Below are 72,089 nucleotides of genomic sequence, written 5' to 3'. Positions count from 1 at the left end.
ACATGATTTTTAACTAAAACTAACTTTGTGGTGTATGGTGGTTCTCCCCATGGTTTTTTAGTTTGAATTTACTAAATATGTTCTTATTCTAATCCATTCTAAAAGGATTTTCGTTTGATGGATTATGTAGGACATATATTATATTATAATATTATATATAATAATAGAGATTTAAAAATATTGTTGTTTTTCTTGTGACGAGATGAACCCAAAGGAAACCAAAAACCAATTTAAAACTGGAATCTAGCCCTTCTAGCTTCAGAGAGGACTCTCTCTATATGAATCTTTAGTCACTTGGGTGACTAATTGTCTTCGATTTTAGCATAGACATTGAGATCGAAGAATAAAAAGTTTAACATATTAATAGAAGTGAAGAGGGAAAATCCATTGGAAATGGAATCATATTAAGCTGATGACTTTTAGTGAGAGGATGAAAAATAGGAATCTTTAGTCATGGGATAGGTAGGAAATCCTTCTGGTGCATTTTTATCAAGTTTTGTTCTAGCGATGGATTAATTCTTAAAGGAGGAAAAAAACTGAAATGTTCAATAATCTACAACAAAGCACTTAAAAAGTGAATTTTGAAATAAATTTTTCTTAATTAAACATGAAGACATAACATTTCAAGAAAAAGATTGTAACAAGAGACAAAATAACATAAAAATTCTAAAACATCACCATTAGAAATTCACACATGAATCCCTACAAAAACTAGACCTTGACCTTCATCATTCACTAAAAATGTTTAAATGAAAAAAGTACAATGCATGGCGTTTTATTTCTCTAACCCCGACCCACCATTCCTTAGTAAAAAATACATCAAATAAACATAAAAGATATTAGTTACTCCCTTTATGAAACAAAATCCTCAAATTGATTTATCTTTTTTCTCGTAACAACAAATATATAACTACTTTCAAAAAATAATGAAGTTGTTTTGATCAAAGGAGTCTTCAACAAATCACGTTGAATACCTTCACAAAGATGAAGCTCAAACCTCCAAATCACTTCAACACATCTTTCATCACCAAAAAAATTTATGTTATGATGTTTGAATTTGAGTTGCAAAGTTAGATCGTTGATTGTGTGGAAGGGCTGCAACTTTGTTGTTCTATTTCCTTCTCTAGTAGAAACACAACCAAAAAAATCGCAATGTGTTTATGATTTTCCTACTTTTGATCACTTTTTAGGGTTATGAGTGAGTCATACACGTGAAATATAAGCTAAAAATCATTAGATACCATTTCAATAACCTATTCGCATACTACAAACCCTCCATCATTAAAAGATATCACCTACATCAAAAGTGCACTGCCCGAGCTCAACAAATTCTCACCTTCATAGTTCGGACTACGTGTTGAGGTCTCTGACCAAGGAAAATGTCTAGCTAATGATGTTGATAGTCTTGGAAAGAATATTCAAGTTCCCGTACAAGAAAAAATAAGAAAATATTTTTATTTTTATCAAACACTAATGCTTTTGACAATAGTGTAACATTACTATGTAAACTTCTTCCTTTGCAAAAAGTTTCATAAGCTTAATATATTTGATTGATTGTTCTCTAAAAAGGACTCCATGAATAACGTAAACCATCTCAACTTCGTTATCAATCTTATTTTGATTGGGGACAAAAAAAATTATTTTGATTACCTATCAAGAAAAAGACTTCAGGTGCCTCCACCAACAAGTTTAGGTTTCAACTTTCTTCCTTCTATTTTTCATGTAATTCCTCTTGTTACTATCATTTAGTAGCCCTCATATCCTTGTTCAAAGTGAGGTTGTTCCTGAAACTATTCTTGAGCCATCTGTGTAGGGGAAAATTTCTCCTCAGCATATACTTAGCCTCAAACAATGTTGGCGCACAGATGTTCAAGTGGTCATGTATCTTTGTTTGGCCCTTTCAACCTATTTTCAGAGCCTAGTGATTTAATTTTGATATCTATTCAACTAATTCTTTAGCTTATGGAAAGTGTGCTACCCTTCATCCAACTCAACCTTCTTCCCTTTAGGTATTGACTCTCCTTTCATATCACTTTAATTTTGTAGCTTCAACTTCATGGTTGAACACCTAGTTGTAGGTGTTCTTACTGATGAAGTATGTAGCTTTTGAATGTTTTATGTTGATGCATTTTATTTACCTTTTTCTTAGTGGTATGTGTACGTATCTCAATCATTGGTTGTATTTCATCAATCTTATGTGTCTTCTCCAAAACAATATTCTTTAACTCCCTATTTTCATGTTGAAACTGGGAAATGACTAAGCGATCCTTTTTCAATTGTTCTTGTAGTTATACAATGTTCTTATCACTGTCACCTGAATCAAAATTCTCTGGTATGGTATTTAAAAATTCAATTGCCTTTTCAAGTGTTTTATCCATGGGAATTTTCTTCACAATATCTCTTGTGAGTGGTTTCTCCTTAGGAAACTTACGAACAACATGAAGTTTTTTACCCTTTTTCTGGTTTGATGGGTCAAAGGAAGTTGGTGGCATTTTTACTAAGCTGGCCATTACTAATTGAACATCCTTTTCCACATATGAAGGCGTATCCATTTTACTCAATGGGTTAGTTGGAAACTTATTTGTCAACATGGATGAATCCAAGAATGCGTGCCATGTCTAATATTTATTTTTCAGCTCCAAAAGTACTAAAAATTTAGTCGAAGAAAAATGAAAGAGACTATGCTATACTTGAGTTTTCTTACCATGAATCTTATCTTCCATCTTACCAATGCTATTGAAAGAGTAGAAAGGTAGACTCAAAGTGATTTGACATGTGAAATCCATCAACCGCATGAAATGATATCGATAAACTCTCCCAAACATGCCTTCACAAGTGAAATACCTCTAAATGACCTTAAGTAGTTTGCTATAAGGTTCAATAAAATATTCCCCTTGCCCAATAACTCCATATAACTTTTTTTAATACTTTGGATTTAATAAATCCTTGTAGTTGACTATGTATAGAGGCATGCACTTGAGCAATTTCTCTCCATGTAGATGGAGCTTTGTAGCACTTGAAATGTTTACTTCTAACACTCGAAATCTCAACTCTCCAACCTTAACATCTACCCCACTGAATTTTAAAGAAAACTCTTTAGTTAGCTAAATTCTATAACCTTATATCTTCCTTCAAAACCTGATCGAGCGAGTATAATCAAATCAAACCCTAATTCTTGGATCTGAGTTTATCAAGGTAATACATTAAAGCTAAAACTTGACTATGTCTCCTCCTTTATAATTCTTCCCATCTAGAGTTGTGATGGATTGCAATGAAAAGGGAATTCTAGGGTTTCTAAATTTAGAGAAAATGCTTCAAAATTTTGGAATTTGGGTCTAGATGAGGGTCTTGGAAAATTTTGAATGGAAATCCTCCTATATGACAAATCTCACACTATAGAGTTAAGGCTTCTGTGATCCATATCAAGTTTGTGAGAGATTTTTCGGTGAAAATCACATGGAATATCATTTGTCCACGCGTTTCAAACCAACTAGTGTGGTTCAAACTTGGTTCGAAACGCGTTGACAAATGATATTCCATGTGATTTTTTCCGAAATATCTCTCACAAATCTCACACTACAAATTTTTTATTTTTAGACAAAAATGCAGCGATATGTTGATCCTATGCATAGTGAATTTTCCAATGCACAAATGCAATGAAAAGTTCATGGGAGTAGAAACAAGATTCTTAGACTCCATATCAATTGTATTGAATTTATAGTTTCTAGGATATAGGTGGAAAGTGAGAAATGATAGTTTAGAACACATAAAACAAAAAACGTAGTGAGTGTGTGAAAGTGGAGCGAATTCTTCAGGTGCAGGAAGGCAAAAATAGCGAGCTAAAAATCCAAGGTTTGCAAGGCCATCTTGGTGCTTTCCTTGAGAAGTAAAGGTGATTTATATGACATATGAGATAAATCATTAAAAATGTGAGAATTCAAAATGTGGAGTTGGTGATAAACTATTGACTTGTAGAAGTGCAGTGATTGTCCCTGACCGTAGCAACTCCCCTGCAGAATTAGTGCAACGAATTCCAACTTATGTCGAGAACACTTTTGGGAGAGCAAAGAGTAGATCACCGGTTTCTTGGATTTCGAAACAAGATGTTAAAATACAAATATGACTAAAACCCCCCTTTAGGAATAATCATTACAATTTGAAGCTTGAATTATGAAAGCGCAAAAAAGGGATGATGCATAACGAATTTCATACTTGTTGTACTGAAGGGTGATGTCATAACACATGACTTATTTGACAACCTAACTAACTGAAATAACACAAGTAATTTTTACCAATTATGAGAAAACATGACTCACTATGGCCTCACTTATGATTTTTATGAAACATTAACCCTAGAATCTCTTAACTTAATCTTTTAGGGAATCGAAGACTTTATTTACATTAACATTGGCACAATTATAAGATAATTACACCAATGATGTAATCTCACATTATTCATAAAGACTAATCCCTTTATCTCTAAGAGATCGTAGAAAAACATTTTAAATATTTACTAGAATGATTAAAAGACTTAGCCTGGCTTTGACTACCATAACATATGTCACAGGCATAAGTGACAAGGAGTTCAAATATAGAGATAAATAAATTCAACGGGGAATTTTATGAGCTTGGAATTTCAAAATGGAGCACTTTTATGATGAAAAGGTTAGTGGATTGTTTTGGTTCTAAGCTCTAAAATGATAGGGATGTCAAAACAATACTAGGCTATGTTGGATCGAAAGCTAAATAACACAATATTATTGTATTCAATATTAGTAAAAATTTTAAGGGTAGCTACAATAAAGCCTTTAGGAAGTTTGTATCGATCTAACTCCCTATTGACAAAATTGTTACTATGCACAATGATTCGTAACCACGTGATGAAAGATGGAGACATTGTAAACATGAGTGTAAAGACCTTTAATATTGTAGTAAGTAATATTTTATCTATGTATATTTATATTTAATATGAAGATAAATGCACCAATTTGTTATATCATCTACTAGACTCTTGATAGTTTAGTTCTTGCCATAAGTAGTAATGTGATGATGTTAACATTTGGTCAAATAGTCTCATACTTTTTACTAGCAGAGATGAGATGAAAAGACATGGAAATACATAATAGAGATGCCTTGTATATAAGAAACTACACCTAAAATAGAAATACTAATAATTCTTCAAGCCAAAGATCTAATTTTATAGGAATATTTAAATATCCAAGAATATTTATCAAGGTATGATGGAGATGTGGAAAATCAGGTGTTACAATAATTATTTTGGATCTAAAATTTATATCAAAGGGAAAGTATTTTAAGATTATATTTTTTTAGAAGAAACCTCCCTATTTGAGAAGGATATGTCTACTAGACATATTCAAGTAAACATGTAGAACATGAGGCATGTTTTGTTGACTTATGTTCATCCTTTCATATAACGCTCATAGGGAGTGCTTTTCCAAGAAACGTTATAATGGAAATTATTTTTTGTTAGGATATTACTCGACATATATAATAATAAGGTAAAGCAAGGTGGAGTTGAATCTGATGGGCTAAAATATTAGAGTGCTCCCTAGTATTTTGCACTTCTCGAGATTGGCCCAAATTTTGGTTTCTACAAGTAATATGCGTGATGTAGGTACAAAAGAAATGTTTGAGAAGCATACCTATAGGATGATCCAAGTATAAATGGTTTTATTGAGTGGAGTTAGGATTGAAACTATATGTAATCTACTATGAATAACTATTATTGATAGGTGCAACAACTCTTTTCTTACTTAGAGTGGAGCTAAATAAAGAGAATATCCTATGCTCCATGGATAAATGACTACGTTGTGGCATCAAACACTGGGACATATTAGAGAGAAGGCACTTTGATCAATGCATGGAAATGTTATGGTAGAAGGAACATTTATTACAGTTGGTGTATAGTGGTGTGTTTGTACCTATGTCGATTTCATCACTATGAAAATCTATATATTGTGTCTCATTTAAAGGTGAATTCTCAATAAATGCATAGATTTATGTTCTTAAGAATAAATATGAGGTATTTGATAAATTCAAAAATTTTAAAACTCTAGTTTAAAAAAAATAGAGAACAAAATTAAGGTGTTGAGGATAGATAATGGAGGATATTTTTGCATGAAGGAATTAGATGAATTCTACCAGGGGTGCAGTATAGCAAGGTAGAACAATACTCTATAAACACATAATAAAAATGGATTTGTAGAAAGGATGAGAAGGGTTATGATGGAGAAGAAAAGGAAAAAACTTTGTGGTTCTAGGTTAGGGTAAGACTTCTACGAAGTGGTAGTGGATGATGCTTATTAGATAGTAAATAGATCATGCTTATTCGGAGTGGATGGCAAGGCTCAAAATGAGGTATGTACTAGTAAGAAACCCTCTCTTAAAAATATTAGTATATTTTGTTGGTATGCTTATGTAGACATTCCAAAGGAGATTCTGAGAAATATGGATAAGGTAGTTGAAAGGTTTATGATTACTACATATAAAGATGGTCTAAAAGTTTATGAACTTTCAAATCGAAAATATAAGAAGGCTCTCTATAGTAGAGATTTGGTATTTATGCAAATAAAAGATGTTATAAAATAGATAGTCCTATAAAGGGAGAAAAACCTAGAAAATATAGAATTTGAATTGAAATATGATGAATTACACTCTACAGAAAAACATGAATTAGAAGAAGAGTAACAACAAACATTGGAACTTAGTATGTTTATTAAGGGAAAAAGGTAGCTACAAAAATATATTCCACTTGATTTCTATTAATATTTTTCTTTGCTCATGAATGATGATGATTTGAGAAAAATTATGGAGGTATTGGATTCAAATTATGGAAAACTATTGAAAACTTCATGGTTTTAGAAGTGGAGCCCATGGACGATAGTGAGAATTCAGATCTAGTGGATATTATAGGTGCAATACATCATATTGGAAGAAAATATGTGTTTAAGAAGGAACTAAATGCAGAAGGAAGAGAGGAGAAATACAAATGTTTATTATTAGCAAAATATTATTCCAAACTAGAGGTCATTGAATTTGGTAATATTCTATCTCTTCTTGGCACATTAACTTCCATAATATTTATTTTGTCTATTGCTACTACTTTTGATTTTGAAGTAGAATAAATGGACATGAAGGCACCATTCCTACATGGGGTTATTGATGAATAAATCTACATAAAGTGTCTAGGAAGCCTTTAGAAAATGAATGAAATATCTTGTGCACAGTTGAAAAGGTCTCTCTATGGCTAAAAGCGATCACCAAGGAAGCGGTAAAAAAAATGATACTTATATACTAAGACTTAGCTCCAAAGGAAGCAAAGTGAATCACTATGTTTATTTTAAATTATTTTGCGATAATGTTATGTATTTGTTCTTGTATGTGGATGATACATTGTTTATTGGAAATTATAAGGAAAACATCCAAGAAGAAAAACTCAATTTTCCTTTGAAGACATGAAGGATTTTTTTCTTCTGGAAAACTTAATTTTGGATGTGAAAACTAAAAGAGATTGGGAAAAAAAGAATCTTTATTTAAATAAGAGGAAGTATGTAGAGAAAACATTAAGAGATTTAATATGCAATAAAGTAAACTACTGTAGGTGTCTATTCCTATAGGTGTAAATATATTTTTAGGTTAGTGTCCTAAGAAATTGTAAGAGGAATAGGACATTTTTTGTGTTCCATATTCCAATATGGTTGGAAGTGTAATGTATGAAAGAGTTTATAATAAACTAGACATTCATAGGTAGTAGGATTGTTTAGATGGGATTTTTCAAAACCATGGAAGGATAATTTCATAGTAGTAAATAGGGTTTCTAGGTACATGCATGGAACTACTAATTAGGGATCATGCTACGAAAGAAGACCAAGGCTAGAGAAAGTGTTGAACATGCATGGCTTTGATGATACAGGCTAAGATTGATATATATATATATATATATATATATATATATATATATATATATATATATCATAAATGATCTACAAGTGAGTATGTGTTTAACATATTTGGAATAACGATCAACTAGATGAACAAGAGATACTCTACAATAGAACTCTCAACTATAAAATATGAATACATGGTAGCCACTTATGGAAGCAAGGAAGAAATATGGTTACAAAGAGTGTGTTGTAAGGATAGATTTTGATAGTAAGAATGAAATCTTCCTAATGAAGAGCTCAACTTATCGTTTAAAGGTAAAACATATAAGAGATACAAGTCTTAGCTCTAACACCCTTGTCAGACTCCCAATAATGTTTTCTATGTAATTATATTCCTATTATAAATTATTGTAAATTTATCTGAATCGCCTCAAGAGTGAGACTGCATATTAATGATCTAAGGGGAAAAAGGAAGAAGACATTGAGTGATCATGGTTGGAAACATTGCTCAATCATATGCTTAGCTAGAAAGAAATATATTGAATAATGTTGCATAAATAACATGAAGAGGCACAGACTAAAGAGGATAAAAAAGATTTCAAGCATTAAGAGGGGGTTGTATTTTCATTGAATGAAAGAAATTCGAGGACAAAATTGAAAATTTGGGAAAGGAGCCAAGCTTATGAGCATTATTTCCAATTGAATTATCTTCAAAAATCCCTTTGGATCATGGATCTAGTGTAGGGATGACTGCTAGAAGAAATACATGTTATAGATAGTGTACAGTTGTGTTCAAAATTAAAGTCATATATTAGGTTTTAGCCATTAATGGACATCAGATATTGTTATAATTATGAGCTATGAATATGAAAATTATTTATTTATTGTAATTAATGTATAGCTTTGTGAAAATTCTTCATGGTTGTAAGAAATCGTTGTATGGAACCGACATGTAAAATTCCTTCACTGTTTTGTGGATTAAATCCATACGTACCATGAGGTTGTAATAAATATGCCTTGGTCTTTATGTTAAAGTTAATGTACTTCATGTGGACATGTAGGGGTATGTGATTATTATTGCTCACTTTTCTACTCTAAATTTTGTTCTGAGATGTTCCAAAATATATAACTTAGATCATAGTGAGCATAAGTCCAAACCATCATCTATTCTAACATTCATATCTTGGGTCACATTACTCTAGAAGGTATGACTAGGGGAAGTTGAGCTTCTTGAGTGTCCCTAAAATCATGCGTCCAACATGCCATGTTGGATTCTATGCTATCAATTTTATTCTAACCAAAAGGTAAAACTTAGACCATAGTGAGGGGAAACCTAATTGATCATCTAGTCAACCTTTCAGATCTTCGGTCATGATATTTTAGGAGATATGACTAGAGGAATATGAGCCTGCTAAATTCTTGTAAAATTATGGTTTTAACTGAACATGTTAGCTTTTCTACTATATATTTTCATCTAGGAGGTTACATAGGTTTAAATCTAAACCATACTTAGGGTAAATCATATTCATCATGTGGTTCTCCTTTTAGAACCTAGAATGCTATAATTTAGGATATATACCATAAATTATTTATATATATTTTTTCATACAAAGTGTTTGAAAATTTTATTAAATGGTTTAATGATTCATTGGATGGAAATTGTTTGATGAAATGTGCCAATGGAAATGTTGTTTTTGGGATGGAGATAGTATTGTTGTAGATATTATATTCGTATTTGCAAATAAATTTTTATGTTGGTTTGCATGCAAAGTGTTTGAAGAAATGCTTAAATGGTTTAACGATTCATTGGATAGAAACTATTTGGTGAAGTGTTAAAATGAAAATTTTGTTTTGAGGATGGGGATAATATCATTGTACCTCGTATATGCAAATTTTCATGCAAAGAATTCAGAGAAATGTGTCAAGGGTATTTTACTATAATCTATATACAAAATAATTGAAAAAGTACCTCAAACACAAAATAAAAATTTTCATGATGGAGAAGCATGTCTTATTTAATATGTTACAAGTGAATTAGTGTAATGTTTTGAACTTGATTTCATACAAAATGTTTCACAAACAATATACAAGAAAAATACTAGTTATTTGGTCATATGCAAAGTATTTGTAGAAACTTTTAGATATAAAGTGTTTGAAAAATTGTATGAAAGATGAAATTAAAGTGTTTGCAAGTGTGGCTAGAACAAATTTAGTAGGGGTATGTTACTAAGTGGTATTAGAGATTATTATCATGCTAGTAAAACGAAAAAGTGAATTTTCGGTGCCCGATAACCTCTGTAAGACATCGAGGGAAAGTATAGGTATGTTGTAAATTGTTAACATAGTTCCAAGGTCAGTAGTTAGATTATATTGCCTCTATTATAGATGAAATGAGGAGAAAAGGTTCTACACTATACCTTTGGAGATTAAAAATTTGGAGCTCTATGTTATTTAAATATATATATTTTTTTGGTGTAATTGTTTGATGTTTGTTGATTTTTGTTGGTGATTGTGTACTGTATGGATATGTGTTTATGTGAAAATATTTTGTTGTATATACAAACACATTAATTATAACACCCCCGATGAAAATTCCATATAAATAAAGGAAAAATAATAACCATGGTTATAGGAGACTTGTTCCAAGATGAATGTTCAACAAGACATCCTAATGTGGGTGTTTATTTGGTTTATTATGGATAAGAAAATTGACAAAGGAAATTCCAAAGGATTTGGAAAGGCACAAGGCATTGATTACAATTTTATTTATCAAAATAAAGGAAATTATGGGAAAAGGAAGGTGAAAGGTCACATGTTGCATGTGAAGAGAAAAATTAAGGAAAATAATGGAAAATTGAAGAAAATAGATGCATCTTTACTAAAAATGATTATGAGCACCACTTGGTGCCTTTTCTCAGTTAATTTTCTATTATCTCTCCCTCTCACTCTTGGACACTTTGAGTTTCTTGGAGATATTTAAAATTGGACCAAGAAGATCAAAGAAGGCAAGAGGAAGAAAACATAAAGCAAGAAAGAACAAGATCTAGCAAGTACAACATTATTATTTGCATGTATCAATTTACATGTATGATTTCCTTGGTATATTTAGCATGCATGGTTATGCATGTGTGTCATTGGTTCTCTTGTTTTCATGGGTATGGTTTTTCTAGGTGTGGCCATGTTTTTCATCCTAGCCTTGCCATTTCTAGATTGCCATGGTGTAGTGGGTTCTTTTGCATGTGGTTGATTTGGATTACTGAATAGACTCGAAGTTGAGTGGGGTGGTTCCGAGACTATTCAGAAGGCCTAGGAAATCCTTGACTAGTAACGGTAGGATACATGGTAAAGATTGAATGTGAAAACCTTGATTGAGCCTAACAATTCATTGACCGATGGATGACACGATACGCTGTAAAGTTCCTACAGTGAGTACCCTTGATTATGCCTAGGAATACCAGGATGGAAAAAATGGCAAAGCCTAGAGGGTGGTGACCTCGTAGGCCTAGGAATCCCTTGACCACTAATGGCAAGATACACTCTAAATTCAATAGGTTAGGAGAAAAAATTTTCTCACTATGTAGGTGGAGATATCTAGTGGCATCCATGCTTGTTTTTGTCCTAGTAATCCGGTGAGAATTTTAGTAAAGCCTAGTATTGTATGTTTATTGTTTATGGCCCAGTGTTCAAGTGGGGATTGTTGTAAATCCTAGTTCTATTATGGAGGTTGAGGTAGTTTAGTCTTAGGAATCCTTCATTGATTTTTATTATGAGCCCCATATTCATGGTAGGAATATGGCATGGGGGTGATTTTCTAAAATAAATATTTGGTTCAACCAATCTATCATTGGGTGGAACTTGGTAGTTCGAGATTGAGTTGGATTTTGAATTCATTAATAGGAAATGATTATCCTTGGTGTTTTATGAGAAAATGTATTGGTTCATATAAGGCTTTTATGGCTTATGTATCCTTGTTATTTATGTTGTGTATATGCTAGTTATCAGCATGTTTTATGACAATGATGATATATGGCTCTCATCGTGTTTTGATTTGTAAATGAATGTACAATGAATCTATGACCTAATAGATGATAATGTAGCTAATGTGATAAGGTGTCAATGCATCTTAGTGGTTCTTCGATAAGAATTAGACCCATATGCTCATATTTGTTTTGATGACCTGTAGAATGCATATTTGTGACATGTTTGAGGAGATGGATATCATGGATAGTAGGGGTACAACTAAGTATTTTCATTTGTATCATTGTTTCGATGTTTCTTTTCATTCTAGTAACTTTCATGGATTTTTGGGTAGTGGGCTAGCTCTTGGCCCTGAAAAGGTTGCAGAGAATCTTGGGTCACAGGCTCAAAATAGTTGAAAAAGACCTCACTCGCTTGCATTACCATGTTGTGAGAGAAATTAAAGGGCCCCAGTCACATGCATGTCCTTATCATGGGAGAGACTAGGGCTCTAGTCTAGTGAATTATTAATTTGCTGTAGGGGATGATCTCTGGAAGGGTTAGTTGGCTACTATAGGTTTTGTGGTATGTTTGGAAGGTCATATTGGTTCTGTTGTACTAGTTCAACTTCCTTAACTTTACATGGAGAGTTGAATCAGATTGTAATAATCTCTTGTCACATGTTTAACCTAGTGGACTAGTTAACATGGGTAAATGTGGGAGGAGGGTGTTACAGAGTGGTAACAGAGCATGGTTCACCCCTTGGACTGGATGTGCAATGTGTGTTTCTCATGCATTGATATGAATTGCATATGTGTTACTTATAGTTATTGTCTATATGGTTGACTCATATGCATGGTGTTGGCTATGGTCGTGGTGATGTCACCATGCGAAAGTGGCTGGTGTTTTTTTAGATTTTTTTATGATGAGTATAAGTCAGTTATGCATTGGTTATGCATGGTAGTGTCCATATGTATCATGTATGCAGGAATGTCATCCATATTTTTATTATGCATACATTGGTATGGGTGTAGCTATCATGACTCATATATTGTTAGGATGATATATATATATATATATATATATATATATATATATATATATATATATATATATATATATATATATATATATATATATATATATATATATATATATCTTTGTGTGTGTGTGTGTTTTGTTATGATTATGTCTATAGATGTATTGTGTTAATCTAGTTGATCTTATAGATGAGATATCCTCTCTGAACTATACTTAGGTATCTTTGTTATGTTTATATTTTGGTTTCAGTGACATGGTATGATTGGTAGGAATAAAACATCACAGATGAATAGAAATATGGTAGGCTACACCCCGAAGGATCTCGCTATGCCTCAAATGAAAAGTGTGGTGTTGGGTATTCTTCTCGCATAGCAAACACATTGAGAAACTTGAAGTAAAACTTAAGGATTTGCAAGGAAGATAATGACATAATCATGTAGGAAAATGAGAAACAAGCAAAGGTCAATGTAGTAATCATTCAAGTTTTGTCATGCTTGCAGATATAGGGACCACTTTGGATCAGTGATGGATAGGAAAATATAACCAATGGGGAATATGGTAGTAGATCTCATTAGGGGAAGATGTCAGATATGGATGACATGGTTAGAGATGGCAGGTTCTTGGATAATCCAGATCAAAGAGGTGATAGACACAAGTACTCTTCTAGTTTTCGTTCTAACATGCACTATGATCGTCATCATTATGATCCTTACTGGAGAAGTGATAGGGGATATTTTCCAGATGAGTTTAATAAAGCTAAGCCACCTACCTTTGATGGATATTTGAATAAGTTGGAGGATGTAGAGGCTTGGGTACCTCAGATGAAAAAATTATTTGATTTGCATAATTACATAGATAGTATGAAGGCTAGAGTAGCTATCTTCATCCTAAATGGTCTAGTGGGAAAATGTGAAATAGGTCAAAGATACTAGGACAGAGGAGTTGAGTTGGCATGAATTCAAGAGACTCTTTAGAAGGAAGTACTTTTTAGATATGTACTACGACAACAAAGCCAATTAATTCTATGAGCTAAAATGGGATCGATGAAAGATGAGATGTATACAACTAAGTTCGATCAACTAGTGAGGTATGTACCATATCTTAAAGATGAAAAGGCTAAAGTTAGGATATTGTTTAGTGGATTTAAATTAAAATTTATAGAACGAATTAGGTATAATGAGCCTCAGTCATTGAAGGAAGTTATTGAGAAATGGAAGCATTGTTATGAGTAGTCAAAATTTAAGAAATAATCTTGGCAATGTTGGAATGGGAGAGGCAAAGGTAAAGGTAAATGGTAGCCAAAAAGAACAAGGCCTCAGAATGTAGAAGAGAAAGAGATTGTTGCACCATACAAAAACATCAATCTATCTAAATAGGGACATGGGTCACAACAACATAATAGAGTTCATGGTACCATATGGTTGGATTTTTGGATATGTGGTAAAGAGAATCTCAAGAAAGATTGTTTGTAGTAAAGAGAATCTAAATAAATATAGTGCACAAGAGGTGTAGACTATTTGGGATGTCGGGAAGAAGATTCCTCATATCTATGCATCCTTGAATAATACGTAGGTAGATCATCTAATACCTATCATTGAAATAAATGATAAGATTTGTGATTAAGTTATTCCTATTTTGGTTGACCCTAGATGTAATTATACTTATATTAGTCCTAAGTTGGCAGACAAGTGTGGTTTTAATAAAGAAGTGCATGCAAATATTAGTTAGTACACTTGGCTACAGGTATAAAGAAGAGATTTCCTCATTGAGTAAGAGATTGTCCTTCTGAAGTGAAAGTTATGCCTACATCAATAAATTTTAATGTATTTCCATTGGGATTATACAATATGATGTCGGGTATGGACTGGTTATATCTGCATAGGACTAAAGTGGACCCTTATGACAAAACTATTGAGTGCTTCGATGACAATGGAGAAAAAATAATATTACAGGTTAAGAAGAAGGCAACAACAGTTAGGATGGTGATAGCTATGCAGGAAAAATGTGATCACAAAAAAGGTGGTGTATTATTTGTGATACACATTTCTAGCGATAAAGATATGGAGGATGAGGATGCATAGGTATTGAGAAGGTACCCAGTTTTACAATAGTTTCAAGATGTGTTTCCAGCAGATATTATAGATTTGTTTCCTCATAGAGAAGTGCATTTTTCTATTAAGTGGGTGCTAGGGGTAGCATCAACATCAGAGGAACCTTATAGGTTGAGCACTCTAGAGTTGGTAGAGTTGAAGTTGCAGTTGAAGGAAATTCTTGACGAGATATACATTAGGCCAAGTCTATCACCTTGCAGTGCACTCCTATTGTTTGTGAGGAAGAATGATTATACTCTCGGGTTATGTAATGATTACAGGAAATTGCCAAGGTGACCATCAAGAATAGGTATTTGTTGCCAAGGATTGATGACTTCTTCGATCAGTTGAAAGGAGAAGCAATGTTCTCAAAGATTGATATGAGACCCATATATCCACATGTCAACTTTCCAGAATAGGTATGGGCATTATGAGTTTTTTGTAGTTCCTTTTGGTTTGATTAATTCTTTGGCTACTATTATGTGCTTGATGAATAATGTATTGTATCCAAATTTGGAAAAAAAAAATATTGTATTCATTTATGACATCTTGATATATTATAAGAATGACCAAGAGCAAGTTGAGAATTTAATAGAAATATTGAGATTGGTGAGAGAGCATCAGTTACATGCTAAGCTCAAAAAATGTAGTTTCTTTCAGACAGAGGCGCATTACATTAGACATGTTTTTTCCAAGTAAGGTATAGCATTTGATAGAGAAAAAAGGGTTATCATGGAGTGGGGATCTCCTAAGAATGTGGAAGAGGTAAGATCATTTATGGGGTTAGTAGGTTATTATAGGAGGTTCATCAAGAACTTCTCCCAAATTGCATAACCTATTATGTCACCGTAGAGGCAATGTAAGAAATTTGAATTGAAAGATGAATGTACAACAAGTTTTCAGTAGTTAAAGCAATTATTAACAAATTCTAAAATGTTAAAAATTGGAGATTTGGAAAAATATTTCGTGGTATATATAAACACTTTCTAGAGAGGATTTGGTAGATTTCTTATGGAAGAGGGACAAGTAAATGAGCAGGAGCATAAATATCTCACACATGATTTTTAGTTGGAAAGGATCATCAATACATTGAAGATGTGGATGCACTATATTGTTGGTAGGAAGTTTGTATTGATGAGTGATATTAGTGGGTTGAGACACGTATTTACCAACTGAATCTAAATTCAAGGTAGGCTGAATGGTTGGCCACGATTAGGTAGTTTCACTTTGAGATCAAGTACATCAATGGGAAGGAGAATAGGGTTGTAGATGCTCTTAGCCAACGGATATAGGTAAATAATGTTGTGGCTATGAGTCCTTATGGGATAGATCTACATCATCAGACCTTACAAGATGGTCAGTAGGATAATAGGTACATGTACAGGTAGTGGTATAAATGTACAGGATGTGGACTATCATCTCTTATCAGATGGCTTGATCAGATTTACGGACATGATATATGTGCCAGATAGTAATGACCCCAAGAATATTATCTTGAGGGAGTTTAATGTGAAACTATCTTCAGGACACCCAGGATATGAGAAGACATTAACTGTTGTGAAGAAGTTTATTACTAGCCGAATCTGAAGAACAATGTGGTATATTTTGTGGCTAGATGTTTGGACTGTGAGAAGGTAAAGGAAGAGTCTAGGCATCGAGGAGGATTACTGCAACTAATTCTAATTGAAAAATGGAAATGGGAGGCCATTTCCATGGATTTCATTACAGGTTTTTCGAGGACATATAGAAAACACGATTCCATCATGGCTTTGGTGGACACATTGACAAAGCGTGTGCACTTCATTCTAGTCAATTCCACTTATTCATCAAGTGATGTAGCACAAGTCTTCATCAGATATGTGGTAAGGTTGAATGGTCTCCCAAAGAACATTGTCTCAAACAAGGATGCTAAGTTCACTTATAGATTCTAGAAAGAGTTGATTTCATGCTTGGGTATATAGTTGGCCTTTAGAATTGCTTATCATATGTAGACATATGGGCATATAGAGAGGTTCAACCAGATATTGGATGACATGTTGGGGATGTACATGATGATCCAACAGAGGAGATGGGAGGAGTATCTTCCATTCGTCAGGCTTTTTAATAATAATTGTTACAAGGAGTCTTTGAGGGTGAGTTTGTTTGAGGATCTCTATGGGAAGAGTTGCAATAGTCTCATTAGTTAGAATGATCCAGTGAACAAGGTGTTCATTAGAGAGGATATGTTGGCACATATGGAATAGAAAATGCATGTAATAAGAAAGAATATGAAGACATCAAAGGACAAACAAACAAGTTATGCAGATCACAATATGTTATTTAAGGAGTTTCGGTTGGGGAAAGGTGTACATGCACATCAAGCCCAAGAAGAGTTCCTTGAGGATCAGATCATGTGCCAGGCTGACACCTCGGCTTTGTGGACTTTTCAAAATACTTGAAAGGATCAAACTAGTAACTATTGGCTTGCACTGCCTCCGATATTGAAATTACATGATGTTTTCCATATGTCATTTCTTAAGAAGTATGTTAAATATCCTGACAATGTGATTGACTGGTATGTATCACAGGTGGATCTAGAAGGAGACTTCGTACTAAAACAATAGGGTATATTGTAGAATAAAATTCTCATGCTCAGAACCAACCATTTGAGGAGGTTAAAGTGCAGTGGAAGCACTTTGGGCCTGATGAAGCTACATGGGATATGGTTGATGAGCTGCAGGCTATGTATCATTCCTTATTCACATGTTGATTGAATGTTTTGGGTATGTTTATGTATATGTATATGGATGTAAATACTACAGTGAGTGGTGTTATAAAGTTCCCATAAGAGGTATGGGTGTCATGTCATTATGGTTATCATGTAGTTATGTTTTCATGTTGATTTTCTTCTTACCAAGTTGATCATTGTAAATAGTACACTGAGTTAAGTTAGAATCTCCATGGATAATAAGTTTTTATTTCAACAGTATTGTTGGTTGTAGTTGTCATTGAACACCAAGGACAATGTTCCCCCAAGGTAGATGGTTCTGTAATAGCCTTGGTGGAAATTGAATGTAATAAAAGTTAATAATAGAAAAATAATAACCACGATTATGGGACACTTATTCCAAGATGAATGTTGGCAAAGACATCATAGTGTTGGTGTTTATTTGGTTTATTATGAATACATAAATCGGAAAAAGGCAATGACAAACATTTTCGAAAGGCATGAGGCATTAATTGGAATTTTATTTATGAAAATAAAGGAAATTAGGAGAAAAGAAAGGTGAAAGGTTTTGTGTTGCATTTGAGGAGGAAAATGAAGCAAACTAAAGGAAAATTGAAGAAAATATAGATCTCATTAATAAAAGGGCTTCTGGCGATTAGCTGGTACCTTTTTTTAGTTAATTTTTGGAGCTATCTCTCTATTCTCTCTCTCACACACTCTTGGACACTTAGGGTTTTCTTGGATCACTTCAGAATTGGATCAAGACAATAAAATAAGGAAAGAGGATGAAAATATAAAGAAAGGAAGAGTAGGATCTAAGAGCTACCACATGAATATTTGCAGGTACTAATTTTCACATGTCATTTCCTTTCTAGATTTAGCATGCATGGCTATGCATGTGTGTTTTCAATTCCCTTCCAAACATGGGCATAGGTTTCTCCAAGTTTTGCAGTGTTTTTTAGCCTAGCCTAGCCATTTCTGGATAGCCACGATGTAGTGTGTTCTTTTTTATGTTTTTTAGCTGGAAATTCATATGGACTTGACATTGAATGGGGTGGTTCGAGGATTATTCAGAAGGCCTAGGTATCCCTTGACCGGTAATGGTAGTATACACAGTAAATCATGGATGTGAACACCTCGATTGAGACTAGGAATCACTTAACTGATGAATGGTGGGATAAACATTAAAGCTCAGTGGTGAATACCCTTAATTGGGGCTAGGAATCCCATGATGGGATACATAATAAATGCCAAAGGGTGGAGACCTCGTAGGCCTAGGAATATATTAATTAGTAATGGCAGGATACACAGTAAAGTCGAGAGGTTGGGATGAACAAATTCCTCACGGTGTAGGTGGAGAGATCTAGTGGAATCCAGTCCTGTTTTTGGTGTAGTGATCCTGTAGGATTTTGGTAAAGCCTGGTATTATATGTTTATTGTCTATGGCCTAGTGATCCATTGGGTATTATAATAAAGCCTAGTTCTATTGTTGAGGGCGACTTGGTGTAGCCTTGGGAATTCTTGGTTTATTTTAGTTACAAGTCCCACATTAATGCTTGGAATATCGAATGGAGGTTACTGGTTGAAAGAAAGATTTGGTTTGGCCAATCTACAGTCAGCTGGAATATAGAAGTTCTAGACTTAGTTAGATTTTGCATTCATTGATAAGGACTAATTCTCCTTGGCATTTTATGAGAAAATGTATTGGTTCATATGAGGCATTTATAGTTTATGTATCCTTGTTTTTTATGTTGGTTATATTCTAGTTATGAGAATGTTTATGACAATGATGATGTATGGATCTCATCATGTTTTTCTTTGTAAATGAATTTACAATGAATATATGAACTAATAGATGACCCGTAGAATAAATATTTGTGACATGTTTGACGAAATTCCTATCATGGCTAGTAGGGGTCTAGCAAAGAATTTGTTCAAGTATTTTCATTTGTAACATTTTTTTATGTTACTTTACATTCCAGTAATTTCATGGAGTTTTTGGTAGTGGCCTCAGTCGTCACCCTAAAAAAGTGGCACAAAATCCTGGGTTGTAGCCTCAGAACTAGCTAAAAAAGATGCTAGTTTCTTGGATTCCCATGTTGTGAGAGAGAATGGAGGGCCCCAATCACATGCATGCAGATGTCATTGGAGCAACTAAGGCCATAGGCCAATGAAGTGTCAATTTGTTGCAGGGGTTAATCACCTAGAAGGGTTGGTTGGCTTCAGTAGGTTATTTGGTATGTGAAGAGGGTTAGATTGGTTGTTTTGTCTGAGTTCCACTTCATTAACTGTACATGGTGACTTGAATCATATTGTAGTAGCCTCTTGTCACACTTTTAGCCGAGAAGATGGGTTAACTTTGGTAACCGTGGGAGGATGATGTCACACTAATGATACCTAAAGATTTATTTGAGTTGATGCAACAATATAAAGATACATAATGATAACTAGATTCCCTAGAGTAGACCAACATGATTGAAAATTTTCATGACTAAAATGAGTAGTCAATACCATGGGGGGGAATCCCTTAAATTATCTCTTTAGAGTTTATGATTTTATTTACTATTTTTAGAAGTTGTGATAAGATGATGAATAATAGTCTATAGATGATAAAATGTGGTAGATGAATAATTTATATATGAATGTCCATTGATTAAATATTGAATAATGATATGCGAAGATGGATGAAGGTATGTTAGGTGCATACAATAACTCATATGTAAGCATAAATACTTTGAGTAGTCCTTTGTCATAACTTGATTAATAATGGCTAATGAAAAACATGTAACCAGGAGTAGGTCGAAAGCACAATTGAGAATCCAACCAATGTGTTTCTTATAGTCCCCAGGAATCAAAGTGTAAAATAAGGTGTTGATGAGAGAATGGAACAAATGATACCCATGCTTATTGATATACATGTCGTGAAAATGTGGTGAGTACAAAAAAAAGAGGTTTTCTATGAGTAAATAGCACTACAAGAAAAAATGACATTGGTGAGGGGTGGAAAATGTCACCATAAGCTCATTGGTGAAGGTCAAAAGAGCCTTCGTCACCAAAAACTAAATGTGAACAAAGGTGGTGTTGCCAAAAGTATAGGTGTTGTGTTGATATTCAAAGTTCATCACAAATAATGATTTATAATGATGGATAGTGGTCTTCACCATTTCATATGTGAAATGGTGACAAACTATAGCCCCAGTGACCAAAAATTGAACGTCACCAAAGGTAGTACCAAAAGTATAGTTGTTATGGTGACATTCAAGTTCCATCACGAATATTGATTATAATGACAGATAGAGACTATCTCCATTTCATCTGAACAACAAATACTTATTGTGATGGATGTTTCATGGCCATCACTATTGGTAGATATACATGGTGATGTTCATTGACCATCACCAAAAGGCACATGGAAAAAATTATAGGTGTTGTGGTGACATTGAAGGCCTATCACAAATAGTGACTATAATGATGGAAAGTGACCATCAACATTTCATATCAACAACAATAATTTATGGTTACATACCTTTCATGGTCGTCAATATTGATGCATATATATGGTAGCTTTCGTTGACCATATCCATTTCATATTTTGGTGAGGGTCGAAAAATGTCACCATAAGCTCATTGGTGATGGAAAAAAGAGCCTTCATCACCAAAAACTGATTGTCATCATTCCACATGGATATTAGGGCATGATGGAATTAAATAACCAACCTCCTGCTTGTAAAGTTGTTTCTCTTCCATTGAGCTAGCACCCTTTAAGTAATTAGACTTTTAAAAAGTAGACCTTCAAACTTCATAAATTGTAATTTCTACAACTTTCAATAAATTAAAGTCTCAGCAATCTTTTACTAAACAAGAAAAGTAACATCGAAGTTGCAAGTCCCTGCCTAATGGTTATGGAAGTTATGAAATGTGGGTAGAGGGAAAAGTAGTTACATATAAAATAATCAATATGCTTAGTTGAATACTCAATTCAAAGTGAAACATCGAAGACATTTATAACCTATAAATTACCTTTAACTAGCAAATGCAACAAATATGGATATAATATGGAAGAAGAGCATTGCTGAAGACATATGAAATTGTTGGCATTATGACATAGATTTGGCACTATGACGCAGGTGTTTTCCTTTATGGAAACTCACTCAAATGACATATCACAGTTCAGACTCACAGAATGAAGAAAGAGAGGTATACGCAGGTTCTCCATTGACCAAGCCATGTGTACATGCAACTTAGCAGACCAAAAGGAGTGTATAACGTACACATGCACTTTCACAGAAGGAAAGGTGTGTACATGTTGGAAAAATAAGTTTTTGTCTGTGGTATTTGGTCCATGGTATTTTGATCCATGGTCTTGGTCCAAGTTATCTACTCCAAAGTGTTGACCCCAGGTATTTGGTCCAAGGTATTGGTCCTAAGTGGTTTTGGTCCATGGTATTGGGTAAGGCCTAAGACTATAAAAGGAGGAGAAGATATTTAGGCAAAGGTAATCAAGGATTGAATATCTGATGACCAACAAGATCTAGTATACAAGTTATTGGGTTATGGTGCATAGATAGATCTGAACCAAGGATGAACCTTAGCGCTTGATGAAGGATAAGGTCTAATGATGGGTCAAGATCTTAAGGCTTGAAGTGAAATTTGTATGTAGGTTCACATTAGAAAGGGCACGCATACACACTTGTTATGCATATCAAAACAATGTATACATCTTAAATTTGATTTGGAGATCTGTACGCAGTTTTGGCTTGAGAAAAGTGTGTATGCACACAGGTTCGACACATAGAAGTAGTGTATACCTCATAAAATATGTTTTAGCTGCTTTTTTTTTTTGTTGCATTGTTCTGGGTTCTGGCTTGGGTTCTAGTTACTGTATTTTGGTTACAGCATTATGAAAAGTGATTGATTGATTCATTTGTGGTTGGTGTAGAGGAGATTGGTTGATGCTGATATATTTGATGATTGAATTATGTTATTGATGGATCTAGTCTAAAAATTTATGAAACATGGTCCCTGGAATCAAACAGATGGTTGTAGCCTTCTGTAGGTTGGCACCTACATACTAGTAAAAAGATATCAGCTAGTACAAGAACTAGGGGTTTGTAGCTCCCTTCTAGGAGAAGCTGGAGAATGAGAGAAGGTTGTAGCCTTCTGGATGTAGAAGCCTCCGTACTGGTATAAGACTGCACCACTACAAAAAATTGCAAAAATAATTTCTTATTAAAAAGAGCATAAAGATGATTACAATAGGTGTTTTTCACCCACATTGGGTTTCCACCTTATATCTTGTGTTCATGTGTCTGATTGTTTGTTCTACTTTTACTACAAATAGTTACTACTTATATGGTTCTGATGCACTATTTAAAGATCAACATATGATGAATTAACTAAATCATAAGTTTGCAATATATACGCTAGTTGCCTTAAACACAGTTGCATATACACAAAAGTTTCATTAACTAAAGTAGCATATATGAATCTGATTATGCAAATGAAATATTATTGACTTGTTAATACTGATTCACCCCGCCCTCAGTATTATTTCCAACAATTGTTATCAGAGCAGGTCCTGTTGGAAATACTAAGAGGGGGGTGAATGAGTATTTCTTACTTTTAATTGTTCTAGTGATTGCCAAAAGCGTATATAGATATGTATATGTATACGCAGAACACAAAAATCAACAGCTGGAATTAATGCTTTTATTAAAACTCAAGACAACGCAATGAAATAAATAGAATATAAGTATATATCTGATTGTCAACAATTGCCAAACTCCAACTTGGACTTCAGTGAGGCTCCAACCTCCAGAGCACCAACTCTATTTTGCAGTGATTTTGCAGTTAGGAGCACCTACCCCTAATGAATTTAGTCTTGTTCAGTTCTGAGGCTCCAACCACTTGGGCTCCAACCAAACCATGGTATAAACTAGTATGTTCCTACACTCTATTCAGCTAAGGTTCTCTCACTCCTACTCTCCTGCCTCTACTGCTTCTATAGCCTCCGCTGCTTCTATTGCCTCTGTCGCCTCTGCTTCTTTTGCTATCTCACCCTCTAGTTCTTCACCACCACAACAACACCAAGTGTTCTCTATTTTTACTATTTTATACATTCTCATGCCTTTTTCCATTCGTTTTCACTTACTCGCTGGCTCTTTGGTTTCCTCCTCACCTACTTCAGCTTCCTCACCACTGGCTTGTCTGTTGCTGTAGCTTCATCTGTCTCATCATGCTCACAAGACATGTTAATTCATAAGAGAGTGCCAAATAATCCACAAAGAACAAATCTCACTAGTTACGACTGTAACAACGCTCCTTTAACAATGATTGTGGGCATGCGCATAGTTCAGCTTCATTTAACAGATAGCCACATCCAATCGCAATTGATTTCGCCATGAACAACCCAATTTACCTAACGTTCAACCTTCTAAAACCATCAGACACAACCATCGTAATCCTTTCAACTTAAAACCACCCCACAAGCAAAAACATGGTTACACAGGAAAATATATGAAAAACAGACGAGAAAAACTAATGGCGGATTTCAAATTTAGTTTACCCGCTTCTATTCCTGTACCCAGTCCATAGCTCCATCGTAATCAATGAATTCAACATCCCTTGGAGACTAGCGACACCGATACGATATTATATTGGACCATATTGCAATTGGACCAACGGGTTTGTGACTTACATCGCAATTGGTGCTCAGGAGAGTGTAATTCCTTTTTGTATTCTTGTGATGGGTAGATGCGATATAGAATTCAACCATAACACAATTCTGTAGTGGGTCTACACTTGCAATCATAACCGGTGTTTAGGACTTCTAGGGGTCCTTTATACATCGACCCAATGACATCGCTGATGGCCAACGGGCCGATCCTCCAGTGGATACGATCTAGCATTAAGTTGTGTTACAGTCAGACCATCGGGTCCGTGTTATAATCACAATCACACATTCGGGGGTGACCACTCTTTATTCATTGTGATTACCACGGATGCAACAGAACAATAGGGTGTGATATAATAGGACCATCGAGTTCACATACCTTATTGCAATCAGAGGTTTTGGGTGTGACACTTAATGAACTCGCCGATATAATATACTGCTCTGCCTCTGATATTGTATTTGTAATATGTATGTTATGGCCTCCATTTGCCTTAAAAGCTTATATATAAGGTTACACATATATATAGGGTTTTCTCCTCCAATAATGCATTTTCCTATTCATATAAATATTCTCCACTCTTTTAACCATTCATATAAATATTGTTCCATTGTTTCCTTTAACCCTGTGTATCTCTCTCTCTCTCTCTCTCTCTCTCTCTCTATATATATATATATATATATATATATATATATATATATATATATGCTCCTCTAATGGCTCTGTTTGCTTCCTCTGTTGCTCCGATGGCTATTTATAGCTATTACTTGCATGCATATAAGCCCTTTGATCACTTATTTGCATGCCTCCATTAGCTTTGTCTGCTCTTTGCATTGTTTGCTCCTCTAGTGGCTCTGTCTCCTCCTCTTGGCTCCGAAAACTTTGTGTGCTCCTCTTGGCTCTATCTACTCCTTGAATATTGCCATATTGACATCAATGACAATCTGTGTCCAAAAATCTCCCCCTTAGTTATTGATGGCAATATTCTTCTGCTCTCTCCCCCTTTGACATCAATGGCAAGGGAATGCATACGGACTCCCCCTATCAACCTACTCCCCCTGTTCTGCTACATCTTTATGAATGAACTTGACTGATGATAAAGAAATAACCCCCATATTTGGACGCAGATGTTCGAATGCTTCACGAGGAAGAGGTTTTGTGAAAATATCAGTTATTTGCTCCTTAGCACTGATATATTCCAGGAATAAATTTTGTTCAGCTACTTGCTGATGGAGGAAATGAAACTTGATTGGTATGTGTTTGGTTATTAAGTGCACCACTAGAATTTTGGTGAGACTGATAGCACTTGTGTTGTCACAATAGATAGTAATCAGTTGATCTGTACATATGTCGACATCTTTTAGAGCTTCCTTCATCCATACTATCTGAGTAAAAAAGTCTGCTGCAGCAATATCCTCAACTTCAACTGTGGATAATGATATGGATGACCTTTTTTTGCTGAGCGAGAATACCAAACAGTCTCCTAGGAAGAATGCATTTCCACTAGTACTTTTCTGATCATCTATACTTCCAACCCAATCAGCATCAGTGTATGCAGTTATAGTCAGTGTTGAGTTCTTTGAGTACGAAGGACTGAAATCAAAAGTTCACTTCAGATATCTGAGAATTCATTTTACTGCTTGCATTATGTTTGGTCGTGTAGCTATTAAGTATAAAAGGGCTCCGATCATTGACCTGTAATGAGTTGCATCCACTAGAGGGGAGTCATCATCTTTGCTCAGTTTGTAGTTTATGGTCATAGGTGTGCTCATCGGTGCACAATCCTCCATCCCATATTTTTTGAGCATGTCTTTTAGATATTTGGTTTGAGATATACACAATCCTTCTCTGGTTTGGGATACTTGAAGTCCAAGGAAGTGAGAGAACTCTCCTATCATTGACATCTCAAACTCTTTTCACATGCTTTGAGAAAATTCATAGCTCATTTCATCATTATTACTAGCAAAAATCATATCATCGACATAAACAGGAGCAACTAGTAACTTACCTTCATCTGTCTTTATGTATAGATTACTTCCATCCACTCCCTTTTTGAAGCCTTGTTTTTGTAAATAGTGATCCAGTCTTGCATACTAAGCTCTAGAAGCTTGTTTCAAACCATATAAAGCCTTTTCAAACTTACAAACTAACTCCTTTCCTACTCTTAGATAAAAACCTTTTGGCTGCTCCATGTAGACTTCCTCCTTGAGTTCCCCATTTAGAAATGTGGATTTCATGTCGATTTGATAAATTTTGAATCCTCTTGAGCAAGAAAATGCCAAGAACATCGTGATAGCTTCCATACAGGCCACTGGTGCAAATGACTCTTCAAAGTCAACTCCTTCAATTTGTGAATAGCCTTTGCAGACAAGTCTTGCCTTGTTTCTAATAACCTATCCATCCTCATTCATTTTATTTTTGAACACCCATTTGGTTCCTATTATTTTTTTGTCCTTTGGATGAGGTACTAGCTCCCATGTCTTGTTCTTCTCAATTTGGGACATTTCTTCTTTCATGGATTTTACCCAATGAGGATCGTTACTTACTTCTGCAAATGTTTCTGGTCCTATCATAGATAGGAGGGAAATGACTTTTCTCTTGGGTGTCATTGTTATCCTTCTTTAGGTCTACACACCTTCATCTCCACCGCCAATGATATGCTCTTCTGGATGATGTCTTTGGACATAATTCATCTTTGAACGGGTATTAGGTGGTTCTCTTTCCTCTTCTTCTTCTTCTTCTTCTTCTTCCTCTTCTTCAATGAGAGAGTCATCTTCATGTTCTTCAATTTCCTTTTCTGGAAGATCTTCATCAACCTTTACATAAATGTTTTCCACTATTTTCTTCAATCAATAATTTTAGCACTTGTAAGCCTTGATATGTGTAGAGTATCCAAGAAATATCCCTTCATCAAGCCAAGAACCAAACTTTCCAGGTGAGCCATCATTTATTTTTATGAAGCACTTGCTTCCAAAGATCTTGAAGTACTTCACCAAAGCAGGTCTTCCTTTCCATAGCTCATAATTATTTTTTCCACAATTTGGTCTTAATTAAGTTCGACTTAACGTATAGATAGTTGTCCCTACTACTTCTCTCCAAAATCTAGGCTGTAAGTCTGCTGCTAATAACATTGTTCTTGCCATTTCTTAGACTATTCGATTTCTTCTTTCAACTACCCCATTTTGTTGAGGTGTTCTGGCAGCCAAGAATTCCCTTTTAATTCCATGAATATTACAGAACTCACTAAACTCGTTTGATGTGAATTCTCCTCCTCTGTCTATTCAGAGGCACTTAATTTTTGAATCTTTTTCATTTTCTACAAGGGCTTTTAGGTTCTTAAAACACTCAAAAGTTTCAAATTTATACTTTATGAAATATATCCACATCATTCTATTATAATAATCAACAAATAACATAGAGTACCTTTCTCCTTGGAGTGCTTGATTTCTAGTTGGCCCACACAGTTCAGCATGGATGATCTCCAAGGGCTTCGATGTAGAGATATCCTCTGTCTTGTGGCTGATTCTGGTTTGCTTTCCATGTTGACATGGACCACATACTGCTTGATTTGGTTTGAACAACCTTGGGATGTCTCATATAACTTTGATCTTGTTAATATTGATCATATTTTCAAAGCTTGTATGTCCAAGTCGCTTGTGCCATAGCTAACTCTCATCTGTCTAACTCAAGTAGCATTTATTTTCTTGAATCTTGTTCAGAATGTAAATGTTGTCTCGTGTTCTCACCCCTTTTTCCACAAGTTTCCCTGAGGTAGAGTTCCTTATTTCACAGTATTTGGTGCTGAAAGCAACCTTATGTCCTTGATCACAGATTTGGATGACACTCAGGAGGTTGTGCTTGAGTCCGTAAACCAACAGAGCATCTTGAGCTTTTCCTTTTCCATTGATCAGAGTAACTATTCCTTTTCTTGGAATTCTTCAAGATCTGCTTCCAATGGACACATTCCCTTCCTTTTTGCTCAGTGAGACAAACTTCCTTCTGTCTCATGTCATGTGTCTGGAGCACCCACTATCTACCAACCACTGGTTTCCATTATTTTGAGCATATAGAGCCAGGCCGCATTTGTCCATGCTAGAGTTCTTGCTACTCGTCTTTCTTCGTTTGAGTGGGTATTCTTGTTCATAGTGTCCATTATTGTAGAAGAAAGAGAAAATCAAATCAAATTTTGTCAAGGGATCAAATGAATTGAAGGTTTCGATTTGTCCCTGCCTTTTGGGGGCACATGAGTTGATTATTCGGTCCTTTAGCTTTGTCTTTTCACCTTTCCGAGCCATACAATATCTGGCTTGCTGATCAAAATTTTTACAGTGAAAGCAGTGTCCAAGAAATATGGTTTTGTACTTGTTGAAGCAACCATGGTTTCAGTCGATTTCCTTCCTGGGAATTACTCCTCCCTCGTTCTTTGGATTTGTGATGGGCCCTTGGTGGAGTATAGGTTTGTATTTGCTGTAGTGTCCATGATTCGACTCCACATTCTTCTTTGGAGTAATTCTCTCTTCATTCTTGGGATCTGGGATGCACTTTTGAGAACATGCTTTTTCATATTTCAAATTACAGGAAAGCGCATCGGCATAGATTTTCGCACTATTCTTAGTGCTTGAGGATTCTCCTTTGAAACTTATTCCAGACTTGTCATGTTGAGGTTTTTGATTTTTCATAATAGTCTCAAGTACTTGAGAGCTTTTATAGCCCTTTTTAATTTGCTCCAACTCCATTCTCAGAGACACTATTTCAGCCTCATTTTCTTCACAAGTCTCTTCTTTTTCTTTAAGCTTTGCTTCCAAGAGATCTTCTCTCCTTATTTCCTCGTTTTCCACTTTGAGATAAATGATTTTGTTCCATAGTTTCTCATTTTCTTCAATGGCTCTTATTAACAATTCATCTACATTTCTTTCCAGTCCTAAGTCATCATCATCTGTGAGTGCCATGAATAATGTTTCTTGGCTTTCATCATGATCACTTTCCTCATGTGATTTCTTTATGATGACCATAAAGTCATCCTCATCAAACTCATCTTGCTTGGAGAAGAAGTTTTTCTTATTGAACCCTTTATTTTTGTGTGCCATTCTTTTAGAATTTCCTTCATCATCATTGTCATGTTTATGAGGAAATATTGCCACATAATGACCTATTTTACCACATTTAAAATAGATAAGAGGATACCTTCCTTTAAGCATAGATTATCTCTTTAGCTTTCGTACAAATTGAGCCGATTCGGATTCCACATTTGACTCATCACTACAATCATTCCTTTCTTTCCCCTTCTTTAACTTTGAGGCCTTGAATGTTGCATCTTTGGAGCTTGGGCCGCCTTTCCTCATTTCATAGGCAGTGAGAATTCCATGGAGTTCATCCATTTTGAGGGTATCTAGATCATTTGATTCTTCTATAGCGCTTATTTTGGAGTCAAATCTGTCTGGAAGAGACCATAATACCTTTTGAACAATGGTATTTTCTTCAATTTTTTTAGCCAATCCTTTCAGGAAATTTACCACTTCAGCTACTTGGAGGAGGTATGCTGCAATATATTCTTCATCTCCCATCCTCAAAATTTTAAATTGTCTTCTATGAGTTTGAAGCTTTGACATTTTGACTTTTGAGTCTCCATCGTACAAGCCAACTATCTTCTCCCAAATTTCTTTGGTAGAGGTACAATGCATGACTTTTGTAATCTAGGAATCAGTGATTCCAGTGGTGATGGAGTTCATGGCCTTCGCATTTGCGATGTATGCTTTCCTCTCATCTGGGTCAGTTGGAAGAGTGGAAGTCATTCGGTATTCATTTTGAAAAAAATGCCAGACTTTAGGTCCAAGGGACATTAAGTAGTAGGTCATTTTTTTCTTCTAGAAACCAAATTTAGTGCCATCGAAAAAAGGATGTCTTCTTGATGCTTCGTGATTTCTCATCATGGCTATGGGTCCTTCTTCAAGCTATTAAGCTAGTATGAAGAAGCCTTCTCTGATACCAATTGATGGAAATACTGAGAAGGGGGGTGGATCAGTATTTCTTATGTTTAATTGTTCCAGTGATTGCCAAAAGCATATATAGATATGTATATGTATACACAGAACATAGAAATCAACAGCTAAAATTAATTCTTTTATTAAAACTCAAGACAATGCAATGAAATAAATACAATATAAGTATATATCCGATTGTGAATAGTTGCCAAGGTCCAACTTGGACTTCAATGAGGCTCCAACCTCCAGAGAACCAACTCCATTTTGCAGTGGTTTTGCATTTAGGAGCAGCTACCCCTATTGACTTTAGTCTTTTTCAGTTTTGCGGCTCCAACCTCTTGGGCTCCAACACAACCTTCGTATAAACTGGTATGCTGCTACACTCTATTCAGCTAAGGTTCTCTCACTCCTACTCTCCTGCCTCTGCTACTTCTACAACCTCCGCTACTTCTGCTGCCTCTTCTGCGTCTACTACTTCTACTACCTCACCCTTTGGTTCTTCACCACCACAACAACACCAAAAGTTCTCTATTTTTACTATTTTATACATTCTCATGCCTTCATCCATTCATTTCCACTTACTCGTTGGCTCTTTGGCTTCCTCCTCACCTGCTTCAGCTTCTTCACCACTGGCTTGTCTGTCATTGTAGCTTCCTCTGTCTCATCATGCTCACAGGACACGTTAATTCATAAGAGAGTGCCAAATAATCCATGGAGAACAAATCTCACTGCTTACGACTGTAACAACACTCCTTTAACAATGATTTTGGGCATCCAGAGAGTTCAGATTCATTTAACAGATAGCCACGTCGAATAGCAATCGATTTCACCATGAATCACCCCATTTACCTAACGTTCAACCTTCTGAAACCATCGGACGCAGCCATCGTAAGACTTTCGGCTTAAAACCACCCTACAAGAAAAAACATGTTTACATAGGAAAATATATGAAAAACAGGTGAGAAGCACTAATGGCAGATTTCAAATTTAGTTTACCTGCTTCTATTCTTGTATTGGGTCCATAGCTCCATTGTAATTGAAGGATTTAACATCCCTTCGAGACTAGCGACACAACGGATGCGATATTACATTTGACCATGTTGCAATTGGACCAATGGATCCGTGACTTACATTGCAATCAACACTCAGGAGAGTGTAATTCCTTTGTGTATTGTTGCGATGGGTGGATGCGATATAGCATTCAACCATAACATAATTCTGCAATGGGTCCACACTTGCAATCGTAATTGGCATTCAAGACTTCTGGGGGTCCTTTATACATCGACCCCATGACATCGTTGATTGCCAACGCGTTGATCCTCAACCGGATGTGATCTAGGATTAATTTGTGTTACAGTTAGACCATTGGGTCTCTGTTATAATCATAATCGCACATTTGGGGGTGACCACTCCTTATTCATTACGATTACCACGGATGTGACAAAACAATAGGTTGTGATATAATAGGACCATCGGGTCCACATACCTTATCTCAATTGGAGGCCTCAGGTGTGAAACTTAATGAACCCGCCAATATAATATACCGCTCCGCCTCCGATAGTGTATTTGTAATATGTATGCTATGGCCTCCATTTTTAGTAAACCCATATACATAAGGTTACGCATATATATAAGGTTTTCTCCTCTGATAATGCATTTTCCTATTCATATATATATTCTCCACTCTTTTAACCTTGCATATATATATATATATATATATATATATATTATGTTGTTTCCTTTAATATATATATATATGTGTGTGTATATATATATATATATATATATATATATATATATTGCTCCTCTAATGGCTTTGTCTACTTCCTCCGATGGTTGTTTGCGTCCTTTGTTGCTCTGATCGTTGTGCTTGTTCCTCTGTTGCTCCAATGGTTATTTATAGCTATTACCTGCATGCATATAAGCTCTTTGATGACTTATTTTCATGCCTCCATTGGCACTGTCTACTCCTTGGATATTGCCATATTGACATCAATAACAATCTGTGTCCAACAGGTCCTTCAGAAGAAGCTTGACCACTTGAAGGAAGATCCATCATCATCAGTAACTATGGAAGAGAGGGATCCGTCAGACAACCAATATCTGATGGGAGAAATTTCGTTTATTGGAAGGTAAGAACCACAACCTCTCTTCAATCTCTTGGAACAGATGTCTGGGAAATTGTGGAAGGATGATATACATTTCCATCAACAATTCCTACAAATGTGGCAGGTAAAAATAAATATGAAACCAATGCCAAGGTTTTCAATAAATTATTGGGGATTCTATCATAACCAGAATTTGTCAAAGTTATGCAGCTCAAATCTGCCAAAGAAATATGGGACAAGATTGTTCTAAGCTATGAAGGTGACAATCAGGTAAAATGTGCAAAACTGAAAACTCTCGGAATTCAATATGAAACTCTCAAAATACACAATGATGAAAGTATAGCTAGTTACTTCTTACGTATAGTTGTCAATTGTATGAAGAATTTGGGTGAAAAGGTAAAAGAATTTACTTTAGATGAAAAAGTCTTAAGATCCTTGTCTACTAAGTTTGAATCAAAAGTATCTACCATAGAAGAAAAGAAGGATCTTCAGACTATTACTATGACATAGCTACATGAAGGAGGTTCATGAGATATGAGAGAAGCCACATTTAAATCTTCAGGAAGAGAAGAACTCAATAAATCAGGACATACTTCAGAAGGACACGAAGAAGCAAACTTTTTCAAGAACCTTCAACGGGGTTCCAGAAGATTTAGAGGTAAACTACCTTTCAAATGTTTTTCTTGTGGAAGAGTCAGTCATTATGCTGCCAAATTTCCTCATAAATGTAAGCTTGATAAAGGTAAGGAATCAGCAAAATGGAATAGAAAACAAAGTGTACGTAAGACGAGCTACTATACGCATGAAGATAGCAATGGTTTATCAATTAGTGATGAAGATGAAAATAGTAATGACTATAGACTTATGATGGCTTTTGAAGATGATGTGTTTTTACATGCTTTAGATAAAGATGACCTTTATGAAGAAATCTATAAACTCAAAATCTATTTCGAAGAAAGGGATATGATTATATATACTCTGACATTCCAACTTGCTGAAAGAGAAAAACGCAATGAAATACTAGAATTTGAAATTGTGGGTCTAGGAGAGGATATTGAGAAAACAAAAGCTCCCAATCTTAGATTTTCTAAAGGATCAAAAGGCTTAAATGAAATTATCAAAGTGAAATGTTTTCCTCTTATAAAGACAGGTCTTGGATATATTAAAGAAGCATCTCAAGCACAAAAGTCGTCAACCTCCACTAAAATCTATCTTGATGTAGCAAAGAGCAGTGAACAGTTTGACAATCGTCAATAAAGGAATAAAGCAAATCGCCAGGTAAATTAGGCTCAATTTACTTCAAGGATGAATAGAAGCTACAACCAACCTCAGGTAAATCATACCCAATCTGTTTCAAGAATGAATAGAAACTACAATCACGAGGTGAGTGGATTCGATAATCACATGAACTTCTTTAATGGCCAATGTTTTTCATGTCATAACTTTGGACACAAAGCTACTCAATGTGTTGCTTACAAGACCATGGTGACTAGAGAAGCATGAAATCAAACGAATGTGACATGGATCATGAAATGGACCTACAAAAAATTTTCTCTTCTTGAAAATGAAATAGAATTCTCTATTTGCAACATCTTCGGTCATGAAGAATCTGGATGTTGGAGTAAATTTCGGGAAACATATCAGAAGGAGCAAACTTGATTAATTCCCAAAATATGGAGAAAGAAAAAGCAACAAATAGAAAGAAGTGGTGTAGCCTTGTATGCAGAAGGACAAGAAAATCAGTGGTAGATTGACAGTGGATGCTCAAGACACATGGCAGGTGACAAAGAAAAACTTCAGTCATATAATGCCTTAGAAAAGGAAAAGAAGGTCTCATTTGGAAATGACACTCCTGTCATAAAAGGTAAAGGTTTTTTTCTCTTAAAAGAAAATGTTAAAGCTGGGAATGTTATGTATGCTGATGGTCTAAATCATAAACTGTTGAGTGTCAGTCAAATGTGTGATCAAGGAAATGAAGCAATATTTCAATCAAATGGATGTATTTTTCAAGAGAATGATACAAGAGAAACCATGATCAAAGGTATAAGAACTCCAAACAACTTATACATACTCAAGGGGGGAAAACAACAATGCTATCTAAGAAAAATGGATGAACACTGACTATGGCACAAAAGATTGGATCATCTAAGCTTCTCCCAAATAAGAAAATCATGCAGATTCTAGGTTGTTCGTGACATTCCCGATATCAGCATCCCAGAAAATATAGTATGCAAATCATGTCAATTTGGTAAGCAACTAGAGAACACTTCCATGAAAATGAAGGATCATCTAGTAAGCCTCTTGGACTTGTTCATATAGATTTATGTGGACCATCAAGGAAAAGGTCACCTTGTGGAGAAGAATACTTTATATTGTTCATTAATGATTTTTCCAGAATGTGTTGGATAGGACTTCTAAAGCATAAAGATGAAGCATTTGAAAAATTGAAAGCCTTTAAAGCTTTGGTTGAAAATGAATTAGATCACAAAATCAAATGCCTTAGATTTGATCGAGGAGGGGAATTTACCTCGATGAATTCTTTGACTTTTGTGAAGAACATGGAATAAAAAGGCAATTCTCCATTGCAAGGACTCCTCAACAAAATGGAGTGCTGGAAAGTTTGAACACAACTGTTCAACAAATGGCTTGTGCTATGCTAGATGAGTCTGAAACTCCTCCAACCTTCTAGGGTGAAGCTGCATTCGATGACATCACTATTTTCGACCAATCAAATTTTCGGGTAAACAACACTCAAACTCCAGATGAACTTTCGTATGGTAAGACTCCTACTATAAAATACTTCAAGGTTTTTGGAAGCAAATGTTACATCAAAAGGACTGATGAAAAAGTTGGTATGTTTGAACCCACAGTAGATGAAGGCATTCTCCTTGGCTACTCTTCCTGAAGTAAAGGATATAAATGCTATAATAAAAGACTTGGGAGAATTATTGAAAGTATTGATGTTGTGGTTGATGAAGCATGCAAAAATTGAAAGTAGATAAAAACCGAGGAGAATGAAGAAGATGAGTATTACCCTTCCACATCAAATCAAACTAATTCTGAAGAATAAATAAATGAAGCACTAGAAAAAGAGATAACGGTAGAAGAAAAGACTCCATCCAGGTATGTTTAGAAAAGTCATCTAGAGACTCAAATTTTGGGATAGAAAGAGGCAGGTTTGGACACAAGAAGAACTATTACAGAATCTTCAAGCCATCTAGCATTGTTATCCTCCACTAAACCTCAAAATATAAATGAGGCATTCAAAGATGAATGTTGGGTGAAGGCCATGAATGAAGAACTTGAGAAAATCGAAAAGAATAATAAATGTGGATTAGTTCCTAGACCTGATGATAAGAATATCATAGGAACTAAATGGATATTCAAAAACAAGCTGAATGAAAATGGAGAAGTTATTAGAAACAATACCAGACTTGTTTGTAAAGGATATGCTCAACAAGAAGGAATAGATTTTGAAGAAAATTTTGCACATGTTGCTAGACTTCAAGCCATAATAGTGGTCCTTGGTCTTTCTAGTTTTCATAAATTCAAAGTATACCAAATGGATGTAAAATTTTCCTTTCTTAATGGAGACTTAGAAGAAGAAGTCTATATCGAGCAACCAAATGGATTCACTCTTGGAAATGATGAAAAACTTGTATGCAGACTCAGAAAGGCTTTCTATGGTCTAAAACAAGCTCCAAGGGCTTGGTATTATCGTCTTGACAAATATCTCCATCAACAAGGTTTTTCAAAAGGATCAACTGATAGCAATCTATATACAAAGATTGACAATAAAAAATTGCTAATACTTCAGGTGTATGTTGATGATGTCCTTTTTGGTAGCAATGAAGAAGCGATGAGTTAGAATTTTTCTTCGGTAATGAAGCAGGAATTTGAAATGTCCCTGCTTGGTGAGTTTACATATTTTCTTGGTCTACATGTTCAACAAAATAAAGATGGTATTTTTCTATCACAAACCAAATATCTCAAATAGATCTTGAAAATATACGGCATGGAAGATTCTAAACCATTTTGTACCCCAATGGTAACAGGATGCAGTTTAAGCTCAAATTATGAATCAACAGTACTACATCAACTAACCTACAGATCCATGATTGGTAGTTTTCTTTATCTAATTGGTACCCAACCAGACATCATGCATGCAGTAGGAATAGTTGAAATATTCCAAGAAAATCCAAAGGAATCACACCTTCAGGTAGTCAAAAGAATTTTCAAATATCTTCAAGGGACACATTATTTTGGTGTATGGTATCCTAGAGATACAGGTCTTACACTTCATGCATAAACAGATGCAGATTGGGCAGGAAGCATTGATGATAAAAAAAGCACTAGTGGTGGTGCATTCTATATGGGTTCTAGATTAGTGTCTTGGTTCAGAAAGAAAAAAAGTTTAATTGTATTATCTATATCTGAAGTAGAATATGTGGTTGGTGCATCTTGTTGCACACAACTCCTTTGTATGATGCAAACATTTCATGACATTCAAATCACATTTACTCCACCCTCTCCATTCTATGTGATAATACAAGTGCCATCAACATTTCAAAGAATCCAGTCATGCATTCCAAAACCAAGAACGTACCCATCAAATATAATTTTCTACGTGAACAAGTGCTTGAAAAAAAGGTCAAAATAGAGTATATTCCCTGCAAAAAATAGGTTTCTGATATATTCAACCAAACCACTACCCAGAGAGACATTTGAATTACAGCTGAAGCAGAATATGTGGCTGGTGCATCTTGTTGCACACAACTCCTTTGGATGATGCAAACATTTCATGACATTCATATAACATTTACTCCACCCTCTCCATTCTATGTGATAATACAAGTGTCATCAACATTTCAAAGAATCCAGTCATGCGTTCCAAAACCAAGCACATACCCATCAAATATAATTTTCTACGTGAACAAGTGCTGGAACAAAAGGTCAAATTGGAGTATATTCCCTCCAAAGGATAGGTTACTAATATATTCAACCAAACCATTGCCCAGAGAGACATTTGAATATCTAAGACAGAAGATGGGAGTAGTTGATGCATTATCCAGTTGTTAAAACTTTTCTGTTTCAAAGAAAGGTGGTTATACATGAGTTGCATGAATCTTAATCGCGTACATGCATTGGTTTCTATGGATATAGTCACATATATGTTGGTTTAAAGAAAAGCAGTTGTCCAAACTCAAGATGAAAGGAGTCTGATATGGTTCAGGAGGAGCATAAACTTCTAATAATGAATTGTTGCCATTATCCTAGAAGATCTTGGTAGATTTTCACACAATTGTTTTTGATTCAAGTGGAACAGGTTCAGGGGGAGATCATGGTTGCTGGTCTGGATGCTAATTGACAGATGTTGTTGATGATCATTTCTAATGACTATCATGGTCTTATCTCAGATATTTGGTCTTTATCATATATGTCATATTTACCTTTTAATGTAAAGGCCATGAAATAACCTATTTTGTTACCCTGCTATGCATGGGATGGATGATGTAATGTTTTTATCTTGACATGTATAAACAATTGGTATATCCCCACTTGGTTGGGTGGATGAGTTAAACTTGGTATATCTCTAGTTGGTTGGGAGATGGATGTACGTATGAGTCATTGGTGATAGGAAGGTAATGTATGATGTATGTATAAAGTTATGTTTTCCTTTTAAAACATCTTTTTGCAGACCTTACTTATGTTCAGGGGGATCATCGAGCTCAATCATCACACTTCAACATATCAAAGAATTCAATTGTACTCAGGGGGAGTATAACCCTTTGCCCTTAATGACAAAGGGGGAAAGTGACTTGGGGTTTCCATCAAGTCCAAAGGGGGAGATTGTTGGCATTATGACATAGATTTGGCACTATGACATAGGTGTTGTCCTAGATGGAAACTCACTCAGATGATAGATCACAGTTCAGACTCACAAAATGATGAAAGATAGGTATACGTAGGTTCCCCATTAACCAAGCCATGTGTACACTTAGGGTAGAAAACGAAAAGGAGAGTATAACATACACATACACTTTCACAAAAGGAAAGGGGCGTACATGTTGGAAAACTAAGTTTTGGTCCGTGGTATTTGGTCCATGGCATTTTGATACATGGTATTGGTCCAAGGTATCTGGTCCGAAGTGTTGACCCCAGGTATGTGGTCCAAGGTATTGGTCCTAAGTAGTTTTCATCAATGGTATTGGGTAAGGCCTAAGACTATAAAAGGAGGAGAAGATCTTTAGGCAAAGGCACTCAAGGATTGAATATCTGATGATGAGCAAGATCTAGTATACATGTTATTAGGTTATTGTGCATGTTGTATTTCAACCAAGGATGAACCTTAGTGCTTCATGAAGAATAAGATCTAATGAAGGGTCAAGATCTTAACGCTTGAAGTGAAACCTTGAGAAAAGTGCATATGCGCGGAGTTTTCACGTATGGAAGTAGCGTATACCTCATAAAATATGTTCTAGCTGCTTCTATTTGCTGTTGTAATGTTCTAGGTTCTAGCCTAGGTTCTGGTTACTGTATTCTGGTTACAGTATTCGAAAAAGTGATTGATTGATTCAGTTGTGGTTGGTGCAAATGAGATTGGTTGATGGGGATATATTTGATTATTGAATGATATTTTTTTGATGGATCCAGTCTGAAAATTTATGAAACATGGTCCTTGGAAGAAAAGAGAAGGTTGTAGCCTTCTGTAGGCCGGTACCTACGTAATAGTAAAAAATATTAGCTAGTACAAGAGCTACGGGGTTGTATTTCCCTTCCAGGAGAAGCTGGAGAATGAGAGAAGGTTGTAGCCTTCTGTAAGTAGAAGCCTGCGTACTCGTACAAGACTACACTAGTAGAAAAAATTGTGAAATGAAGTTTCTTATTAAAAAGAAGATAGAGATGATCATAGTAGGTGGATTTCACCGACATTGGGTTTCCAACTTATATCTTGTGTTCATGTGTCTAATTGTCTGTTCTATTTTTACTACAACTGGTTACTATTTATATGGTTCTGATGCACTATTTAAAGATCAACATATGTTGAATTAAATGAAATATTTCGGTAGAAATCACATGAGATAATTTTTTGGTGAATGCATTTAGAACCAACAAGTGTGGTTCATAATCAGGACTAGATGAAGAGGAAAATCATAGCAAAGTCTTAAATAGAGGCAAACCATTGCTTTCTATTTAAGCCTTTGCTATGGTTTTCCTCTTCATCTGGTCCTGATGATGAACCACACTTGTTGGTTTGAAACACGTCAGCCAAAAAATTTTCTCATGTGATTTCTACCAAAAGACTTTGTCTAATTCGTTATGGATCGCAAAAGCTTGAATACAGAGGTTGACATATGTTGGATATGGCATATAAGTGTGGCTTCTTTACCAGCTTAAAATTATCTTTTATGGCCTCCACAAGGGCCTGCTCACCACCTTTTTAGCCAAAGATCAAATATAGTTGTTACTTGAAATTACGTCTCTACATTGATCTCTATTTAAGCCTTTGCTATGGTTTGCCTCTTCATGTGGTCCTGATGATAAACCACACTTTTTGGCTCGAAAGGAGTTGGCCAAAAAATTCTCTCATGTGATTTCTACCAAAAGCTTGTTGGACAAAGATTTTCATTGATGTCAATATGGCAATATTTGAGGAGCAAAAGGAGCTAAGAGGAGTAGAACAGAGGATGCAGAAAACCATCGCAGAAACAGAGGAATAAGCAGAGCTATAAGGAAGCAGACAAATCCATCAGAGGAGAAATGGGTGCATTTATATTATCAGGAGCTATCATGCCATAAAAGAATTATATGCATGAAGATACAGGTAGAGGATCATATATCATACATATGTGTTTTTACACTATCGGATGCACAAAACCTTATATATATGTGTGTGTGTGTGTGTGTGTGTGTGCATGTATATATATATGTATACATTTATACTATCGAGTCGTAAAATCCATGTATGCATGATTTAACACTAATGGAGGTGGAAGACTTGGCTCTAGGGCAAATACACTATCGGAGGTAGATTGCAGACTTGAAACCCTATACACATGAGTGTTGAGTTGTATCGAGTCCGGCATATTGCATCACTATGAGGGGTCTACGTTAACGTCGAGCCCTGACCCTATGTGACTTTTGATCGCCGATAGCAAGTATCGCATCGGCACTTCAGAAGTGGGAGCTACAATATGTCAAGTAGTCCAATAGATCACCGATAACGATATCACATCGGACCTCTATGAGGGGCAACTCCCGACTGTGATACCTATCCACATGGACCCACCCCACATTAAAAATATGACTTAACCTATAATCGCATCCGTCGCATATCACAAGCCGTAAAGCCTTGCCAAATTCGAAGCACCGACTGCGATAGGCTTTGGACCCGATGGGCATATTAACTATGGTTTAATACCATATCGTATCCATTCCATTGGAGTAGTGGAGGATCAATCATCGACCATTGGCAGAGTCATGGGTCCGATATATAAAGGACCCCTAAGAGTCACGAATTGCCGATTGTGATTTAAGCACGGACCCGATACAGGAATAGGTGTTATTATTTGACTGTTTGACTGTTTTTCTCATATTCTCTGTGTAATGGAATGTCTAGATTGCGCGGGGTGTTTTAAGCAGAAAGTCTTACGATGGTTTTTCTGATAGTTAAGAAGGTTAAACGTTAGTGAAAAGGGGTGAATCATGGCAATTATAATTCCGATCGAGGTAAAACATCTCTGTTTAATTGAAAGAAATCTATATATGTCGCAATCATTGCCAAAATGACCACTACTACAGTAAACTGGGAGGATATGTTCTCTGTGGATCATTTGGACCAGTCTAATCAATCTACGTATCCCAAGAATTTCAATGAACTTGCACAGTGCAGAGGAAGCCACAGCGATCGAGGAGGAAGCCTAAGATGCAGTGTAATCAGAAATGAATGGACAGAGGGATGGGAATGTATAAAACAGTAGAAACATAGAAATTTTCATGCTATTGTTGTGGTGAAGAACCAAAGTGTGAGGTAGCAGAAGCAGCAGAGGCAGAAGAGGAAACAGAAGCAGTGGAGGTTGTAGAGGCAACAGAAGCAGCAGAGGCAAGAGAGATGGATTGAGAGAACCTCAGGTGAATAGATTGTAGCAGTGTACCAATTTATACCAAGGTTGGGTTGGAGCCCAACAAGTTGGAGCCCAACAAGTTGGAGCCCCAAAACTGAACAGGATTGAAGTCATCGGGGGTAGGTGCTCCTAAGTGTAGAACCACTACAGAACAAAGTTCATACTCTAGAGGTTGGAGCCTCACTGAAATCCAAGTTGGAGCTTGGCAACTATCCACAATCAGATATATACTTATATTGTATTTATTTAATTGCAGTATCTTGAGTTTTAATAAAAGAATTAGTTCTAGTTGTTTATTTCTGTGTTCTATGTATACATATACATATCTATATATGCTCTAGGCAATCATTAGAACAATTAAAAAGAAGGGAAATACTAATTCACCCCCCCCCCAGTATTTCCAACAATTGGTATCAGATTTGGTTTCTTCATACTAGCCTAACAGCTTGAATAGGGATCCACAGCCATGATGAGAAATCATGAAGCATCAGGAATACCTCCTTTGCTCGATGGCACTAACTATGGTTTTTGGAAGAAAAAAATGACCTACTACTTAATGTCCCTTGGACGTAAAGTCTAGCATTTTGTTCAAAATGAATACCAAATGACTTCAACTCTTCCAACAGACCCAGACGAGAGGAAAGCCTATATCCCAAATGCAAAGGCCTTGAAATCCATCGCTAGTGGAATCACTGATTCTGAGTTTACTAAAGTCATGCACTGTACCTCTATCAAAGAAATGTGGGAGAAGCCAGTTGGCTTCTACGATGGAGACTCAAAAGTCAAAAAGGCAAAGCTTCAATCTCAGAGAAGACAATTGAAATTTTGAGGATGGAAGATGAAGAAGATATTGTAGCATACCTCCTCCAAGTAGCTGAAGTGGTAAATTCCTTGAAAGGATTGAACAAAAAAATTGAAGAAAGCACCATTATTCAAAAGGTATTAAGGTCTCTTCCAAATATATTTGACTCCAAAATAAGTGCTATAGAAGAAGAAAAGGATCTAGATACCCTCAAAATGGATGAACTCCATGGAATTCTCATTGCCTATGAAATGAGGAAAGGTGGCCCAAGCTCCAAAGATGCAGCATTCAAGGCCTCAAAGTCAAAGAAGGGGAAAGAAAGGGATGTTTGTAGTGATGAGTCAAATATAGAATCTGAATTGGCTCAATTTTTAGGAAAGCTGAAGAGAGGATCTAAGATTAAAGGCAAGTATCCTCTTATCTATTTTAAATGTGGTAAAATAGGTCATTATGAAACAATATGTCCTCATAAACATGATAATGATGATGAAGGAAATTCTAAAACAATGGCACACAAAAAGAAAGGGTTCAATAAGAAAAACTTCTTCTCCAAGCAAGACGACTCTGATGAGGATGAGTTTATGGTCATCGAAAAGAAATCATATGAGGAAAGTGATCATGATGAAAGCAAAGAAACATTATTCATGGCACTTGCAGATGATGATGACTCAGGGCTGGAAGGAAATGTAGATGAACTTTTAATAAGCGTCATTGAAGAAAATGAGAAACTATGGAACAAAATCATTTCTCTCAAAGTGGAAAATGAGGAAATAAGAAGGAGAGAAGATCTCTTGGAAGTAAAGCTTAAAGAAAAAGAACAAACTTGTGAAGAACGTGAGGCCAAAATAGTGTCTCTGGAAAGGTGTTGGAGAAAATTAAAAAGGGTTGTAAACGATCTCAAATACTTGAGACTATTCTAAAAAATAAAAAACCTCAACATGACAAGTCTGGAATAGGTTTCAAAGGAGAATCCTCAAGCACTAAGAATAGTGTGAAAAGCTATGCTGATGCAGTTTCCTACAATCCAAAAGATGAAAAAGTATGTTATCAAAAGTGCATCCCAGATCCCAAGAGTGAAGAGAGAATTACTCCAAAGAAGAATGTGTAGTCGAATCATGGACACTACAACAAATACAAACCTATACTCCACCAAGGGCCCATCACAAATCCAAAGAATGAGGGAGGAGTAATTCCCAGGAAGGAAATCAACTCAAACCATGGTTGCTTCAATAGGTACAAAACCAACTTTCTTGGACACTTCTTTCACTATAAAAACATTGATCATCAAGCCAGACATTGTATGGCTCACAGAACTGAAAAGACAAACTTAAAGGACGGAATAATCAACTCATATGCCCCCAAAAGGTAGGGACAAATCAAAACCTTTAATTGATTTGATCCCTTGACAAAATTTGATCTAATTTGCTCTTTCTACTATAATAATGGACACTATGAACAAGAATGGCCACTCAAAGGAAGAAGGACAAGTAGCAAGAACTCCAGTATGGATAAATTCAACCTGGCTCTATATGCTGAAAATAATGGAAACCGCAAGTTTGTGGACAGTGGGTGCTCTAGAAACATGACAGGAGACAGAAGGAAGTTTGTCTCACTAAGCAAAAAGGAATGTAATGTGTCCTTTGGAAGTGGATTTGGCAGAATTGTAGGAAAAGGAATTGTTACTCTAATTAATGGAAAAGGAAAATCTCAATATGCTCTGCTAGTAGATGGGCTCATACATAATCTCCCGAGTGTCACCCAAATGTGTGATCAGGGACATAAGGTTGTCTTCAGCACCAAAGACTATGAGATAAGGAACTCTTCCTAAGGGGAAATTGTGGCGAGAGGGCTTAGAAAACCAGACAACATTTACATTCTGAACAAGGTTCAGGAAAATAAATGCTACCTAAGTAAAACAAATGAAAGTTTGTTGTGGCACACGCGACTTGGACATACAAGCTTAGAAAATTTGGTCAATATCAGCAAGATTAGAGTTGTACAAGACATCACAAGGCTATTCAAACCAAATCAAGGAGTATATGGTCCATGTCAACATGGAACGCAAACCAGAACCAACCACAAGACAATGTAGCTCTCTACATCAAAGCCCTTGGAGATCATCCATGCTGATCTATGTGGACCAACTAGAAAGAACGCACTCCAAGGAGAAAGGTACTTTTTTTTATTTTTTGATGACCATATTAGGATGATGTGGATATATTTTATAAAGTATAAATCTGAAACTTTTGAATGTTTTAAGAATCTAAAAGCCCTTGTAGAAAATGAAAAAGATTCAAAAATTAAGTGCCTCGGAACAGACAAAGGGGGAGAATTCACATCAAACGAGTTTAGTAAGTTCAGTAATATTCATGGAATTAAAAGGAAATTAATTGTTGCTAGAACACCTTAGCAAAATGGGGTAGTTGAAAGAAGAAACCGAACAGTGCAAGAAATGGCAAGAAAAATGTTACTAGCAGCAGACTTGCAGTCAAAATTCTGGAGAGAAGTAGTAGGGACGGTTGTCTATACATTAAATCAAACTCAATTGAGACCAAACTGTGAAAAAACACCTTATGAGTTATCAAAAGGAAGACCAGCTTCAGTAAAGTGCTTTAATATCTTTGGAAGCAAGTGCTTCATAAAAATAAATGATGGCTCACCAGGAAAGTTTGATTCTCGGGTTGATGAAGGGATATTCCTTGGATACTCTACAAGGAGCAAGGATTACAAGTGCTACAATTTTTTACTGAAGAAAATACTGGAAATAATTGATGTAAAGGTTGATGAAGGACTTCTAGAAAAAGAAATTGAAGAATATGAATATGATTTTTTCATTGAAGAAGAAGAACCTAAAGAAGAAGATCTTGAAGAAGAAGAAATAGATGAGGAAGAAGAAGAGGAGAAAGAACCACCTCATACCCCTTCAAAGATGAAGTTTTTCCAAAGATATCATCTAGAGGAGTAGATTATTGTTGACAGAGATGAAGGTGTCCAAATTCAAAGAAGGATAACAATTACACCCAAGAGAAAAGTCAGTGCCCTTCTATCTATGATAGAATTAGAAACATTTGCAGAAGCAAGGATCCTCATTGGGTTAAAGCCATGGAAGAATAAATGTCCCGAATTGAGAAGAACAAGACATGGGAGTTGGTACCTCGTCCAAAAGACAAAGACATAATAGGAACCAAATGGGTATTTAAAAATAAAATGAATGAGCAAGGACATGTTATCAGAAACAAGGCAAGGCTTGTCTGCAAAGGGTATTCACAAATTTAAGGAATTGACTTTGAAGAGACATTGGTACTAGTGGACTATATGGAATCTATTAGAATTTTCTTAGCATTTGCTTTCTCAAAAGGATTTGAAATCTATCAAATGGACATGAAATCAACATTTCTAAATGGGGAACTCAAGGAGGAAGTCTACATGGAGCAGCGAGACAATTTTGATCTAACAGCAGGAAAGGACTTAGTCTGTAAGTTGAAAAAGGCTTTATATGGGTTCAAACAAGCTCCTACAGCTTTGGTATGGAAGATTGGATCACTATCTACAACAACAAGGCTTCAAAAAGGGAGTGGTTGGAAGCAATCTATACATAAAGACAAATAAAGGTAAGTTACTAGTTGCTCTTGTTTATGTCGATGATCTGATTTTTGCTACTAATAATGATGAAATGAGCCATGAATTTTCTCAAAGCATGTCAAAAGAGTTTGATATGTCAATGATAGGAGAGTTATCCCACTTCCTTGGACTTCAAGTATCTCAAGCCAAAGTAGGATTGTGTATATCTCAAACCAAATATTTAAAAGATTTGCTCAAAAAATTTGGAGTGGAGGACTATGCACCCATGAGCACTACTATGACCACAAACTGCAAACTAAGTAAAGATGATGACTCCCATCTAGTATATGCAATCATTATAGGTCAATGACTGGAACCCTTTTATACTTAACATCTACAAGAGCGGACATAATGTAGGCAATAGGAAAGGTGGGAAGATTTCAATCTGCTCCCAAATAATCCCACATATTAGCTGTAAAAAAATTCTCAGATACCTGAAAGGGACTTTTTATTTCATCGTTTGGTACCCAAAGAGCTCAACACTCACTGTCACTACATACACTAATTATGATTGGGCTAGAAGTATAGATGATCATAAAAGTACTAGTGGAAATGCGTTCTTCCTAGGAGATTGTCCAGTATCCTAGCTCAGCAAAAAATAGTCATCCATATCATTATCCACATATGAAGCTGAGTATATTGCTACAGTAGACTGTTGTACTCAGATACTATGGATGAAGGAAGATCTAAAATATTTCGAGATGTGTACAGATCAACCAATTATTGTTTATTGTGACAACACAAGTGCTATCAGTCTCAACAAAAATCCAGTGGTGCACTCAAGAACCAAACACATACCAATCAAGTATCATTTCCTCTATGAGCAAGTAGCTGAAAAAACATCATCCTCGAATATATCAATACTAAGGAGTAGATAGCTGATATTTTCACAAAACCTCTTCCTCGAGAAGCATTCAAACATCTGCGTCAAAAGATGATTGTTATTTCTTTATCATCACTCAAGTTCATTAATAAAGATGTAGCAGCATAGGTGGAGTAGTTTGATAGGGGGAGTCCATATGCATTCCTTTGCCATAGATGTCAAAGGGGGAGAGCAGAAGAATATTTCCATCAATAATAAAGGGGGAGATTGTTGGACACAAATAGTCATTGATGTCAATATGGAATTATTTGAGGAGCAGAAGGAGCCAAGAGGAGAAAAACAGAGGATGCAAATAGCCATCACAGCAAAAGAGCAACAAGCAGAGATGCATATGTCATACATATGTGTTTTTACACTATCAAAGACACAGAACCTTATATATATATATATATATATATATATATATATATATATATATATATATATATATATATATATATATGTATGTATGTATGTATATATATCTACTATCGAGTTGTAAAACCCATGTATGCATGATTTAACATTATCGGCAGACATAAAGCCCATATACATAGGCTTAACACTATCGGAGGTAGATTGCGGACTTGAAACTACATACATGGTAGTGCTGAGTAGTATCGGGTCTGGCACATCGCATCACTATGAGGGGTCTACGTTAACGTCGAGCCCTGAACCTATGTGACTTTCAGTTGCTGATAGCGAGAATCGCATCAGCAGTTCAAAAGTGGGAGCTACAATACGTCAAGTGGTCCATTGCGATCGCCGATAGCGATATCGCATCGGACCTCTGCGAGGGGAAACTCTTAACTGCGATGCATATCCATGTAGACCCGCTGCACATTAGAAATATGACTTAATCTATGATCGCATCCGTCGCATATCGCAAGCCATAAAGCGTTGTCACATTGGAAGCACCAATTGTGATAAGTTGTGGACTCGACGGGCATATTAACTATGGTTTAATACCATATCGCATCCAGTCCCTCAGAGTAGTGGAGGATCGACCGTTGGCCATTGTCGGAGTCATGGGTTTGATATATAAATGACCCCCATGAGTCACGAATCACTGATTGCGATTTAAGTGTGGACATAATACAAGAATAGGTGCGACTGTAATATTTCCTGAAGTCTACCTTTTAGTCTGTTTGACTATTTGTTTTCATATTCTCTGTGTAATGGAATGTCTGGCTTGTGCAGGGTGTTTTAAGTCGAAAGGCTTATGATGGCTGATTCAACAGTTCAGAAGGGTGAATGTCAATGAAAGGGGTGAATCATGGCAATTATGATTTCGATCACGACAAAACATCTCCGTTTAATTGAAAGAACTCTGTGTATGCCGAAATAATTTCCAAAAGTAGCATTGTTATGGTAAACGGGGAGGATGTGCTCTCCGGGGATCATTTGGACCAGTCTAATGAATCTACATTTCCCCAAAAAGTTAGTGAACTTGCACAACACAGAGGAAGCCATAGGGACTAAGGAGGAAGCCTAAGAAGTGGTGTAAGCGGAAATAAATGGACAGAGGCATGGGAATGTATAAAACAATAAAAACATAGAATTGTTCATGCCATCGTTGTGGTGAAGAACCAAAGTGTGAGGTAGCAGAAGCAGCAGAGGCATAAGATGCAATAGAACTAGCGGAGGTTGTAGAGGCAGCAGAAGTAGTAGAGGCAGGAGAGTAAGAGTGAGAGAACCTCAACTGAATAGAGTGTAGCAGCGTACCAATTTATGCCAAGATTGGGTTGGAGCCCAGGAAGTTAGAGCCTCAAAACTAAACAGGACTAAAGTCATTGGGGGTAGGTGCTCCTAACTACAGAACCACTGCAGAACAGAGTTGGTGCTCTGGAGATTGGAGCCTCACTGAAGTCCAAGTTGGAGCTTGGAAACTATCCAAAATCAAATATATACTTATATTGTATTTATTTCATTGCACTGTCTTGAGTTTTAATAAAAGCATTAATTCCAGTTGTTGATTTATGTGTTTTGTGTATACATATACATATCTATATATGCTTTTGGCAATTACTAGAACAATTAAAAAAAAGGGAAATAATGATTCACCCCCCCTCTCAATATTGTTTCCAACAGCAATATGTTATAGGTTGACTGAAGGAAAATTCTCAATGCTGTTGTTGGTGGGTGTTTAGATATCTAAATGATATCTAAATTTTTGTGCAAATGTAACATGAATCTCCAAAAACCATGAACAACATAAGGTGTGTGTGTGTGTGTGTGTGTATATATATATATATATATATATATATATATATATATATATATATATATATATATATATATATATATATATATATATATATATATATATTCCTTTCACATAAACCAACATGCATTTTGGAATTTATCAAGTCTGCACTCATAGCATGATAGCAACCAACAAATAAAAAAAGGCTTAAACAGAAAGAAATAGCTTCACCTTCATTCTTTAGCTACTTCTATTTATTTGAATTTTACTTCTGATATTCCTTATCTGGTAAGGAACCAAAATCATCACTTTGTTTTTTTGTTTCCATGCCTAAAAACCATGGAGATCCTTGTCGATTGTAGAATAAGATGTGTGAATGTTGATCAAGAACGCATTCCTTATTAACCATTGTTACCTACGAGAAGCCAAAGAGACAACAAAATATCTACATACACAAAATCCCCTAATGAAATATAATCATAACTTATCTAAGAAGTCTAAAAGATGTTCTTAACTAATAAACTTTGTATTTGTAAATTTTGTTTCCTTAGATTTTAAAAAGACTACATTGTACAACACTTTTGTCTATTTATCCAAGAAATTATATCAGAGTATATGTGACACAATAGCAATCTACAATACCTAAAGTAAAGACACAAATTTTCTCAAGAAAATAGATTTGAAAAGATCTTTGAAAACTATATGTTTGTAATCAAAGCTTTAATAAATTTAACAACAAACTAGTTGGAGTTTGAAAATCAAAATCATTAATAAGAAACGAACAAGACAATGTCCAAAGTCGTTATCCATACAAATAAAGCTTGACTCACTATTGCCATTGCAGATAACTGAAATTTGGGCAGTGGTCTAATAGTTAGAGCTTAATTTCAAAGAAGACTTGTCAATACCATCATTTTTTCCACAATCTGTTGTGTCTCTATATCCAAATCAGATAGCTTCCTATTCTGAAGTTCTACCTTTCAATTACCGATTTCTGACTCAACCTTTAAAACACAATTCTGCCATTCCATTTGATTTCTTTTGTCAAGAGAACTAGCTGGACCTTCCCACCCTCTGTTAAGAGAAATAAATGTTTTTAAAAAGTTCTTTTGTACCATAGTCTCAAACCCATTATCCTTAGGTAATATAAACCAATATCCAAAATTCAAAATATGAGCCATAAGAATTGTCTAGGCGGGCCTTGGCCTTGTGCTTAAGATAAAATATATATATTCTCTATAAATATATACAATATTATTATGCTAATTACATCACAATGTGAGCATAGGTGAGCCCACATGGCTTGAAACATCTAAAAGTACCCAAGTTATTACAATATAGGTATAATATGATTGATTATATTCCACGGGTCAAACTTGCAGGGTTACATCCATGATATTATTGTCAAGTATCTATGCCAATGAGATCATACACAAGTATGAAATCATTAATTCAATGGAAAAATACCTAGTAGGTTGCTGGCTAACTACCTCACAAAGTTCATATAATTCATTTGCCACCATATAACGAACTTTCCAAGACTTATCATGTAAAGGCAAGCATAGTTTTAAAACAGATTGAGATGAGTTCTAAATTTTTTTCTTAAAAAAAAATTTGTAACTTTTTCCAAACATTATAAATCAAAGGCCATTGACAAGAACACATACAAAATTAAACTCATCTAATGTATAAAATAAAATAATAAATAAATAAATAAATAATAAAAAAATCACTAGATGCACTAAGAAAAGAAAAAAACATAAAAAATAAAAAATATTCAAATATGTAATTAGTTGATAAAAATGAAAATAAATATAACAGATCAATTAATGTCATCAAGAATACAAAGCGAAAAAAAGAAACATAAATTATTTTCCAAAAATAACAAAACCTTAATATGCTGGAAAACATAAATGTTCTTCTCGTCACTACCCATGCCTTTCAAATCTAAATTTATAACAGACTTGAAAAATTTTCAACCTATAGGTAATACTTAATTATGCTTAAATGCTCACTATACTTACCCTATTAAAGAACAATATTAAAATTATTATGCTTAATTGTTTACTAAGCCTCCACTATTAAAATATGTGATTAAGATTATTATGATTAATGTTTCAATAAGCCTCCACTATGCAACCATAACAATAAGATTGGAAGAATCACTTTAATTCAGTTAATATTAAAGTTGATAACATTGGTTTTAGTCAAATGAAGGTTAAAGTGATATCAAATAAATATGTGAGGATAACTTATGCATATAAGGCATGTCAACATTATTTGGGAAGCTGGAATCACTAAAATAAAGGCACTGTTTTGTGCAGCTTAACTCCAAATACTTTGATGTTTTGTTTGGGTACTTGTAATGACATACAACTATTTGACAGATGAGACTAAAATCTATAACACTTAGTTTTTTTAATTACTTGAACAACTAGTATTATAGCATAGAATACAATTTTAACATTATTGCTTTTAAAATACTTGAACACGTTGAATTGGTGGCTTTATTTGAAATATATGGGATAGTGGGAATCAAAACTATGCCTTGTATTCACATGTGATGTTATTCTTTTCTCATTTGAAAGAAGAATATGTATAATTGTTCAAGAATCAACATTCAAAATTGTTCCCTATTAAGTGACAAGTAATTCAAATCTTCATATGTCTGCCTAAGTCTAAATACACTGCTAATTTCAAAGCATGTACTTATCATTTCTCTAGGAACTGGCAGGACTAGATGGTCAAACATGCTTCAACGTTAACCCAAGGATATATAAGAATAGTGAAAAACATATATTATTTACTCACATCCATGTTCTGATTTCATTGAATGCATACATTAAAATTTTCAAATTTTGATAGTTATACTTCCTTGCATGGACTAAGAATCAAACACGACTGCTTTGGTTCAATAATAAAATTTGATCGGATTTTTGTTATTCAACTATAGAAACAATAAATTTAGGTTATGAATAAGTATACACAATTGTATTCAACAGTGCAAGGAGTATTTTTACAGTGCAATGAAAATAATTCGATCTATTGAGGAGGAATAGTCATCAAAGATCAACCATTCTTCAAAATCAAATTAGAAACTACAAGAAATGCTTGAAAAGGATGTTCATACAATCTCATTATACATTATTTGCATGGACCCTAAAGGGATTGTTTACTAGAAATATTTGAGCGAAGTTTAAAATCGAAGGATGTTTGATTCAAGGATTGAACCTTTACCTTGACACTACTAGCAAAATGAGATACATACTTCCTCCAAATTGATACCAATTACAATCCCCATAGATCCTTCTTTAGTAAAATAACAATCTCAACATTTTGGTCTATGTTTGGGTTTCAAATTCTCTCAATTCCCATAACATGACCAATGCTTTAAAAATCGGAATCATATTTTGGGTCAAACTATACTTAGATCAGAGCCGGTTCGATGATTGTTCTTATAAACCATTTCAATAAAAAATCATTGAAATATGAACATTTTAATCAATAAGGAACACACAACACATAAATAATTCAATGTAAATGCAAATCATTAGAGACAAAATATGAAAAGTTTGTTCATGTATATACCATTTAAGGGTGAATATAACAAAATGACACTAAGAACATTGCATATCTAAAACAAAATACATAAGCATTAAGACTCTAGATGGCCTGTAGAGTTCAAGAGAAAGCATGCCACTCATTTATATGCCATGTAAGTGTGAATATGGGAAAATGGCACGAAGTGTAATATAAATATGAAACAATATACATAAATAATGATGCTCTAAGTTTCTTCTAGAGTCCAAAACACAACATTGTACAAACTACTACATAAAAATATTTTAGGGTTTCAGGGGGCTAAGGGTTTTTAGAGTCTATTTACAATCTCTTCATCCTCTAGGTTTTTGTGTAGCCACACCCACACTGGCTCAGTGCAGAATCATAACTAGTCAATCTGACAAGATTGTTTTCCAAACTAGTCGTTTAAGTATGGGAAATGTCATCAAACCATTCCAAGGGCTAGTTTAAAGGGTCATACCATAAAAACTGATACCATATTACATGATGTCAAAATCCTTTTCTATGGTTTACTGAATTGGAAACCAAATCAACAACAAAACTTAAAATTTTTTGTCCCTAATGTCTATATACTAACCATATACACACAAAATGGTCTACTAAGCAAGATTTACTTATGAAATATATTATACCATAGTACTAGTAAATTCCAAGTGAAATGGAAAAACCATAAGTTAATTGTAAGTTAACTGAAAGTTCTAGAGCTTTCCAACAGTGCCACAATGTACCTTAATCATGACTCCCATAATGGATTCAAAGGGGAAGGCAATCGAATCACTCAAAAACACAATCAAGCGAGTGCAAGAAAGTTTCTTAATGAAATAAAAGAAGGAAATATATAAATCAATGGTTGAAAAAATTCAAGGAGCCAACACCTCTATAAATAAATCTGCCACACATACCATGGTCTTTGCACTAGAATGCTAAGTAATCTATCTTCTTAGTAGGATAAAGGATCAAGAGGAATAGTTTTCCTAAGTATGAATACATGTATGAGTTAGTTGCATGTGTTTTCATCTAAAAGGCCTTCGGTTTCAATAACTCTTTAGCAAGAATAAAAAACAACATAGTTGGGTTATGGGATTCAATTAGTAGTAGAGTGCCCCTTCATCAGGAGAATAAGGCAAGCCTAAGTTCATGGATTAGAGGAAGAAGCCATTGTCATCTTCTGAGAGAACATCAGAGATAGCTTCTATGGATTGAGGCCACTATTTTGATGTAAAGTGGAAACATGATGTACTTTGCATATTTATTAATGGCCTCATCTTTTAATTTACATCAACCGAGAGATGTAGAAAATATGAGTGAATTTTTTTATCAATTGGCCAATTATTACGTATGTCATTTTAGTTCTTTTAAATTTTAGTCTTTAAATGCTAATTTTAAAAATGAACCTTTAGCACTAATCTCAAATCAATGAGTAAGGGGTTGACAAGTCACAACATGTTCAATGTCATCAAGCAACATCATTTCAACCATTAAAATGATATTGTGTACAACTACTTTAACCTCGAAAAGGTTTCAGAAGTGCCACCTTGGCCATGCTCTAATAAGGCAAATGCTACAGTAGTATATTGTTGCTAAGATTTTAAGGGTTCTATCAGTGGCATAGAGAGGTAATAGAGATATTGCATGATTATTTCCAACACTATTTGAAATAATAATAGAGAATATTTGGCATTAGAGTTTATGCCAATCCTTCACTCTTAATTCTAGTCTGATAATAGGAGGTTATGAAAGCATGGAAGCTGTAAATTTATGCATTATTGCTTTCTTCAAAAACATATGACCGAAGTTCCTTTGGTCAATGTATCAATGTCTTATATACGATGTTTGATGGAAATGGAGGGAAAAATGCTACCCATTTTGTTAATGACAGTCTATCTAGGTTCATTATAGAAAATTTCGATTTTCCTTTAGCACTGGAGAAATTAATTAAAAATTTTCTTACAGAGATAGAAAAAGCATTTGATAAAGTTAGTTTACTTCACATTTCTCTCTCATCAAGTACAACAATCCTAAATGTAATGTTTTTTTGGAGAAATATACTGGTTGCAAATGATGGAGACTATCAAGTTGTGTTTCCTAGGCATTGGACAATTGTAGGAATGTCAAGGGATCATAGGTCTTGTTGCACAAGAGAGAGAAAACATTATCAAGTATTAGGAAGACATGTGGATGATGTTTATTTGAATTGTTAGTTAAATGACACAATGATTTTGAGTTATTTGTATACAAGGTATGAAAGATCTTATTATTGGTGGTAGGCATTTGAGTGCAGGGATCACCTTCTTTTGTCTAGGAAAGAAAATTTTATAATGTCAAGTTGAAGCTGAAGTAATGGGAAAAGACACATTACGTTCCCCCCTCCAAATAAAAAGATCAGTGAGAATCATGAATTTTCTTAAGAAAAACAAAGTTGTCTTCTCTTGCAGGGACGCTTCGCAAGTGAGAGGGTCATTATAATTAAAACCTTGGATGATGGAACTGCTAGATAGGCATATGACCATTTCCTTGTAGTAGGTATCACGAAAAACCCTAGGAAGGTCATCATAAAGGACACTGTGAAGAAAATTATCAATAATTTCAGGTTGAAGGTTGTCATCAAGGTTGTTAGCTACATCGACATCATTTCCACTAGGTATAGTTTTGATGTGGATTTGAAGAATGTTGTTACCTTTGATAAATTGGAGACCCGCAATAAGAATGTCACGAAACTAAAGGGAGCAAAAGATTCCTTTGATGATAGGGTCAATGAAGGGAAGAATATATGGTTCTTTACAAAACTTAGGTTTTGATATTTTCATTTTCTAGAAGTACCATGTTTGAAATCTCAAGTTTTATATTTTATTATTTATAGTGGCCTTAGTACCATCATAGTGTTTGTAATTCCTAGACATTTTTGAGCTCCTTTAGAATTTTGATAGGTAACTTAATGTTAGTCTATCTTATACATATCATTTATTTGACATTTTTAGATTTGATTTATCATGTCATTCGCAAAAGTATATGGAAGAATACATTATTGGTCATCAATGAGCAAGGTAGATGCTAATTTCTACTTGTAAAGGAAATATCATAATAAGTGTAATGACTGTGTGGATCATTATGTGATTTTTTTCACATTTATATTCTGGTGTGCTTGCAGGAGAGAGTGGTGAAATGTCTCTAGGTTTGGTGACACTAGTTTCTCCACAAATTCACATTTCTCATGAGGTGCCTCCAAAAGTTCAAAATATTTTAGGCAATGTCAAGGAAACTTACTTTCTCTACTCCTTAACTCATATTTCACCCCATCAGTGTTTTGATAGACCAATCACCAAGATCATAGAATGAGATTCTCTTTAATGAGGGAGTCTAAGGATTAACAGTTTAAGGATATGATCATTTTTTTAAAACAGGAAGTCTTGTATAAATTGCAAGGACATGGGTGTCAAACTTACTGTTGAGAAAAATTTATTTAGATGTCAAAATTTCGAGTATGACTTGGGGCTGAGCTTGATTGAGAGGATTTCACTTAATACTATTTAGTCAAGGAAAAGAATCAAATTCAGACTCCATTTGAATTATGATTCATGAAGCATAGTAATAGAGTTGGTGGGCTTAATAGGGCTCATCCTTTCCATGATCTATTACACTCAAATGGCATGAATTTCAAAAGGATGAGATATGATATAAATCTTGGGAAATTTGGACCAAATAAATAACCCAAACATGAAACCTGTGAAAGGATATAAATCTTGGTAAATTTTAACCAAATAAATAATCCAAACATTAAACCTAGTAGTGTGAAATCCACTGTTTGAAGTGTGGATACTAAAGACAAATTTCTTAAATACTTCTAAAAATTAACATACAAATAATTTATAAAAGCATGGAATTTCGTTGTCAATCAAATGTCAAACCATATAACAATTCAAGTGATAAGCCGCAATAACAGTCCAAAATCAAGAAGGAATATTGGAAAAATGTTCAAAAATCATTGGGAACATCCTAATCCTATAGGTTGCTCATCTAAAGCAACCAAAAATGTTTCCAAGCTTGGAAAACATTGAATGTTAATGATACAAAGTGACAAAAAGATAAATAAATAAAACTGTGTATGAGAACCAATGTAAACAATGAATGTCACATATCCACTCCATGAGACTGCCATCTACTTCCATACTCAATGTTGCCCAAGACTAATCAAGTTGAACTGGTGTCCACATCCTCGTATCCACAATAGAATTCATCTTAGTATCCACATACAACCTGCATTGGCCATAGCCTTCTATAAAGAAAAAAAAAAACAAAATAAAGCCAAAAATCTTTTTTACTGATCAATAGATTAAATATTTTGAAGCCTCTATTTAAAAGGAAGATTCAATAGCCAATATTCTTCCTTTCTTTGACTCTATTCAAATACATCACTTCTTCCAAAAACTTTACATATAGTGGATCGTCATAATGAAAATAATCAATTAAACGAAGTTCCATCATCTCTAGAGTAGGGGTTCTCTTAAGAAGGAAACTTTTTTTTTGACGAATAATTAATCTGAGAGGAATTCATTTCATAAAATTGCATTATATTTAGTTTTTTACAAATTCAAAATTCATTTCATTCAATTGTGTTTTGTTTGTGATGGTGAGATTCAGGAGCTCAATTCAACTAACTTTAGAGTGGTGGAATGCTTTTCATTACACAGTTGGTCGAGTTTCAGAGTCTCCACAATTTAGCCATCCACTAAAGAAAGGATGAGGGTCGTGATTCTATATATATATATATATATGTTTCACCTTGTGGGATACTATGGAGGGATTATTAAATATACTCTTCATCAACGTGTTCTCCTACTCTTCTTTAACATGTGCATATGCTTCTCTATGAGCAACATGAATGTTGTCAACTTTCCTTCCCTTTGTAATTACATTCTCCATTTTTGGTTTTCTATATTCACGTGCCTCTCATCCATTATCTAGAATCAACATGGACTTGCTTCCCTTCCAGGTCTTCCTCTCATCTTCTTCTCTTTTATATGCACAACCATTTGCTATGTTTCCAGAAATGTTGACGTATTTCCTTTCCTTATGGACCATACTTTCCTATTATTGTTTCGTATGGGTGGCAATGTTTTGCGATTGGATTCTCTCTCTATAATAGGTTTCTCTCTTTAGCTTATTAGATAGATGACCCCATGCTTAGGAAACTATTTTAAATGCTTCAGTAGCTCCTATACAATTGTTCTTATCAGGATGCAATTGTAGAGCTAATTTTCTATAATTTATTTTAACCATATAATACTCTGAAGTAGTATCAAATTGCAAAATTTTGTAATAATTTGTCTTCCCATTATGGTTGTGACATGTCACCAAGGTCAGGTGAATGTTGATGGCTTCGAAGGGCGAGCATGTCAAGGTTAGTGATGTCATGGTTTTCGAGGAATACAGATTCGATGGGTAGTTCCCAGAGCCTATTCAATGCCCTTGGGAATGTCTACCTTCCGCCTCCGTTGGGCCCTATTACCTCCACCATCGTTCCCTTCCATATGTCCACCAACAGGCCCAAAAGAAGGCTCATACCTTGATCCATCTTCTTCCAAACATATTTCACCCCTATCTTAGGATGGTAATCACCATCATCCTCTAGGTTGACCTCATTGATGTTGTGCAACAACTGCTACTCATCTCCCTAAAGAAAGCAACCTGAGAACTGATAGTTCAATTCAATTTTGTTGTTTTTATTTTCATTATAAGCACGAGTCGCATGGGAAAAATAATTCATAGCAATCCCATCGCTAACATCCCCTCCTATTCTAGCTTCACTTCGACCAGTCAAAGATCCAACCACTGCATATTGAGATACAAATCTAGTACTTATACTATGGTGGTTTATCCACCAGCTTAAGTAGCCGAACCATAGCTAGTCATTGAAGGCCTCACTTCCCCTCTCTTGGTTCTATATCCAATGTAGGAGTCCATAGATTCAAACATGGTTTATCCATCATTTGGATCAAGACCCTATAAGTTTAACCTTTTTACCTTGAACCAATTGATTGAGTAGATGAACCGGTAGCAAATCCCACAATAAAGGCAAAGGCGGGTAGAGAAGAAAAGACATAGTCAGTTTGCCAATTCGATTCACCAAAATAAATACCCATCATTTCATAAGTAGGAATGGGGGCATCCCTTAGGATAGTTAAATATTGAGACAAGTAGAATATGAAATTACTCTCGTGGTTGAAATTATCATGTTGGGAGAACCAAACACATAGAAGCACCAAAAATCCAACCCCATGACAGAGATGTGGATCAGTGCTATTGTTGGAGAAACAATATAAAAAATCCATCCCCACCATAGAGATCTGGATTGGTGTTACCATCACAGAAATAATTCCAGGTTGTAAAATATGTGATTTATTGAAGAAGGATCTAGATCTATAATCCTTAGGGTTTACCACCAAATCACTCAAAACCCAAAATTTACGCATGTGTTGCAATCAAGCCAACCTAAAGTAAGAAGTCAAATTTTTATATATGGAAAGCAATGAATTTTGTGATTTAGGTTCTTCCTTAGATCATCCATCCTGTTGCTACACATCTCGTCTCATCCATCAACCACGAAGCAAGACAATCATCCATAACCCGGGGTTGGTTCGTGTGCTCGATTATAAAAGCTTCTGAGATGTGGGTTTTTCTATAAAACCTTTGTTGATCGGGGTTTGTTCATTTCTTTCGATAATCAAACACCGATTTTTACCTATAGCAACCAACTTGTTATGACAACTTAGTGAAATATTTATTTATATTCCTCTTACTTGCAAACGAGCTTTATTTGAGTGGACTTGGGCATATTAGGAACCTAAATAGTTTACTATTGTAAGGTCGGGTTAGGCTGGGTCACTCAAAAGGGAAAAATTGCCTTTAATTGAAAGTTTGTGGATTTTAAGATTTTAAACCTTAATGAGGACAATAAATTTTGATGAGATATGTTATGAATTTTCATATGGTCTCGCTTATCACAAACCATTTTAAATTAATTTAATTTTGTTTTAGTTCATTGTTTTGAGTGGATTTTCCTTGAAATACCATCACTATAACAACTAATTCATCACATTGGATGTTTTTGTGGTTATGTTAAATAAGGAATTATTTCGTTTTTATTTGGTAATTTTATAAACTTTTTTGAAATACCATCGCTATAATAACTAATTCATAATATTGGATTGGTTGTTATTTTTATTTTTATAGTCTGTGGTTATGTTAAATAAGAGATTATTTGTTTTATATTTGATCAGCTTATAATTTGTTTTACTAGTGTTAGGCCGAGTGAATTATAATAAATAATTTTCATAACATTTCACATACTAATTTTTATTTTACTTCACATTTTTCACATTAAATTTTATTTTATGGAGTTTGAAATTTAATGTGGAGTTTCATTAAATTAGATGTTAAAATTGATCTTCAAATAAAATAAAATTGTTATATTTGTTAATATTAAAAGTTAGTTTAATTTTCTCCATGGTGTAGATTAGTTGATTGTCTTAAACATCGATTAGCTCAGTTGTCAGGTAACTACAATCTCAATATAGTTATTGATTCTTCCATATACAAAAAAATAACAATAATAATAATAATCTTACTTTTCTAATTTTATTTATCGAAAATAGATGTTATTAAAAGCACATGATTTTATTGGAAGCATTCTAGGTGATAGCTAAGGGGAACTAATTTTCTTATAAGCATTTTCTAAATTTTATCTCCACTCAAACACTCTCATAGAAGAAAAAAAAAGTCTTGACCCCAAGCAGAATGCCTAAAAGTAAACTCTCAACTAATCCACCCAATATCACCTTGGTGGCCTTATCTCACTCTTTAGACTACAAGAAGGATATCCTTGTCCATGGGGGAATGCTTAAAAATCGATCTAAGAAAGGTCATTGAGTAATGAAGGGAAGTTCCTTAACGAAGACTAGTGATTTGAAACTACTGGCTATGAAACTAACAGTTCAGGGATAACTGTGAGAATAGTAAAAATTACCTTGAATTATTACCAAATTTTGAATGATTTTAATTAGAAAAGTATGCTTATTCATGCAACGAAATTATAATTGGAAAAATAAATATAAATCCTGCTCAATTAATCATATGACAGGAGATGCTAGTGAACCATATATACAATGGAAAAATAAAAATAGAAAATGAAATATAAATTATCGATAAAAGTAAGGCATTAGATCATTCATTCATCGTATTCATGAGCATTGGAGATTGAGAGTTCATTTCCATCATCAAGAAACCATTCCACAATTAAGAGATCATGCATCAATAGTATTAACTATGTTTGTGATGGCAAAGAGTTATGTGTTTGCAATGAAAAATAAATAAAATATTCAAACTTGTCGTTGTTACTAAGGACAATGAAGACAACAAAGTTGAATGTGGAGTACTTACACTTTTGTAACATTCAAATTTCATCCATTTATCACCAATTTATCACCATTTATAATTGGGTAGTTTGTAACCATAGAATTCTGACCCAAATGATGTATTTGTAACATTCCAAAGCGCTTAATTACAACTAATGAACCATGACCAATACCATTCTCATGTGATCAAAATAACCACTATGTATTTAGAACAAATTTCCATTAAGACTAGAGATCGGTGTAAGTTTTAAAGGACCTCTAAACAATAAGAAATTTTGTATGTCAACATCAAATATTATTTAAGAATTGTGTGCATTGTCTAAATTGTGTGCAGAGTGCACCAATAGTGGCACTATCTAGCTTTAATGACTATCTTGTTAAGTGTGTCAGGATGTGGCATTTCAAATTAGAAAGTGATTATACATCTACAAAAAGGCACGCAAGCAAACAATCAAGACATTCTTAAAAATAGTGAATTGTTAGCCTTAAGAGAAATTACGAAGAAAAATTATATATCCTTTTAAGGTAGAAAAATTGAATAAGAGTGCTTAGTTTCAAAACATCAAAATTATAAGATACAACATCGACACAAATCATTCAAATAAACTCTCTTAAAGGTAACAGTTAAATATAATTTATTGTTATAGTTAAATGTGACAAGCTCTATTATAATCAATTTCCTATGAATAATATGTTCCCCTACCATATAAATGAGATGCCAAAAATATTATTTAATTAATCCATGGGACAAATAATGATATAACTAGACCAAAGACATTAAAGGAGTAACCATTCAGGAAATTTGTTGGATGTAATTGGGCTCTTATCACATATGCATGTAATCTTCGAAAACACATCTTCCAAAATATCACCAAACATATTGATGTAATCTAAGGGACCATTCATGAAATTACGAGGCCAAATCCATTAAAATATTTACCATTGAGAAAAAAATATTAGATGAAATTAAGGCTTGGTATTTTATCACTTAAGCATCTATTTACGTTGTTTTCAATTCCAAAACCTGACATCAAAACTATCACCAAGCATAATATATCATATGCCATGAAAGAGATTAAAATTTACACTTTTGTTGTAATTTGTTCATTTATTATCTGACATGGAATTCTTCATAAATTTCTCTTTTGATTCATGTGTTCTAATTCACACAAGTGTCGACCATTCTTTACCTTTCCTCAACATTTGGCCTCTCAAATCCATGTCACTACCATGAGATTTTTCCACTACCCTGACACAATTCAAACTTGAAACAATTTTCAATCTATGAAATTCAATCCCTACTTGCGCCTCTCGAACTTCCCATTGAAAACCTCCACAATGATAATTCTTAGCTTGAGAAACTCCACAATGATAATGCTCACCTTGGTGCAAAATATTGTGTTGCACGTCTTCTACTTTCAAAATTGAACTTGTGTGGTAATTATTTTCTATGGGCATACAATGTCAACATCCAACACAATCTCCATGTTTCACAACACACTGACAATGTGGCTTGGAGATTTCATATATACATGTGCTCCATGATGTACTCCAACAACCTAATCCCTTTTTTCACTACTCTTTCTCTTAATAAATAAACTTGCACATGGATCTTAACGGATAGACACATTGTCCTGAACTAATGCAACTATAAATGATATTCTTCAATCAACACACAAATTTAACCTATCAAACATAATGATAACTTTCCTATGAACTATGACACGACCTTATTTTTTTTTATACGATAATAGTAATATATAAAATCCACATTTTCGTTTCATTCATCCTTGCAATCTCTATGAGGTTATAACCATGAATAATAGAGTATTTTGGCACTTCGTGATTCAATAACATAGTAATGGGTGGAGGAGAATGAGTGGTAAATATCTCTACCTAACTCAATATCCACATGGCCACTAGAGAAAATATGTACTTGAATAAAATATGTCATTGGATAAACTAATATCCTTTCTTCTCATAGCACAATTTACAGTGTCTAGTAGGAACTCCAACAAGTCCACATTGTAGCCAATGATTGTGGATGAAAACAAAATAACTTCTTATCTAATCTAAAAATTGAACATAATCCTGAAACCCTTGGTTCTAGATTAATCCAATGGTCAATTTATCTCCTACATGCATGTTGATGCTACACATGAGCTACATACATCAACAGTCTCCATGTTTGTCATGGTTGTTGATATTTAGACTTTTCTTTGCTCATCCATGATAATGGGATTCAACGGAGCCTCGTTGGAATTTAGGACTTAGTCATTTTACTCTAGTGTATTGTCTTATTTTTTGTATCACTATGCATTGTAATCTTGGTGTTGCAATCTTCTCAAAAAAAGTCAAATGTTTACTCTATCACACTCAATTTATGCAAAACAAATTGACACTACCTACCTTTCTCCACCACCTCCTTGGTAGTGCATATTTTATTCATCCAATACAACTCATACAAGTTAATTATCTTTGTTTCACTATTTATCAATTACGACGGGTCATAAATCTAACCTTTGAACTCTTCTTCCTAGTATTCTTTGGAAATTTTTTCCTTCTTCTATTGGTAGCTTTCCACATGCTTTCCATCTCTTTTTTTTTAAGAAGTGACAATGAAAGTCCTTAATTTTCCTCACATAATTTTTTTGGGTTATTCTTGTCCATTGAGGGGCTTGAATGAGTAGAGGATGTTTGTGGGTAGTTTGTGGTTCCTTTAGCAGCCCTCGTTTATGACATTAAGGTGTTGAAACATTTTCTCTATGTTCCATGGTTTTATGTTTACACCAAAAATGTTAAATTGGGGGTCATTTTAAGTAGGAAGGGAATTTAAATTGTGGTTAGGGTTTTCCAAATATCATATATTTATTAAATTCTATCACCAAATAGGGAAAACAAATTCAATTTTAAATGTTTAGAAAAAAAAATTGTTCGCCAAAAGGAGTCAGACACTCCTGCATTTGACTATTTTGACCCTCAAACATGGGAAAGGGTTGGAGTGCACCACCTAACATCTAAGGAAGGTCCACACATGTGAGGAACTTAGTTGGGAGTCAATTATTTACTGCTCGTAGTGAGCACACCATTTCATGATGGCACATGGTTTTATAATGATGCCTTACGAACACTCTCTTCCTATAATAGGATTGTAATCCTCTCATTTGTACATGGTTCGAAATGTAATAAAACTATCATTTTCTCACTATTGTTATGAAATATTTCCCGTGTCTTAAGAATTTAGTCCCAAGTTAGAAATAGAAAGTATTTTGGGCATGCACATTACATTGAAGGGAGCTAGTGAAACATCAACAAATGCAAGTAAGATATGGAGTGTTCCTATGTTGTTTTATTGTGAAAACCTTTAAGCTAAATTTTGATTATTGGGGTTGACTATTTTCAAAATTTAATTCTTTACTTCACATTTAAGCTTAGAAATTTTATTTTTTCTTAGTTTCATTGCTTACACTAGATCTAATACTAGTCCAACCTCTCTTTGATTTCTATGAAATCTAGCTTCCTAGAGTGATGTTTTCAAAGCATTCACCAGGGAATGTGTAGAAACTTCATAAATACAAGGGAAAAGGGTTTTCGCTTGAGGGTCAAGATAAGACTCCATGCCTAGTGGAGGCATTTAGGGCCTTTTCTTTTCTTTTCCAATCATTTCTTTGAGGTTTTCCTCCAAATTTTGTTTACTTGTAGCCTAGGACTTGTGTATCTTTACCTTTATAACTAAGTTTCCCTTTTCCTGTTTCAATGAGCTAATTTCTTCATTTTTTGTTACAAACAGATTTTGTTCTCTAGGTAAACCATAAGTCTAGATTGATTTGTTATTTGTATGATATTATCTACAAGTCATCCATTTAAAAGGGGTTGATTCCAAATTGTCTTACCCTCTTTTTCTTTGATATAAGGATTTATTGCATTTTCTCAATTTTTGAACTTAGATCTCATCATGCTAATAGTTTTTATCAAGGTTTATCCTTTCAATTTAGCATAAATGGAGTTTTGATTTGGCTTCCTCTCACATATATTTTCATGTAACCCTAAGCATAAATAAACTTAACCACTTCAATTTTCAAACATCTAGTGACTTTTCATGCTGGGAAATCAATGGCCAATTTTGCCACTTTCTCCCTAATCTGAGATTTTATGCTAGCATTGCACCATTGACAAGTGGAAAATAAAATTTTAAAGGGACTACGATCTAAGCTTTCAAATATATCCATACACCTCAGAGTTCTAGAAGGTTGTAATTTTATCTTCATATGGAGACAACACGTTTTCTGCTTTGAGTTGCAGTGAAAGCCTCCAAATCCAAATCAGGAGAAGAATATCTCACCTAAAGCTCGAAAAAGAGAAAACACAAATCTGATATAATAAATACACGTGAAAAATCTAGTTGAATCGATAAGGGAACGAAGAATCGAATATCATAAAAGGGTACCAAAACTCCTGTTAAACCATATAGATTATGAACAGAGGAATAGGAAACTGAGTCCCAAAATCTACAAGGGAGAATAGCAACAGGAAAATAAATTTTAATAGGTCCATTTAGGTTTTAGAGTAGCTACCAAATTAGATTTTAGTAGGTAGTAAAATCTTATAAATCAATTTCTATGGTCACTTAGGTTTTCATTAAGCTTATTTTTATTTGAGAAAAAAGAGGTCATCTAACATAGAAGTTATATATAATGATGTTGAAGATGAGTAATAATGTTAGTCTAATTAGAGCATCAATAAAAAATATATGAAGCATCTATAATATATTTAAGTAGGTTCATATAAGTAGGGAAAACGGATATGAGTTTTACACATAAGGGAAATATCTATCAAACTTTGAGGAGGTGAAAAATATGCTTAAGTCTATAGATAATGTTATCAATAAACTTACATAGTTATAGGTAGCCCATTATTTTTTAGGAAGTTCACTTAGACCTTAAAAATATCCTATTAGAAGCTAGCCATAGCTTAGAAGGCCTTCACATGTGTTTTAAGAGAGACATGGGATAAATTTTGACTAAAGGAAATAAGGAGTACACTAAGATCAATGTATATCACCTACTGAAATCATGAAGAATATACCCAAACCATCAAGATGACACACTTCCATGAGAAAAATTATGAAACACCATAGAACAACTCAGATCAAAACTTATATCCAAAGCATTAAGAGTTATAACAAGGTGTTTAAGTGAAAACAATAAAAATAGTACACATGAGAAATAATAGTGTGATAAGTGTCAGGGAGTGTTAGGGTGTCCTAGGGAGTGCCAAAGAATACAGAGAAATGCAAGGAATGCTAACACATGCTACATAGTGCCAATGGATTGTTAGGGATTCCAGGTGTTATGGCATGTCAAGATGTAAACTTTGCTACTTAGTTGCTTTATGACCACGGTTGGATGTAAGCCTTGTATTTGTAACTTGTTAAGTTGTATGGGTTGATATTCAACACAAGTAACCTATGATAAGTTATAGTAAGTTCTTAGGTGAACATGAAATAATTTAGTTGTAGTTGTTAGCTACCTATACCAATAGGTTTCATATTTCATGATTGGCAAGGAAAGGTCCAAATATGCTCTGCTTTGATGATGCAAAGATCACATATTTCCAAGAGAAAACAATCTGTGTATATAGCTTGATGTTCTCTCAATTTTGATGGATGGTCCAACAGCCTAATCTGGATCATGCCATGTTTTAAATTTTCAGTTATAGAATAGAGAAAGAAATCTGTCCAAACTGTTTAATCTTGGCAGACAAGTAGTTTAGGTAGAGAAGAAAGGCTCCCAACTGCTTAATCTGGGACCTTGGAAGAAATAAGGGTAGAAGTAGATAGAAAAACAAAAGAAAAAAGCCAAAGAAAAGAAAAGGCAAATAAGGGTCTGCAAGCCTAAGTGCACCCTCCAAGAAGAAAACAAAAAATGCTAGGCAAAAAGATGGGTAGGCAGTTGAGGTTGCAGAAATATCATTTCTTACAAATTGCAAGTGTGCTAACCTATTTCACAAAGCAAAATCAATGGATTGAGAAGTCCTTCTTTTCCATCAGGTTGCAGCAAGCAAAGAAGCATTTCTAACTTCCCAAATTTTCCCCTCTTCCGATTCACTACTAACATCCCATCATCAGTTGAGATTCATGGAAGAATTGATGGTTTTATGGTGGTTCTTAGTCCTATTAGAAGCCACATTTCTTGTCTAAAACTCTTTTTATTTTTGATCTACTCCCTAAGCTAAGTTATTTTCAAATAAACTTAGTGTTATCTCCCCTCATCCACTCCTTTCATCCATATTAACCCTAACTCTATTATATAAATCCCCTATGTTACCCTTTCCCCTAGTATTATAACACCATGGTGTATAAACCCCAAGCATTGTATAAATATCCCTCCTCTTGGCATTATAGCCAATAACTCCTCTGTCAGGGATCAAATGACATCTGGTCACTTTGATAAACCTAAGTCTAACCCCCCTCCCCTCTTCTGAATTCATTTGACCCATTAAAACCTTAATTTGCTAAAGAAAACCTTATAAAAGACCTTGTTCTACACATACTCGCTTTTAATTGTGAAATAAACATCAAAACCCACTTTTGTTGACTTATCCAAAGTATGGGCGCCATGTTATTTTTATATTAAAAGGACATTGAAAAACCTTTATAAATCCGTCATATCCCAAGAGGTTTCCGCTAAGCACAGATCCCGAAAGAAATGTTAAAATAATCCCGCCCCCTTCCGTATTGTCTGAGCACCTCACTGATCTAACAGCCATCGGATCAGACCTCTTTGATCTGACGGTCCTCATCCATATCGGACCGGCCCCGACGTCCGAGAGATACCTTCCGATATCTGTCAGAGGGTGACGTCAGGCCTCCGCCACGCGTCATCCCAATAGCTTATCGGAGGTACGCCTGACAATTCCCCTTCCGTATCAAAAGCGGTGCGATGAGAAACCGCTAACCGCTTCCGGTTTTCGGTCGATCCGCCTGGCCAACGTCACCACCACGTCATACCCATGTCAGTGCCACCCCGCCGTCGCGTCAGCTCCTTCGTCCACCCCCGCGCTGAGATGTCTCCCACTTCATCATATCCGTGGACCAATCACAGCCTGCCACCTCACCCAATGACATCATGCTGACGTCATCCTACCTTGACCCCACCTGATGATGTCATGCTGACGTCATCCAAAAAATGCGCCAATATGCCAAAAATCCATATTTAGGCCAATTTTCGCATTTTTTCATACTTTCTGCCAAAAGCACTGTTGCTTTCTCTGCATGATTTTTACGTCCAAACCTGCACCACCTTGCTGAAATCAATTTGGAGACCTCCGGCACACCATTTCTACAGACATTCGTGACCATTGCTCGTTGTTTACCAGGTATTTTTCCTTATAAATCCTTCATATGCCTACTTTGTCTGTGAATTCCCTCAAAAGAGCTTAAAAGACAAAAAACTTGCAAATTCACCGGCAAAATCTCTGTGCCTAGTCCCCATTAGCAACTGTGAGGTCTAAAAGCACCAGCTGAGCCTTGTTTGCCCACATTTTCATAAGAAACTGTACTCTGTTCGCGCAATCGCGAACCAGTCACTCAAACTGTACATACCTGCTAAAAGAGACAGATTGATACCAGACATTAGTCTTATCTCTACCTTAAAGCAGTATTTCAATTGCTGCAGCTGATCATTTATCCTCTATCCCTGAAAAATTCACATTTCTCCATCGAAGAAAACTCTTTGTGTTGCTCTGCATAGCAACTCCATCCATAATCCTAGGAGAAATCATGGATCCACCAGTAGATCCTATAGCGTTGAACGTTGCTCCATTGATTGCCCCTCAGAGACAATTAGAATGGTAGTCTCTGGCAGACATGGACTATCAGATTTCAGAGGAAATGCTGATGAGGACCAAGTTCCACATTCACCTGCTCAATGAATTGAAGGCCAAGCATGAGACTGGAACAGATGTGCTGGGCATATGGGAGTCTTTACTCCCTATTTTTAAGCTCCCTCAGGTTAGACAATTCCCTAATTTGATCCATCTGTGTGCTAAAAACTATGACCCCACTCAGAGGGCAGTTCTCGACTCTTCAGGATCAGCTGTGTTTTATGTCACCCCAGAAGCTATCAAGGATATGCTCGGCTTCAGGACTGAGAAGAAACTGGTCCCTCTATCACTTGTAGACCTGATAAATCAAGGAGCCAGAATGACAGATGCTCAGGTCACCAAATTAAACCAGCTATACATTGACTCTGACTCTGTGAAGTATCCTCCTATCAATCAAGTATACCTCAACCAACTGGGCAGAGATCTTGCAAACATGATTAGTCCAATTTTGGGCTACAACTCAATTGAGTTTGTTGATCAAACTGTGCTGGTAATGATGCTCATGTTTGCTCCTGGCAAGTCTCCTATCTGCTATGACTATGCCACCTATATAGCAGACAAAATACATGAGCAACTAATGAACCAGGCAAGAGAAAGAGTGTTCAGATATACCTCTTACATTTACCACTTGATCTTATATCATCAACATCAGAAGTTCTCTTTTCCAATCAAAAGAGAGGATGCCCAAGGCAATCCAAGATCAATGGTCTATTGGTCCTCTGTTTTCCACTATAGATTCGAGTCTCCTTATACTTATTGTGAGTTCATAGATCTCTCCATCCACCCATCTATGTCAATGATGATGGGCTCACCTCCTCCAAGGCTCACTGATGAAATGCAAAGGATCCTGCAGTTATCCAAATCATACAGCATTGGGGACTGGTACTTTTACCAGAACCACACCGTCATCAGGATATATGCGTGTGAATTGCCTCCCTACAGGCTACCCAAATATGTGCCTATGAGGTTGTTTGCCCTAGAATACTTCAGGCAGTTTGGCAATGTTGATGTGCTTCACTTTTCATGCAAAGGCAAGAAAGCACAGTTGAAAGTCAGGAACCAACGTGGCCACTTTGTCTATAACCAGAGGGAGGAAGGTTGGAGAGAAGCAGACAGGATGCTTGAGTCCCTTGGCCTTCAAACCAGTTTCCTCTGGAAACCTTATGACCCCAACCACTTCATCACTTTGAGAAGGCTCAAATATAAGCTCTCTGGCTATGATCATGTAAAGATCCCTCACATTGAAAAACATGCAAACCAAGCAAAATGGAGGAGAGGAACCCTAGAAGAGCTAGTTACACAAGAAGAGCTGAATCAAAGAGCAGTAAGGAATCTAAAAAAGATGGCTGACCTTGAACTTTGTTCACAGGTGTTTTCCCTTCCAAGCACACAAGTGGGAGCAGTTGCATCCTCCTCGACTGTAAATCAGCAAGCTCCCAAAGCCACTGAAGATATATCAAGCAAAGGCAAGGAAAAGGAAATGGAGACCGAACAACCACCTCATGAGAAGGTACAACAACAGCAGTAGCAGGTAGAACAACAACAACAACAGGAATTGCAGCAAGAAGAAGGGCAGCATGATAAAGAGCAGCCCCCACAGCAAGAAGGGGCAGTTAAGGCCCCAATTTTCACAGAACAGCAGGCACAAAACACGGTGCCTCCTAGGCAAGAAACATCAGCTGATGCATCAATCCTCCAAACTCCACAAAAGGAGGATACTAGCAGAAAAAGGGACAGAGAGACTCCCTTGACCACATCAATAAGTCATGGTGAGAAAAGACAGAGATTGAATCCTTTCTCTAAAGAGGAAATGCCAACAGGGCAGTCTCTGGGCATGGGCCCACCTAGCAGGGAAGCATCTGCAAGTTCCTTCCAAGAGGAACAGAACAAAACTGTGGGAGGAGAAGTCAGCTCCTCTAGCCAGCAAAGAGAGGGTGAATTGAGCATTAAACAGCAGTTCATAGACATAAAGAAAAAGAATGAGCCCATAAAAATACAGCTGTACAATCATTTGCTAAAGATGGCTCCCACTAACCAGCAAAGACTGATGTCTGCTTTTGATGTTAGTGAAGGCAAGATGATCATGAGTCATTTCTTGCCAGCTGTAGCACAGCCCCAGTCCCCTGTAGATTATATAAGGACCAATCTTGAGGTCCTTGCCAAGGACATCCACCCGATGGACAAAATTTAGTTGCACAAACAAACGGGTGAGATGGTGTATGCCTCCTTGGCAAACAAAACATTGGACAATTATAGGCTGGAAAATAGCCTTAATAATACAGCTGCCCAACTTGAGTTGGAAAGGGCATCCTCACAAGCTAAGGACAACAGAATTAGGTCCTTAGAAGATATAATTATAGAGATTGGGCATGATCCCAAAGATATCAAGGGCATACAGGAGATATTGAAGTTAAGGGATGCAGACATGGCCGCTTTGAAGAAAAAGATCAAAATGCCAGCCACAATTCACCCTCAAACAGATGAGGTTGCCCAGCAAAGGCATGATCAAGATGCCTCAGCCTTGCTGGTGTCTCTATATAAGCAGCTAATCCAGACACAGGAAAAGCTGGGAGAATCAGAGGCTGCACAGGCAGCATTGTCAAGCGGAAAGAGTCGATTGTGCGGACACAACCAACCTCCCTAGGAGCCTAAGACTCTCTAGTGACAAACAAGACAAACAAGAGCAATCCTTCTCTAAACATGCATTTACTATATGGGAAATCAAGTGTTTAGATCCTACCTGTAGTCCAGCGCTGTTGTAGTAGTCCAGCTCCGCTGATCCGGATGAGCTCCACCTTCACTTTGAAACCTGCATCCACTAACAATAAAACGATTAAATAGCACTTGATAATCTCATAGAATAAAGCATATTTAACATATAGACCAAGGAGTACATGAAACAACTCATAAATAACAAGTTATTGAGAAGAATGGACTCATTTGCATTAATAGGTAACAAAAGGAACAATTACAACCTGAGCCTTGGTGTTGTGCAAGTCCCTCCCAGGGTCCATCAAGAGTTCTCCTTTACTTTAGCAAAGCTCACCCACTTCCAAATAGAACAAGCAAAGATGGCAATCTCTCCTCACAAGCTTCTAAATGGGAGTCCTAATTCCTACAACATCTACCCTTAGAAAT

The sequence above is a fragment of the Pinus tabuliformis genome, chromosome 9 (assembly GCF_031772625.1).
Source record: "Pinus tabuliformis cultivar Carrire ecotype Pingquan chromosome 9, CPIR1, whole genome shotgun sequence".
NCBI lineage: Eukaryota > Viridiplantae > Streptophyta > Pinopsida > Pinales > Pinaceae > Pinus > Pinus tabuliformis.
This window is presented reverse-complemented; position numbering follows the sequence as displayed.